This window comes from Zosterops lateralis (assembly GCF_965231275.1).
Source record: "Zosterops lateralis genome assembly, chromosome: 3".
Taxonomy (NCBI): Eukaryota; Metazoa; Chordata; class Aves; order Passeriformes; family Zosteropidae; genus Zosterops; species Zosterops lateralis.
The window spans coordinates 77,741,135-77,805,286 of NC_139764.1; the positions used below are offsets into that span (position 1 = coordinate 77,741,135).

Consider the following 64,152-nt stretch of genomic DNA (forward strand, 5'->3'; position numbering starts at 1 on the left):
CATATCACCAAGAGATACAGCAGGCTAAATATGCGAAGGGCTGGTAAAGGGTGTTTATCAGCACTGTTCTGACCTTTCCATAAAAATATACTTCATCGACTTTACAAGAGCAAATATGTCAAAAACCTTGTGGTTGTGAAAGGTAGGTCTGGCCAGCCTTGGGGCTGCACGGTGCCAGCAGGTCCCGAACCACAGAGCCAGGGATGTGTATTGGTGGTGTGATAAGCCCCGTCCCTCTGGGGTGAGGACACAGCCCGGCTCACACAACAGAGTAAGTGGAGGATGGGACAAAGCAGTGCTCCTGTGGGAGAGGAGAGGTTGGGCCAGGGAGTGGCAGTGGCAGCTCACAGTGAAACGCTCTCAGCCTGCCTGATGCTCGCCTACAGCCCTCACTCTGTACTGCTACAGTCGTTGCAGGCAGCTGTCACTGCTGCTTTCTCATTTGCTCAATATCCCTCTTTGGCTTTTATGTGAAGCTGGTCACTGACCACCCAAGGCCTTCTGACTCTCTGCCCTTTGCTGTGAGCAGCTCTTTTACTGTGTAAAGCCCTTTCTTGTTGCATAAATTTTCTGTAAGGGTCATGCAAGAGTAACCACAAGAGAGACCCAGGAAAACATGGTTTATGAATTCGACAGAAGATATGGAGAAAATTGCAGTCAGTTGGCACAGTTTAGGAAGGTGATTACAGAAAATAAATAAATAAATAAGCCCTATGGTGCAAAAACATTAAGATAGATAAGAAGCAGAAAAACATGGAGAGACATTACTGCCCTCTGAGAGCATTCTGAGTGCAAGCACCCCCTTCCCCAGTTGTTCAAGCTATCAGTTTTATTGTGCCCTCAGATCCTCCCATCCTAGGGGCATCAGCTGAGAACTGAATCACTGCAAAAGAGCTGAGAATATTTCTTCAGAGCAGGTCTTCTCTGACCTAAGCATTCACACCAAACCCACCCAAAAGCAGCCAACAAACAGAACTCAAAGGTATTAAAGAGGTGTGAACAGGTCACCTAAAGCCATCTGCATCCACTCTCCCAAAGCACTGAGCAATATCTCTAAATAGGAAGTACTGTCACCAGCAAACACATAGCCATGGGTCTTGGCATGGGTGCCTCAGTGACTCCGAACTGCAGAGCAAATATCACTTCTTTTCTTTCCTTTTCTCCTGAGTCCCATCTGCCTGGGAGACTGTCTGGAGCAGGCACTTGCAGTTTCTGTAGAATACTAGTTGAGCCCCACGTGGTATGGGCTGTGAGAGCTGCAAGGGCCCTTGAAGCCACCAAGGGGTACGTGCAGGATAATGAAGGTTGATGTAGTGACTGCCCTGGAGTTGGATAACTGCAGCTTCTGTTCAAATGGACTAATCACTTCAGGCCCCCTATAGGGAAGATCGTATTAATTACATACGTACGGTTCATGATGGAACTTGTGTCCTTAACAGAAGTTAGTCTTTCACTGGCATAGTAGCTCTTTCCCACCTTCCCAGCTGTGAATTGCTCCCTGTCTGTGCTGAAGGACAGGCTGGAATAATCCTGGAGCTTGCCTTACCTTACTCAGGATTGCACAGAACTGGCATGTCAGAAGTGTCATCCTGGGCATTGCTGCAGAGTTCACAAATCAGTGATGCACTGGAAATGGTGGTCTAAGTGGCCTCTGCTTTCGTGGACTGCCCTTTTGGAGATGGTGTGGGATGGTGCTGAAAAAACAGTATGTCCTTTACACTGGGCAAGAGAGTGAATGCCTGATGTGGAGGGGGGACACAGGTCACTGCTACAAAAGGGAGCAGTTTGCTGTGCATTGAATGCTTTTTGGTGCTGGAGTGGACAACACCTGCTTGGGACTTTGCAGCCATCTCAGGGCAGTGGTAGCTGAACTTACCTGACAGCTCCACTGAATGTCCAGAAATCAGAGGCTCTTTCCATTGTTTGTGCTGTGACAGTACTTGAAAGGCTGAGCCAGGTGGTGCTGTATGGCCTGGCACAAACATTGAGTCAGAGACATTTGTCACTTTGAGGAGCTGATGCAAGAGCCACCACGTTGGTCATCACTGGGGCTGCTATCTCTGCAGAGGAACCAGAGCCAAAACCCTGATTCATCTTCTGAGCTATACGCGAATGCTCAGCTTCAAACACATGCTTGACTCTTACACAAACCATCTGAGAGAAACTGGGCTGTGAAATTTTCCATGTCCTCCACTTTGCAAGAAAAAACATTCTGGTTATTTGGGTCTCCATGACTAGAAATAGACCTGTTCTTTCCTGACTGAAGAAGAGAGGGACAAGTCAGACCTATTTGCTGCCTAGTAAACTTCATATTCAACCTTTTCCTTTCACACTGATAGAGTAACTGTACATGAATGCCCCTGCCTCTCTATGAAAGACGTAGTTAAGGTCCTCGTCTGCTTTACTAAGTGTCTGACTTTCCTGTCTCTTGAAACATAGCAAGATATTCCTGTTTGCCATGGAGACCATTCCCCGTCTCATCTTTTAAGATGAGATCTCGTCTCTGCAGCAGCAAGAAAATTTCCCCATCCTGTGGAGTGTCTGAGGGTCCCTGGTGCCATCACTCTGCTCTGCTCCAAGTCACTTCTCCAGAGCAGCCCCTGGACAGTGTAAAACAATGCATTGCCTGCTCTGCTGGGATCACTGGCTGGCACGGGGGCTGTGTTGCTGAGGTGCATCTGTGTCTCAACAGTGGTTTGTCTCATTCATCCACCTGATAGTGGAGCTGCACATAATGATCTAAGATGCAGGGCTGACTTCCTTTGGCAAGTTTATGTCTTCACCCTATGCCTCAGTTTACCCTTCCATTACATGGGGTGATCACACTCTGCAGGCTAACAAATGTTCTTTTTTCTGTTTCAAATGGCAGATATTGTAAGTATCAGCCCTAATAATTTATATGTCACAAGTTGGAAATACAGTTTCAAGTGTTCTCACCAGGAAAAGTGGTATCTGGGGAGTCAGGAAGAGCTGGGCATCCATTCTGCATTGCTGTGCTCCTTTCCTTCTCTTTCTATTGCAGTGATGCAACGGAGGGTAAAACTTGGCAAGGGGAATTTAATAGTGAATTAAAGTGTAGGAGGCAAGTGAAAGAGGCTAATGTCGCAGCACAGCTAATATGCAATAGCCAGACCTGCCCAGGCTGGTGGATAGTGAGTTGTCAGGATTATATGTGGCAGCAGAATGGCTTGTTTTGAAGTGGAATTATTGAACTGGTTATGGGCAAGTTCTTGTATCTATGTCCTGCAAATAAATAGGGCAAATAATGAGCAGCAAACAAGACAAGACACATACCAAGCCAGGAGAACAAGGAGAAAAAGTATTGTCTGTCAGAGAGAGACACAAATTGAAAAAAGGGAGTCATTAAGAGGAGATAAATCTGAGGAGGGGGAGAGTGACAAGGAAGAGAGACAGTGCTGCTGTAAAATGGGAGGCACTCATTTTTTAACAGTATCTATCCCCAGTGAACATCATGAAGATACCTGGCTGCTTTGGTATATCTGAGACAGTGTATGTCATGCCATGATGCACCTTTCTTGGTCTGTATGTGCTGCTGCAAGCCTGGTGCATCCCTGTGAGTGATGAACTACTTTCATCAGTTCGCACTAAATGTTGAGAATTAGTTGAGCTATAAGCCATATTTCATGTTAGGTTACAGGGGAAAACAGTAGGAGATGGGATTTATGCTCGCTGTATAAATGAACTTCATAAGCTTTTTTTCGCAAGGGAAAAAGAAATTGTGTCTGATAAAGTTCTGCACTAAAAAAAAAATTTAAAAAATAACATTTCTAAACTGGGAAAAAAACAACTTTTGTTATCACTGGTGATTAATTGAATTGATGTGTAACTGTTGTTCCAGAGCAGTGGAGATTAGAAACAGTGACAGACTATGCCCTAGTGGTCCCAATTTTGCTATTACCTGAAATTACAGTCCAAAGCAGACTGACTAGTGTGCCCCACAAATTCATAAAAATTCAAGAGACACTCTCACCAGTCTACTTTTGATAAATTCTTCTTGATTCAGTAACCTCTCTTAATGGAATTTCTCTCTTTATTCCTTTCTTTTCTTTTGCCTTTTTTTTTTCTTTTCACTTCGGTCCACACATTTATTATTATCCCTCCCACTCTCCTTCGTGGGAGTGCAGACCTCTGACTAAACATCCATGTTGTAATCTATATAGGAATTTACTGATGGTGCATGACAGAAAGGACTTAAAGAAAATTATGCATTTCTCAGGTCTACCCTAGGGCACACAAATCAAAGTCTCCCCTGAACACTATATAGTAAAACTGAAAGTAGCTACACTTTATATGGAAATTAGATAATCCTAGGATATAACACAACTGAACATATATCAAAATATATGTGACAATAAGGTGGAAACTACTTTTTCTTTAGTGAGGATATAAACCTCTATTTTGTTTTATTTGTTCTAAAATATGTCTTTTTCTTCGAGGATGAGAAAAAATCCCACTAGGAATATGCATTTGCTGGACAGGCTCTAAAGCTCATTCTTTTTTCATTTTCATTTTGCTTTTAGACCACTTTTATTTTTTACTGCCTTAGGAAAGGTATTTAAAATAGTTCATACAGTAACAAATACCTTGATTTCCTATGGACTGAATCAGAAAGGGAAGGGCTTAATTGGAGGGCAGGGAATAATATCTCATGGCACTTTTAGGGCAAGGGACAATATCTAATTTTGCTTTCTTTTTCCCTAGGTTCTTGCTTGTTTTATAACAAAACTGAAACATAAAGTGTAGCAATGTGATATCTTGTACGTAAAGCCTGCTGTTTTTCCTCACACTAGCTCCTTCCTGGGGGATGAGCCATTAACAGCAGAGCCCCTCCAGCTGCTGTTGTTGATGGCTGTGCAAAAGCAGCTGCCACATGCAGGCTCATTGCGGCTGGGACATAGATTGTACAACATCTGGGTTTGTGTCACTTCCCTCCAGGGCTTCTGCACACCTTTCATATTCCATTTTTTTAATGAAATAGGGAATGGGAGCTGGAGAAGTCCATGTATGATTTCTGCACTGAAATAAGGCAAAGAGGGACAGAGAAGGTTCAATGCCAAAACCAAACAGAAAAGCAAAACAGATAAAAGGAAGACTGTGTTTATTCCGCTAGTACTCCTGGATCAGCATTTGAAGAATTAACTTTCTGCATTTGAGTTTTGATGAGCTGATGAATTCACCCAAGTTCTTTCCCACTTCCATGGATACGTGGAATCAGATTGCATCTTGCTGCACATCTCGACAGAGTGCAGTGATACAAGTCATTTCATCCATGAAGGCAACATGACACCGAAATAGAAGCAGGAAAGAAGAAATAGCCAGAACACAGAGCATGATAGCTGAGCAGATATGAGTTCAGGTTCCTATTCTGTGACAGACTTTCTATCTATAAATCTATTAGTTTCTCTGTGCTGATTTACATATCCATAAATTCAAAATGAAACTAGTTTTCTGTCTCACGGGTCCACTGTGAAAGGTAAATGATATTAAATATTGTAACCTACTCTGCTGCTGTGATATCAAAGTCTATTTAAGACTATTATAACCAAAAAGGAGGGATATTTTATACACAGTTTCCCTTTGTGTCAGAGGAGACCAGACAGTGATGTCAGACTTCCAAAGGCCAACATGACACTGGAAGAAAACATTTATGCTTTCCCCAAAAATACGTAGAGGCCTTGAGAAGTGGAAATCCATTGAGGGCAGAACTGGAACAAACAAATCACTGGGACATCATTATCTATCTGCCTCCTACTTGCATATATCATGGAAATATATTTCCATGTGATGCAGGTGATATCGGTGAGTGTCTCTCTGCTGGGGAGCTGAAGGCAAAGGATTATCCCTCTTTAAGCATGAGACCACATTGGTTACTGCATCCAGTCTTGAGCTCCTTGGCATGTAGGAAAGACACTGGTAAATGGGAACCGATTCAGAGTGCCAGCAAAATGGTTAGGGGCACTGGTCCCAAGAAGGTGTGTTGAGGTATCTCACTTTCTCAGCCTGGAGAAGAGGCAACTTTGGGGGCACTTGAGAGACACTTATCACTGTGAGGAGGACATCATGACACATTCTGGAGTCCCTCCCCACCTGAATGCCTCCACCAGTCAAAGTACCTCTATCTTTGCTGACAGTAAAGAAGAGAAGGCACAGTCAGCTTCTGCAGAAAGGTATTTGATCATGTTTAATGAGATAGCATGTGTAGATATAACAAATGGAAAAAGCCCAGTCCCTACACTGCATCATGTAAGTATCTGAGGATACAGAATAAGACCTGTTCAGTGCCTGGGTCATGTTTTTCAGAGGCTAATATCTCTGAATTTCTTTTACATGGCAGATGAGACATTTCCCCTTCAGTAGCCCACACAGGTGCCACTGAGAAATTGTTTTCCTACTATATTTTCAGTCTTTCAGTTTTGAACAATACATAAACTGTCCTAGTGAAGAGAGAAAATTGGCTCAGAGTTAAAAATGCCCCTATTTACTGCAGTGCCTTAGTACTGCTGGCATTAGAATGTTATTGTTCACACAAGCAATGGTGTTAAGGAAGTCAAGGCAATAAAACCAAAATCAGAGATGGTGCTTCTGCTAATGAGAAGGAAAATACAGGTACCACAGCAAGTCCCTGGCTGTCCCTCCTGTCTCTTGACCTGCTGTGTGCAGATGTATCTGTTGGGTTGAGGAAGAGGTATGATGACAGAAGAACCTGTTTTTCTGCATGGGAAAGGGATACAGTGCCTGTATCCATCCTGGGGTGACCATCTCATACAAACGTGCTTGAGCTCAACTCGGGCAGTAGTGCGTGGATTTCTTCAGTCCCCTGTCTTCTCCTGCCAGCTTCCCTAGCTCCACTAGGAGCATTAGGATTGTTATGACACACAAAGATATGGCCCTGGTTTCTTTATAGCTCAAGTAGGAATGTTAGTTCCAACATTATGGCAATTCCTTTCCTGCTTCATAGGCACAGTGCCCACTACACACAACTAACATTGGCTTTGGGTAAGTCCCTTACCCTTCGGGGGCTTCTCATGTATCCCCCTACTTATCTCTGTCTCACTAGTGCCACAGACAAGAGGGGAGGATTCACCCATGAATCTGCAGGCAGAGGCACATAAAGGGCTGTTATTTATCACTTCTTTTCATATGAAAACGGTGGTGCAGCAGTGCGGACAAAATCCCAGCTCAGCACTCGAAGGATCACTGATGCTTTCCTGCATCTCTATCAGCTGCACACGCTTCAGTGTCCTGCAGGATAAAACCATACGGGGGGTGTGTTTACAGTGTTCATTGTGCAGGCTAGGTGTGGCAGTATATCATTCTCCTGGAAAATGACCAGGACAGCAACTCCAACATCAGCTACCTTGTTGAACAGCACTCTGTAATGCAGCAGATGAAATTCAATTGCTTCCCAAAGAGCAAAGCAGATGCCTTAGCCATCATGACCTGTCACATGAAGAGTTATAACCCAAGAGCATGAGAAAGATTCAGCTCTCTTGCTTGGCCAACAAAATAAAATACTTGCTATTTTTTGGAAAGTTAGAGTGTCATTCTGGGATGGTATAGCCATAGTGGCTGCTCAAAGAAAGAGAGGCTGTCACACAGCTTCTCTGCTGGCATTGCAATGCCAGCAGGACTCTCCTCCTTTCAGCACGTATTTGAGGTGTGTGTGGTGCTTGCCAGCTGAACCACAGCTCTTGGTAGAGAGAAGATTGATGGGAGAGCAGAGACAGGTAAATTCACCAGGAAACATGACCAGTTTTCTTGGGAAAGCAGTCCTTTGCTATAGGAGGGGAAATTATAGCAAGAACAATGAGTAGAAGAGAATCTGGACAAACTGCATATGACATCCATCTGAATGAGAAATGGGAAAATAGATCGGGAAAAAAGCAGAGCAGTAGAGAACAAAGTTTAGAGAAGATGTGAAGGTTTGCTTAAGGTAAGCAAGGAAAGGTGAAGGAGATATAAAGAGGAATGTAGAATTTGGCTAGCAGCTGGGAGGCAATCAGGAAGCCTGTAGTGGGTCTGGGAGGGGAAACAGAGTGAAAAAAAAGACAAAAATAGAGGGCAGGTAGAAACAGAAATGAAGATGTTGCTGCACCAAGTTTGCACAGGCTTTGGTGATGATGGTTACCTGAGCGCCTATGTGCTGTGCTCCCTAACTCCTCCAGGCTGAAAGCACAGCACGGATGCCCACGTTGGCTCTGCATGAATCCTGCACAGCTCTGCAGGAATTACAGACTGTGCAGCATATCTTCCAGGCCTCAGATTTGCACCTCCCCAGTAAGTCCTGCTCACATATTGGCAGCCATGTGCAGTAGAGCCCAGGAGCCACTACCCGAAAGGCAATTATTTAGTTAATGTTCATAAATTAATATCCAGCTCCTGGAGTAATCTGGCTCTTTAGGCTTTGGTAAGATGCTCTCTCTCTTTTTTTTTTTTTTTTTTTTTTTTTTTTCTTTTCCCCAGTGCACAAGAGATAGTGTGGAGTTGTTGATGTGTTTAGTACAAGTTTATCTTGAAGACATCTGCTTATGCCAAGGGAATAGTATGAACTCTCAGTGACCTGTAGAGCCTGCATTCCTAATTAGCTGAGAAATATTCCATAATCAGGGTATTGCCATTTCAATGGCGTCTAAAGATAGAAAGGTCATGTTCTTGTCTGGGGTCACAAATAATCATTTCTGACTATATAGTCTCATTCTGACCTACAGTTAACCAGGTGCAAAGCTGGTAAGCAGCAGGACAAGATTACACTGTCGCACAGAGTACATCTACCCCGAGGGCTTGCCTTATGTTTTTCAGCCACATTTTTTTCTTCCAACCTCTAACAAACACGTACAAACCCTTCAAGCATGACTGAGTAAGCGCTTTGAAACAATGCCGGCTTTTCCGGCTGCTTTGCTGCAGGCCATCAGCCCCAAGAAGGTGCAACAAGTACAAAAAGCTGAGAATGTGCCCTCCAGCGACCCTCATACGACCCGCAGCACCTGCCAGCCCTTCTTGCCACTCACTCCCCATTTGCCTCCTGCTCACCTGTCTTGGGGTGTTTTGGTTATTATTTTATTTTATTTTATTTTATTTTATTTTATTTTATTTTATTATTTGCCTCCTGATTTTGTTTTTTATTCTCCAGAGCAGCATTCCGCTTCTGGAATCACCCAGCCTGATCCATCCACTGCACTACTTCACCATGGTAAGGAGGCAGAAACTGTTTTCTCTAAGGGCCTCCACCATGTGGAACCTCTCCACCACAGCAAGAGTTTGGGCAGGAGCAACTCTGGCACAGGGTTGCTTCAAACTACTGACTGTGGTGGAAGCATTTCCAAGTTTGGAGTTTGGCAATGTTGATTGCAGCTTCTCAGAGGAAGAGCTTGGCTAGCTCTGGTTTAAATACCCTGTGAGTGTCTTCCGTGGTGCAAATACAGACACAAATGTACTCAGAGGGATGGGGGGAAAGGTGAAGGTGATATACCACAATATGCCAATGGAATATACAACAACTGGATGGATAGCATGTGTAGGAGAAAAATAATCAAATGGCCATAGACAGTAACAGAGCTGCTCACGCAGACTGCTGGCTGATCTGAAGGGGCTAATACCCTGCCTTTTCTTTCCATCTCTCCCAGCCTTCCCTCTGACTGGGCAATCTGTCACTACATCTCTGCCCTGGAGGACATCAAAAACTGTAAATCTCTGTACCTGTGCCTTGTTCCTTCCTCCAACTGAGTTGTTTCAGGCACAAATGTAGGTTAGAACATTTCTCATTTGGCTAAACATATGTTTGTGTCTGGGGAAAGGCACTCCACTGATTTTATGCCTTTGCTAGAGGGTTTCTCCCCACCTTCAGAGCATCTATTTCACAGCAGGGTCTGAGAATTGGATTAAGTTTGTGTGATGGATCTGTATGGCTTCTCTACAGAGCAGGCACATAAACCTGAAAGCAGGGCTTCTTTGGTTGTAGGCACGGGCTCCCAGACTGGAAAGAAGTGGCACAAAAGTCACCAGGAAGTGTTCACCCAATACAAGAATAGATCCCAGGAAACTGTGTGTTGTTGCTGTGGAAATTATAATTACAGTTCAATTAACACTTGAAGATCAGTGTTTTCTTTTCGCCAGCAGTCAGCCTTCCTGGTGTTACCTGCAGGAATTCTGCTGTGGATTAATAAATAGGTGACATGATCTCAGACCGATAGGTCGCTACCCATCCTCCTCCTCTCAGCTACATGCAGTCCAAACTCTGTGAAATCCTCTTGGAAGCCCCTGAGAAATGTTCTTGCTTATTTCCAAAAAATATAAAATTTATTCTGAGAAAAAAAAAAAGAAAAAGAAAAAGAAAATTTGTTGGTGAAATAAGTTACATTGTAAAAAATCCCATTGGCAGCCTCTGGGAAATTCACAATTCACTGTTCCTTTGTCCAGGGTCAGTGTCTCTCCAGCATTTCCCCTTACAGACTGCATATGTTTGTGGATGCTCACTGTCATATTTGTTGTTTTGTTTGCACACGGAAATAGTCTCAACATTCCATTTTTTGGGTTGTCTACAGGACAGTGAAACTGTGATGGCTGACTTAGCTCTTCAGGAGTAGTATTCAAACAGTGATTATTGGAGCTGAATAATTCAGGAAGTTTTCAGATAATCTTTGCTTAGGTCCTGATCTTCCCAAGAAAATGCTCATATTTCATTTTTTGCTTGCACAGTCACACAGAACTAAATGGGAGCACATTGAAAGCTATGCCTTTCATAAATCACCTTTCTGCATCAGGGCTTCAATCACTGTGTTTTAATAGATATTTGATGGGGGAAAAAGAGTAAAGAAGTTTGCTTTGGTCCCATCTAAATTCCTTTTGTTTTCAGTTTGGAAAATAGACCTTTGGTAACAATATAACAACAACAAAAAAAGGCAAGAGGAAGCAGTTTTTAAAGCCACATATGGAAGTTCTTCTGAAAACCGAGTTGTATACTTGCATAAACAATGATTCAGCTGAGGTATCTGCACAGTGTTCCTGTCAGGAAACAGCAGTGATGCATATGATTTATCAAAGCACCAGCCACTACATGCCGTGGATATTTGCTCTCAGTCCACAGTGTTAAAGATAAGAAAAGGTATCTGTTGAATTCATTTGAATAGCAAATAGACTGGGGAATCACAATCTGTTCTCAGCTATTCAATGCATGAAAAAAGTAATTTATTGAATATATTAGTCTCTCAATTCTAGCAATTATAAGAGCAGAGTTAGAGATCTGAATACAATAATTTCAGGTTCTATATATAATTTCTACAAGCAAATGATAAGTGATGTTATTGCATGTACTTCCTGGCTTCTAGCTCAGTCACAAGTAGTTTGTAACAAATCCTCCCCACTCTCTGTTTGGATGCTGGCTGACAGTGCCCTCAGTCAACCAGTGGTGTAAGGATTTCTAAGATCAAAGCATGGGTTAGCTACATTATTCTTCTGGAGTTAGATTTTTGACCCCTGATTGCAACTCACAAATTACAGTTACGAAACTTAGTCACCTACCATGCTTGCAAATGAAATTCAACAACCAACTGAACAGCTGAGCTAATCCATATTAGTACACAGGGAAAAGAATCTTGTTCATTTGCATTTTGCATAAAAGCTTTACTGAAAGTACTTCAAGGATAACTGGTAGAAAAAAAGCACTTTGAGGAGAGGAAAGACACTGGAGTTGTCAGCACCTGGTATTTCCAGGACCAGTGTTCAATTTTTGCATAATTTGGTCAGAAATTAAAGCAGGTTCTCCAACCCTCTTATCAGAGAGCTTTTCTCCCAAGTGTCCATGCTCTTGGCAGCCCCTGCATGGACACACCAAGCTCCCAGTCATCCTTACCTTAGAAGGCATTTCGTCAACTCAAGTCACAAGCAGCTGGATGCCTACGGAAGAATCTGGAAAACCAGCATTACATGTGCAAAGAAGAGGAGAGAGCACCAAAGAGATGGCAGATTGCCATTTTGTACTCACCCAATAAATATGCTCCTTTCTCCATTTGCTCTCTTGGTCTTTCCAGTCTTCATAATGCCTGGTGAACAGATCAAGGGGTGGAGCTGAACTGGTGACTGTCACCTTATAACATCTCTCCTATAAACATATAGTACTAGCACAGGCAGAAGGCACTGTCGTGCTGATCATCATCCTCTGAGTCAGCCATTTACAACCACCTTCTCCAGGCTGTCATCTTGCCACTACAAATTCAAAATCTGAGTCAGAACCCAATTTAAACTGCTATAATTAACAGTCCCAATTTAACCAAACCTAGCAGTTTGTCATGTTGCATTCTCTGCATACATCTCAGCATCTTGCATTTGGGCTACTTTGTTCCCTGCTCATCCCCTTTTGCTGCCATGTAGCTCAGGTCCAAAGAGCATCAGGGGGTTTAGGCTCCCTTCAGGGTAGAATCTAACAGCAGCCAAACTGTGAAATTCAGCCATGCTGGATTTGTTTGCTTGTTAAAAAGCAAAGTACCAAATGTCACAGAATGGGTGCTGCTGTGTGCTAATCTATAAATACTGATGAGTCAAAAGGGGGTGAAGTTCTGCAAGTGATTTGTCATGAAAAAGAGTTATTGTATAATGGAGTGGCCCACAGCAATGAGGCAGCTCTGGGGCAGAGAGCCCAGGTTGGTGAGGAAAAAGCTGTTTAAGGGGAAGATGGATGGAAGCATCTTGCTTGCTGGTGAGCCCCAGTAAATTTGGACCAGCCAAGTTTTCTGTGGGGAAGATAATTGTTTATGAAACAAGCTAAAAGTGAGCACTACTTCCCTTATTGTTTCTATATAGTCCTGTAACTAACAAATGCTTCACTCTGAATAGGGCGTCTGGTCACTGTGGATAGTTTAGAGTGGCCCTGCCTTCACTTTAAGGGAATTCCCTGCTTTATTTTTAGGGAATTGCAAATAGGTGACTTACAGATTAACTCATGTTTTTGCAGCCACAGGTGATGCCAAAACTGTGGGTGTGAACATATTTCTGAAAAATGTGTCTTTTTAAGATCGAGGGAGGAATTTTTTCCCTCCACCTTCTCTCCATTGCTTCCTTTCCTTCCTCTCACCATCCAGTTTGAACGACTTATTTGATCTTTGCATTTTGGTGTTGTTTATTTTTGGAGTGCTGTCTGGAGGACAGCACTAAGAGGTTCTGGCTCTTGACCCAAGAGCAAGTGGAGAACCATCCACTGCCCATACATGTTTACAATCTGCATGTGATGGGAATGAACTAACAGAGCTAATTCATACATAATTCATACAGCAGATCAGCAGGCAAGATGGAATAAACTCCATGTCTCCAAATCTGATTTAAATTAACCTATGTCCTAAATTGCACCCACTCTGCTGTCTCAACATTTTGCTGTGATCCCACTCTATCCCATGGCTTCCTATGGATGCCCACTGTGTGTAACATTCTGTGAACACATCCAGTCAAGCCCATTTAAATGGATTATTTTTTATCATATTTATACATTGCTCTACTTCCTTACTGAAATACCTACCTTCCTTACTGAAATACCTACTGAAATACCTACCAAAATTATAGGAATTTTTTAAGAAGTCACTGAGAAACCCACGACTCCCATGCTGGCTATGTCAAACACTTGTATTTAGGTGCCAATCATTGTGTGGTCTTCTCATGGTGTTCTCATCATTATTTTAGCTTCAGTTTCTACAGTGATATACTTATCACATAAGTGATCAATATATGTCTTGGGGAAAAAAGATAAATATATTCTGACAGTACTTTTTAAATGACTACAACTGTACATTTGCACACTGCCCTAGGAAAGTGCACAGTGCTCTTCCAATCAAACTGTTGTTCTTCACTAGCTATTATAGAATGCATGCATACACATAATGGACATATAATATTATAGGTCTGAATATGTGCTTGCACCTGCAGAAAAAAAATCCAATGGAATTCTCATTTATGCTCACAGTGACCAAATTGAGAAACAAAAAATCTTGCTTCATCCTACATCTTTTTATTTCAGTGAATTATTTTTATTTATGTTGCAAGTCTTAATCTTAAATTCAGTTTTGATAAAAAAGTAGCTGATCTTTTGCCTGTTATTTTACAAAATATATTTCTATCAAGTGGAAGAAATACAAATTGTAAAATGATCAATTACATAATGATTACAGTGGAGAAATATATTCTCTAATATAATCTGTTAAATGGAGGAATTTAATATGAAATAGTAGATTTCCAAATTTATACAAATAACACCAGATGGTGAACAGCTAGTTTTAATTAAATTAGGTTTGATAATTATAGCTGTTTAATTTTTAGGTTTGACTCAGATTAGAAAGAATGTATTATTTCCCTGTAAATTTATTTTTAGTTTTCTTCCAAGGTTGTGGATAATGCATTATTCACTGTGGCCTGGAGCAGCAGAGAGCTGTGGTCAACTTTCTGGCAGCTGATTTTGGCCAGCCTTGGTTCTTGGTTTGCTTCAGCAATCCAGAGGATGTGGCGTGCTGGGACCCCCTGACGGGAGTCAGAGGGAGTTTTGCCAACAGAAGCAGGAGGGAGTTTCTCTACCTGAATATGTTTTCACAGGTCAGTCTGTTGATTCCAGCACTTCATTTCAGCTGCTTTTGAGCAAAGGAAGAAGCCTGATGAGAAGGATGGCTTTGCAGTTGCCACGTGCATTTCTGCACTGTGACTGCGGTGATCCATCTGCACACGCACACGCCTGCACTCCCTGCAGTTTGTGTCCTGCAACATTCCCTGTGGGAGGATCCTGCAAGGGCTGCAGCCTGTCCAGCCACACACAGCAGTAAAGTGATGAGCCTTGGCACTGGTACCCTGACACATGCTTTTCCATCACTACTGCTTTCCAGAATTTCCTCTGGTCCTGTCCCAATCTTGAGCTCACTAGGTCCCAGTGACTCCACTGAGGCATGGAAATAAGCTTAAAGCTACAAATGTGTCCAGGCCCTTTTCAGAATGTGGATAGAGTCCAAAGCCTATCTTGCAGGACCAGCTCCCTGCTAATCAATGCTCACAATCCCACAAGAATCACCTCCTGCCTTTGGAACAAGTTGAGTATGATCAGGATCCAGACAATCAAGTCCGTTCCATTTACAGGTTTGGCACTTGCAGCCACAAGCCCAAATGGATGCTTTCATCAACTTTGCAGGTCACAATTGCAAAAAGGGTCATGGCTGCAGTGACATCTGTGAACATTCAGCTTCTCTCCAGCAGCAGGATGGTGCAGGTTGAAAGATCCATGCAAGAACAACTGTGGGGTGTTTGCTCAGTGGGTGGTCTGATGCTCAGGGGAAAAAGGGCTCCTTCAATGCGACTGAACTCACGGCACGCTTCTCATTTTCTTGAGCTGTTAATCTGTCTCCTGGAGTCTGTACACCATAAAAAAGAGGTGGGTGTGAAACAAAGAAGTTTGAGTCATTGTATCATCACAGTTCAAAAGCACTTGGAATATGATAATTGTAATGGAATACTATAATTGTAATTGAACATATAATTGAGAATTTCAATGTTGCAGTTAAAAGACATGTTCAGGATCTGCCTATAACTCCTGGAAATCTTCAAATGCTTGTGATTTCCAGCACAATATTAGGCTGAAAGAAGCCAGCCCAAGGGCTTACTCTCCATTTCAGATGACATTAAGAAACTTAGAAGTTTCCCTTAAATCATCCCCCCTACTTCAGCTTTCTTAGAGCTGGCACTTGGACTGGCACACAGTCAAGGTGGTGCTGTCCTGCCTCCTCTCTCTAAAGTCCTTTTTCTTTTATCTCAGTTTTCTCTCAGCATGGTTCTTCTTCCATTATCTGCCTACTGCAAATCCTGTCTACTGCTCTGCTTTCTCTTTTTGTGTGTGCTGAAAGGCAGCCTCCCTGAATTTGGATGATATTGATTATGTAAATCAGCACTTCTCCTCTAGATTGCTTTTTCTTTGTGAACTGGGAGCATAATTTGCAGTCTTCTACCTGATAATTGTGAGGATAATTTGAGCTGTCTCTTTGTGGAGTCATCAGTGACTGTTTTAATTTCCATATGTGAGCAGTGCTCTTCTATTTTTAATTTTTTTTTCCCTAATCCTACCTCCTTCTGAACTACTGGATTGATTCTGCTGTTCATAACAGCATCACCTGAAGTCTATTTTGGAATTTCCACTGCCAGCAAGATTGAAATTTATCTACAATGTGGCAGGTTTCTCAACATTTCCAGAAAAGATATAATCCCATAACTCTCAGCCTGACAATAAAGTTGCCTATCTGTAATGGAAAATTGAGGACTCATGGTCATGTTTTTCACTGCAAAAATGTTTCAAAATGAAGTAAAACAATATCATTTTATTGTGAATAGCACATGTCTTTCATCAACTTGAAATACCAACTATAGGTTTGAAAATTAAAATAATGAGAAGTTCATGACATATCGTTCTTTTGTTCAACATTGAACACAACCCACTTACAAAGAGCCATGTAGCACATTTCACAGCAAATGAGATTTAAGTAATCTATTCACATGGGTTTCTAAAGGATAGAAGGAAAAATAGAATAGCCTATTACTGGCCGTTGTCTCAGAAAAGGTGACAATTTCTTTACTATATAAGTTTTTTTAAAAGCACTGCAAGCAGCTTTTTCCTCCCTGGTTCCCATGATATTGGTATTGGCTAAGCACTGAAAATATGCTGAAAAGGTTTTAGAAGATACAAGTAAAGAGGAACTCTGAGCTGAGGCAGAGACCCAAAGGCAGCTCCTTTTGGTGTCAGCTGTCCTCTGGGGCTGGCTCCCAGGGCATCCAAAGGCTTTATAAAGCATAGAGGCAGGACATCTCTACAGTGCCTCAGGAAGGACTAATGATAGCATGACCATGGCTCCCTCTTCATCTTCCAATTTCTTATCAGTCGCTTTAAGCCTGACCTCACAGAAAATCCATGTAGGATATGGCTCTGATTGAACTACTTTATTTGGAATTGAGTTTCATTAGGAATTGCATCATTAAGGAAAAAAAAAAAAAAATAGAGGAGAAAAATCTCCTAAGCTGCTGCAAAACTAAAAAACTCTCTCAAATTTCTCCACAAGAAAAAAAAAATACTGAGGAGTTTTATTTTTACAAACCAACCAAATCCTCTTCTATTTTAGTTCATAAAATACTATCAAATGCTACATTAACTTCTCTACTTGAAAAATAGTTTGGAGGAAGTATGTTCTATTCCAAATATGTCCAAAAAGGGTCACATCTGACCCAATTGATATGCTTTTAAAAATTTCTGTCTGCAAGAGAAATGTCACGGTAATTAGTACATTTTCATGAAATAGTTCCCTTTGGACAAACTCGCATTTTCTAACAGGAAACTATTCTGTTAGAAAATTTCAGATCGATTCTGCTGTTAACAGATTGCTCAGTTGCACCTGCAAATAAAGTCACACATCTGGGCTCTGTTGAAATCAGTCATGATTCTGTCAGAGGCTTCAAAGAGTTGAGAATTACAAACGTGGAGGTACGTGTGTATGAATATTTGAATCTGTATCATTTATGTGTATCATCTATCTTTTACATATCTATACCTAGATAATTATAGATCTTGTTATATGCACACCAGGAAAATGGCTGGTCTAACAGATGGGAGTCCTGCAGGAAACCCTAAGAAGAGCCAGTATTGCAGTAGAAGAGAGGCAAAGGCATATGTTTTGTTGTAGCTTGAATTACCACATAGCTAATCCCCAGGAAGGGGGTATATTTGACCTTCTGCAGCATGGGGAAAGTTAACCTTTAATATTTCTCAATCAACACATTCCAGGGGAAACTTTCTGTTTCACTGCAGTATTAAGAAACCAACAAGATATCTGCATTTTTAGGAGGATTGGATTTTTTCAGCACCAGTCATGCAATTTGTCAACACTGTACTAGCTGAACAGTCAGTCAAATGAGACTCTCTTAAATCTTGAAATGTGGCCAGTTTCCCAAATTTAAACAAAGTGGCCAAAAATGTTTATTTTCATTCTTGGTTAGCTCGTAAATGGTTTGAATGTGATATTAAGCATCATTAGCAACTGTTGAAAGGTGAAATGATTGAAATGAATAAGAAATGCTACATTTCAAAATGTATGAAGCTGTATTGCTCCCATGAGAACTCCCTGATAGATTTAGGGTGTGGAGAGTCAATCCTTTATCATCATGCCTTCCTGCTTCTTAAATATTCTGACATCAAATTGGACACTAAAGTATAATGCTGGAATATACCATATAAGAAATAATTTAGTAGTAGAGACTCGTATCCTCATAGGAAAAATTTCAGAAGTATGTGAAATTGTTTGAATGGTAGGACTGGGGGGAAAAGGCTGTGAATGGTCCTTAAGAACACATTTTCAATGCATGCACAATAGAACTAAAATTTGCAGATAAAAATACAAGAGGCTAAAAAATAGGCTAACAAATTTTCAACTAATACACAATAGAAATAAAAAATACAGATTTAAATACAGTAGGCTAAAAATACAGTACAGTTTTCTTTGACATCTACACAGAAATATCTTTCCCCACTAGCTCTGCTTTTGAAAAGTCAGTAATTTTCTTTGTCTTCAACCTGGTACAAAAATCCTCTGAGATTCATTGTCTGTTGTGACCTTAATTCTGTTAGTCATGTCTAGATACTGCAGCAATTTATGGGTTAAAGAACAATATACCACACACATCCAGGGAAAGGAAGCTCTCACTTCAAATGTTCCTGCTTTTGTGTATTTATGTCAGAACTCCAGCACTGCTCTTTCAGTGGGGAAAGAGGGAGGTTATGGGCTCGTTATCTGGCCAGTAGTGTCAGTACTTAAAAAAATATGGGTTTCTCAAGATAGTAGGTTCTGTATATGCTGAGTATCTGTATATCTATCCCTCAGCCTTCCCTCTAGGGAATGTACACATGCATGTCTAAACCAGTATGTGTATGACTGTGCACAAACATACGTGTGAGTATTTGTAACTACACATTATAATAATTAGAGTAACTGTACACAAAGCTGAAACAATGTTTTGTTCTGGTTGTCACATTCTGCAGATTCATACTGGAAGTGCTTAGATCTATTTCATCAAAATATCAGACAGAATTGGCAAGTGAGTCTTCAAAATGTTGGGCTAATTACCAAAGCAGAATCAGAAAGGTTAAAAAATGTTAATGTGCATCATTAGGGTAGCACAACCTATTGAGCATCAACTGATAAGGATTTATTGTGGGAGTTCAGACAGGCACAAGTGTAAGAGGAATTAAAGTATATGACAGTGCTCTTTTGTATCCAGTACTCCTGATAATGTTCTCACATCCTCACAGTAATAACTCTGCATTTGCTTTTAATTGTTTAGCTGCCTGGACTGTGATCTTTCCCTATCAAGCACTTAGATTACTTAAATTCACCACTGAGTTGTCTAGGTACTCATTGTGGGCATCCACTGACATGGTTTGCAGTCCTTGAATGTTTGCCATACTTCTCTGATCCCCAAGACCATGCTCTGGGAACACAGACATACAGGAGTGTCTCTGTTTAACCTGCACTGGGAAATGAAAGAGGAAATCTTGCTAATGCACCCGCGCTCCCTCTGCCTGGCTAAGGGAACAACCATGGTGTTTTTGTTATAAAAGACTTCTCCACTTGCATTAGAAATGGCAGTGAAGTAGCCTGAGGGATATGCTTGTGTGTTGTGCTAACAACATGTATTAGATCTGTGCCAACATCCTCCTCGCTCTCCCAGGTGCCTTAACTACAGCTGAGACACAGAGGCTGGTGGTACCTGCTCCGAGGGGAGAAGAGGTAAATGCTGGAGACATCTTTCAGGAACAGAGAACATGAGCTATGTGTCACGCGTTCATTTGGTTTCAGAGCTAGCGGTAAATCCAGACCCCCAGTAGGACCTAATTACCTCCCATCTGAACACTAACTCACAAGCTAAATGCTGTCGAGGCGAGATGGGGACTCATTTCCAAGAACACAGGCACAAACACATTTTTATTGGCCATAGAAAATGGTAGTGTGTGTGCCAATATAGCATGGATGTCTGACTCAGAACATAAAGTGCAGGTGCCAGCAGCAAGAAGATGCTGCTAAGAAATAGCAGCTCTGTGGGACTGCAAAGTATCAGCTGTCTGGGGAGACCAGAACTGGGAAAAAGAGATACTGATGATTGAAAACACTTTTTTTTTTTGCCATCTCCACAGGTCCCCTTGAGCTCTTCACCCTGCAGCTGGAGCACAGAACCGTGGCAGTGGGAGTGATGGGGTTGCCCCTTCTGAGATGGATCCAAAACCTCTGACCTCTTCTTCCTCAGGGAAACTTGCAACTACAGAGACTCTTCAACCACATGGGAGAGGAGTGAGAGGGCAGTGTTAGATAAATGCAGAAATTCCTCTTCTCCTCACGGGATGTTCCTGGCAATGGATAAGACCTCGTGGCTTGGCTTGTTCTTATCCCTGGAGTCTCCTTTAGGAGGTAATCTTCGGAGAAAAGAAAATCAACAGCATAACTATGTTTTGTACAGTGCCTTGCACAGTGTATCCCTGATGTGACTGGGCTTTTGGGCACATCAGACCTACAGGTAATAACTACAAACAGTAACTGTCTCTGAGGATAGAAGTGGGAAAGGAAATTGTCTTTGGATAAAAATAGTTCCTTTTCGTTGTGTATTTTCTGCTGGCTCTTTGCCTTCAGGCAATGTATGACAACTTGAGGAGCAGGGAATTTTATCCCCTAGGCAATGTTTTATTGCTCTCTACCTTAAAGCCAGTCAATATTTGTAATTATCTGTCCACGCCACAGGTAACTGCAGGACTTTTTAGGGAAAAAAGAATGAAGATGGCAGCACAATTTCTGGCAAGATTTGTTGAAAAGATAACAAAAAAGCAGGCTGGTGGGCTTAAATCCCCTGCACAGATCTCAAAGACTTTCTTGTTTTATACAAGTCTTTTGTACCTTATTGTTATACTTACTATGCAAAACCTATATAGGTGCAAGTGTATGTCTCTCTGTGTGTATGCACACACATATGACCACATTTGCTTATTTGCATACGTGTATGAATACATGCAGCAGGTGTGGGTGGTGAGAAGCTAAAGGAACATTTGCAAGGTTGACAAGACCAAAATTTGATCCTCCTTCAACCTGCTGGATTTTTCTAAGTGTATGCTGGGGCAAAAGGAGAAAGATTCCCCTTTTGGGCTGAAAGATGCAGAGAGACCGAGGCTGCAGGAGGATAAAAACCCCAACTCAACAGCCTGGTGCTGAAGAGTTAACTCAGCAGACTGGGTTTTCTGTTAACACAGTCATGCTGCTGACAAGCATCGGCAGTATGGTCATCCTCTCCTCCCTGGCACACAGTGTGAGCCGGTAGAAACTTGCCTGGAGATGAGTGTCTCAAACTCTGCACACAGCATCCTGAGGGCCTGCATCCCTTGCCAGCTATCAGTGACAGAGCTGACATAGAGAGGCAAGAGAGGGCACAGCTGGCATGCAAAACCCTGCCATCAGCACGCCCGCATCTGCTGGATCTGTTGTGAGCAGTTCACCCAGCTGGGATTTTAATACGGCTGCATCCCTCCTTTTGGAAAGTGGTATTTTTCCCCCTTGATAATAGAGATGTGAAAAAAAGAACAAACACCAAATTAAATGTTTTTAGGGTAGCACATGGGTGTGAAATTTTAGTCCTGTTGACCTTGGCAGGGTCCCCATAAAAAATTAGTACAAAATTAGCGGCATTTTTTGTTCTGAAAGGCCGTCAGCCACGGAGGCAAAGGCAGGCACAGGGAGAAGCAGTCTGCTGATATAGGCCCCCATCCTGGAGATCCTGCCCGTGATCCTGCTGTGCTCCACAGGTCTGGCTGCAGGATGCTTGGTGGGTTGTGGTGAAATGAGGGGGCGGATGTGTGGCATAATCATTCCTACGCTTCACAGTTCCTCAATTGCAGCTGCCATCAGTGGGCGTTTATAGCACCAGGCACCCCACACCCAAACCTGCAAAGCTCTGCAGGAGCTCGCAGGTGCTGACAGCTCCTGTCACCTCCCGGGAACTGCTCAGATCCACAGAGGACCGGCCACACACACACACCACTCACACATGGCACCTCGCCTGTCGGCTCCTGACACCGGCTGCGCTCTCACAGATTTTTTTATTTCATGGATGGACAAACAGCTCTCAACATGACCCAGCAGATTCCTTTTCTTTCTTACATGGCCTTTGTATTTTAGTGAAAAGCCTTAAAGAGCATTTCTGTAATCCTGCTTTTCTGCTGACCCATATTCTAACACAGGTTCACCCTGTTGGCAGCTGTTCCAGGTTCTGCTTATTAAATCCTTCCTGGGTAGCTGAGAAAGCAGAATAAGTTATCCAGGAGGAGAACCCAGCATTAGGAGCAAGGGAGGCAAATGTAAGGGATGGGCCACTTCCTGGCAGTGCTGGAGCTGAGCCCATGCACCGTTTCAACTCTGCTGATTCTTGCAAGCCAGAGCCTTGCACTAGCAGGAACCTGGGTGCTGATTTAAAGGTTGTGTGCTCAGCTAGAGATAGGCAAAGGCTTAGGGCTGGTGACGATTTATGAATCCTGATGCTGGATTTTGAGGTGCTTGGCTCTTGGGGTCTAGTCCAGAGACAAATGCTGAGTTCTCTGCACCTCTGAATAAAATCCATCCGGGGTATACCTTTCTTCCTGCCCCCTCTCTTGCACAGTATCGTCATGACAAGCACTTGGAATGCTAAAGATCCCAAGCAAAAAAATCCCTTTTCTCTGAATTGCCATTCCTTCCTCTTAAAACTGGTCATTCTTCAAAACCAGATATGAAATTTATTATATTTTACATTCTCCCAGCATGGGGATGTGAGTGTCAATCCTTGCTGCAAGAGGTTTGTTTTTAGGCAAGATGCAAGAGCAGGGTAATCCCCAGGAAGGTGGGAAAAATGCAGATTTGAACTTCTGCAGGCACAAGACGAAATTGAGCCTGGATTTGCCTCAGCTAGAGTGAGTGCCTTCACCACATTGCCAGTATGATATGACCCCATTATCTCTATCCCTACCTTCTGCTAAGAACCACCTGGAAAATACATAGTTTGTGGATGTCACTGGATTTAAGCACGTGATAAAGGCTGAGTTGCTAAACTGTGGTAAGGTACTCAGGTATTTACAGATCCTGCAGAATACAGCTGTAAGAAATTTGCTGAAGATTTGAGGCATTCACAGGCTCTTACTCCTGTACTGGGTTACCAGAATTCATCCATATCCTTTTCCAGACTTGAACTTTTCCCTATTCATAGCACAGTAATTAGGTTCCACTACCAATCAGTTTTAGTAAGTCTCATGAAGTTGCTGAAATAAACTTTGGCCCCAAAGCCATTATGGTATAATAAATCCTTATGTTGAAACTGGTAGTCCCAGAGTGTATGGTCCTTCTGAGAGCAAAATATTTTCTTTTCAGTTTGATAACTCATCTGGAAGTGAATAAATTTAGAGGGCAATCCCATATTTCTACAAACAAGAGATGGACAAGTGGTATATTTTTCCCATTATATATATATATTTAACTCCCATTAAAAAAGATGCTAAATTACAGACCTCAGAAAGAACTTAAGCAGCACTGTAGTTGCAAATATGACAAAGAAGACACAATAACAATGAGCAGACCAGAATGGATCCATTAGCAGCATGAATCCATTATACTTCTTCAAATATTTCTAAAAGAATTGAGAGTGGAAGCAGACCTATAAATACCAAAAATCCTGTAGAATCACTTAGTTGAGCTGGCCAGCTGCTCTGTAGTTCCCAATCCATCTTTTCATAAACTGAGGAGGAAATAATAGAGCACTACAAACACTTTTTTTTTTTAAGTGACCATGCTCTGATATTGCAGAGATAAAAATGATCATTCATCCCTCAGTTTAGCAAACTAGAAAAAGTCTACTCTGGTTTAACTCTGCTGAAAAGACACTGCATAGGGAAAGATTTTAATTTTTAATGAGATATTGAACCAGACAATTAATCTCTATCTTTAATGATTAAGATGTGGATAATATTGCCTGTAAGTCATTGGTGTCGGATGAAAGTTACTATGGCAGCAAAAGGTAATGGCGTATTTCTTCCTGGTCAATTGCTTATAGAAAAATACTTTGCTGACTTGCAATAGCACAAATAGAATTCACATAAGTCAAAGTTCTGCTAAACTTCAGGAGTCACAGCACTTCAAATTTTGAAGAGAAAATGAAAAGCAAAAAAAAAAAAGAGAGTAACAGTTTTGGTTTTGGAAAGAGACAAAGGTTCATTAAGCACTGTCTGGAAAGAGATTAAGTACTTCTTGGAAAGCCAGAACAGCAGGAGAACATGGATAGTTCCCTTCCCTTTCCCCTTCCCCTTCCCCTTCCCCTCCCCTCTCTTCTTTTCTTTCTACACATTCATTTCCAATCCAAATAAATCTTTCTCTTCTCATATACTTTTCTCTCAGGAGTTACTAAACATTGTGAGATTTTGAGGCCAAGTGTCTGCTCTGCTCCTGCCTTTCCCCACTTTTTTTACAGAGGTGCTACAGAGCTTCAGAAGTCCCTTGCCCCTCCTCTTGGAGCAGCCCTATAATTCAAGGGCTGCAGAGACCTCCAGAAGGTGCCTGTGCCAAGCACTAAAGGCCTCTGCAGAGATGCTGTGGGTAGAGTCTGGAGGAGATGCCATATTGCCCCCCAGGAGTGCTACAATACTGCCAAGAACCTTACCACTATCCAGAATACCAAGGACACAGAGGGCTCAAGCAAAATCCGTAATGACATTGGTCCCTTCTGCCCCATGCCACTGCTCGCCTCCCACACACACCCTGCTGTGCTTTGTGCTCATGCAATGGGACATCACACTCAGACACTTCTTTAATACCTGAATCCCTGAGCTGGGCACACAGACACGCCTGTCATTTCCTAGGATCTGCCACGGATGGTTAATTGTCAGTAATTGGCATCTGCCAAGAAGCCCCCTGAGACAGGGGCACCAATAGGCTTCTGCCAAGGCTTATGTTTTGTACCAAATATCCCAAGGGAGAAACTCAGCTACGTAAAAACCCCAATATCTTGAATTTCTCAGAAAAGACTCCAACACAGTGACTGACACCTAGGAGCAGTTATGTGCCCCAGCTAGTCAAACACATGTAATTACAAAGTAACTGCAAGAGTGAATAATGTATCACACATTGTCCTTTGAACATATGGACTCGCAGATTCTATGTAATGAGCAATAGTCTGTGTATTGCTGGGATCTCATATAGCTTGGGGAGTAGGTTATATATTCATGTAGTGTGATGTGGCAGTCCCTTAGCTTATCTATTCCCCCAAAACCAGAGGAGCTGCGGCAGCTCTGCAGTGATGCTGCTGGATGTGAGGCTGGTCAGAAATGGAAACTGAAATAAATAACCAGTTTTAGATCTTTGTGCATCAAGTCCCTGAGCCCATCCTAGAAAGAGAAGTGCTAAACTGCAGCTCCATAGTGTGCTTAAACAAAAACTAACATAGCTTATACATCTTCTAGTGAAACAGACCCAGGGCACTGGCACAAGGAGTTTCATGTTTTTCTTGGCATTGTCAGCCAGCTAGTAGGAGCCCTGAAAAGATTTTGATGTGGATTGAATAGTGCTCTTCTAGACAGAGGCCAGGGTCAGGGATGGCCATAGGTCAGACTGCTCTCATGGCTGGGCGCTGTGAAGGAAAAGAATTTCATTACTCTGATTTATGCACCTGGCATTCCACATACCTGGGACCAAAGTGTGGAAACATCACCTCGACCCAGCCCTGCAGCTCCTGCCTCCCCACCTGTGCTTTCCTGCTGAGTTCCACTGCCCCACCAGCACAACAGAAGGCATTGCCTCACCTTGCTAACATCCCAGTGACCAAAAAATTATCCTGGAACTGGGGATATCTGGGCTCAAGTGCACACAGCACCAACCAGCTCGATCTGGCTGAACCCAGGTCTGCAGCCCAGAACAGGCACAGGAAAGCTGGAGCAGCGTCTTCAGCAGCTGTTTCTCTACAAGGGGGAGTGTTTCTCTGTGGAGAGGACAAGACATGCACCTCTGTGTCATGCATGGGCAGAGTGACAGCTGTGACAGCTGTGGCCCAACTGTCCAGATCTCCCATGGCAAGCAGCCCTGGCTCCTACCCCTGGGATTCAGGACTAGGAGAGCCAAGGTCTGAAGCCTTAGCACTAGGAGCAGGTGGGCTTTCCAACATATGCAGAGTTGGCTGTTACAAATGGTAACCTCAAACATTCATTCTGTGGGGAATTCCAACATTTCCCATTCATTGTCAGCATAAATGGCCCCAGGTTTAAACCTCCCACACTGCAATGTCTGTGAGGAAATATAATTGCCATCAGCTGAGAGATTTTGCTTCTGTTTTGATTTGGAGAGTTTTTGAAATTTTGTAATTTAATTTTTATATATGAATAAAGCCTAATAATAATTTTAATTATAAACAATATCAGATATGGTAATGCAATAATTCATTAGTATTCTAATTGTTAAGTGTTACTGTAACTGATATTTGCTTTGGTAATTGGTATTTTAATTGGTAATTGGTGTTCCAAATGGCCATTGGGGTAATTCTTACTAGTGGCTGGTAGTTACAATGGAAATTTTTAATTGGTATTCTAATTGGTTTGGTAATTCATATTTGGTTTTCCATTGGTAACAGAGCAAAGTGGTCATTTGTAATAGATAATTGGTTTGGTAATTGATTTAGCAATTGCAATTGTAGAGAGCACAAAACAAGTGATCAAAACACACTTATTTATTAATAATGTAAAATATGTAATATTTTGAAACTAAAGCTAGTTTACGAAACTGGCAATCAAATAATTTCAAACCAAAAATCTCTTACTAGAATATTTAAATTTTAGAAAAATGCCTAATTTTAAGAACTTATTTTTAAGTCCTCTCTTCTTGTCTTGTTAAGGCATCTTGGCATGGGTAAGATCACATACCAGAGAATCAGTCCCATGACCCTGCTAGTCTTGCTGAAACCCAGCCCCAACTGTACCCACCTGACACTCTGGACATGGTCCCCAAAGGAACATTTCCTTATTATCCTGCTTTGAAACACCTGCTCCTGAGCTATCACCTGAACATCATATCAGCTGGCAGATATGGCAGAACTTTGCCCAAGACTGGTCTTCAATCAGGATATTTAATGCTGTATGAAGTCAGATATGGTAAAAGCAGCTGGGCTGTCAAAAATTATTCCTCATTTCCCATATATATGGGATTATTATATATGAATGTTTTCTATACTGGAGGTCCTTTGTTTGACATTTTCCAATACAGGAAAGAGTGCAAGTCTCTGGGTGGGAAATCACGTTACTTGAAAATAAAAAGGACTTTGGAGTGCTGCTATGCTAATATCACCCATGAAAAGACAGCAAGACTAAGATCTAAAGGGAAGAGTAACTAAAATTGCTCACTACAGCCTTTGATGCAAAAAAATACTTGGTTGCTTATATAACGGATGGTACAAATTTTCACAGAGAAATATCCAGAACTGCCAGCACTATTTCTGTCCTATTATGGCCTTTGGAAAACTATTGATTTTCTTTCAGATGCATTGAGTTGAGCATCCAATGCACATTCTTCCTCTCCAAAATGCTTTGCCCAAAGATGTTTGAATATCTGGCTCATTAGGCTGTGTGCTTCCATGATCAGCATAGAAATCCAAGACAGAAAATACCCTTTAGGTCATCCAACCCAACCCTCAGCACTGTGGAATTGTTCCTGCTATACACTTTTGACTGTTTTATTCAGCCCACTTATAAATTACTCAGACAATGAATTACCCTGGAAAACTGCTCACCACCAATGACCACCACTGTTATGGACTGGGACTGGGATTACATCCAGTTACAAGGAGGAAGATTTCAAGATGATATGTACAAAAGGAAAGCAGGGAGCAGCCAAAGGAAAGCTATGAGTTTATTATTTATTACTAAGACCCTGTGTTTCAAAGTAAAAACATCCCCAACACTTAACAAGAGAGTATAATTTTTGATACTGTGTCTATTTCAGACAATTTCAAGTTAATCTGGACCTTTAACTACAAAACAGAAATTCCTCAGAGTCTGGTGAGTTTTTTCCATCAGTCAAGGTCCTTCAGAGTGTAGCAGGAGTTTTGGTAAGAGTTTAGTTGTTAAGACTGGCTTTTTGAGGGAATGACCTGCAAATTATAACAAATCTGCTTGTAGTTTAACCTACCTGGATTCCAAGAAAAATTTCTTTTTGTCTCCTCCACTTCAAATAATTACAAAGGGAATTATTTTTAAAAGGCTCCTTACAAACTGGGATATGAGGGTGCATTTCTAACATCATTTTTGAGATCACATTTATCCTTCTTAAATTATTTTCAAGCTCTAAGAGGGTTTCAGCAAAACAATTCAAAATGTTTGTCTCCACTAACCAGTAATTCAAGGCTGATTTGTAAATCCTTACGTAATGTTCACAGATTTTATAGTGTGCAGTTACATTTTTCAAATTATTCTCCTTTCTCATATTCTTTTCCTAGGTCTTTTAATTTAGCCAATATAATCCCATTTATTTCTGATTTGAAAATTAGTTAATAAAAATAAGGCCTGGCTGACATTTGCAAGTCATTTGCAAATGCTCTTATAGCCTGCAGTCCCTCCTCTTGCCTCTTCTGGAACCACATTTATGCATGTCTCTGTGTGATTGATTGTTTGTTGGATATATACTTTGAGATACATCAAGAAAACATGATCTATTGCTGCTGGTCAGTATGTGTGCCCCATGTTAATTATTATTCACGTCAGAGTTTTTGGCTACATCCACATTGCAGCTCACAGCAGAGACTCCTTAAAAAACAATGATGAAGACACCTTGAGTTCTTCTTACACAGCAAAGACACTTGTTGGGGTCAAAAACATGAAGCAGCCCCTGTATGCACCACTGTGCCTAATAAAGTCCATGTGCACTATTCTGGTTCTGTGCTTTATTGTTGTACTGTATTGCTTCTGGATCCAATACAAAAATTAGTATGGGCAAATCACATTACACTCCTTTGCAGGGTTAGGCTTGTCCTTCATTTGGCTACAGACAGTGTGGGAGGATTTGCTACCTTATTTCTGCCCCACTCTCAGGGAAAAAAAAAAAAAAAAAAAAAAAAAAAAAAAAAAAAAAAAGTATGAGAACTATAAGTCTTATTAAAAACCCCAGCACTAAAGAACTACATTTCTTCCCTCATCTCTCATGTTCTGAACTAACCTCTGCACCAGCATCACCAAATTCTCATCTTCTGTCTTTTTGCATATACTTTTGAAATTATTTTAAACTTGAAACTAATCTTTAAGCTGGTGTCTCTCAGCTGCCTCCTGCCAGAGACACCTTCCATGCTAGCAGCAGTGCTGATCAATGATTGTCAAAGTTACAAATTTGACACTTTTTCTTTTTCTTTTTGTTTTGTCCATCTTCACATGAGAAACTGCAGGAAAAACACAGGACATTTTGGCTTGAATCCTGTCTTACATGTTTGATAGTTTCACCACCAGATTAAAACTCAAAAGGTTATCTCCTGCAAAGTGCAGTAATATCATGATTCCAGAGAATGCTCAACATGCAACATCAGCCTAAGGACCACCACCCCTCAAGTGCATTCCTTTGCAGGCAATAATGCAGCACGATGATATCACACAGGTTTAAGCACATTAGCTCAGGTACTGGAGGTTGATTTATTGCAGAGGCACACAGCTCTACATGTACTAATTTAACTTGCTTCTAAACTAACAGCTGTGACCTTGCAGTAATTGCTATGACTTCTATCTGCTGTTTTCTAGAGTGTCACTACAACTTTGGTGTGTACATGCAGGTCTTTAGGTGTTAACCATAGGTGTCCAAGCCTCAAGATAACTCAGCAGAGAGGCTGTCACACAGTCAGTGGAATTTTCAGAATATTTCAATTTGCTCCAACTTACAAACCTGTTCCCAGCCTACCATGGGAGGCCAGACAACCCACACACAGCACTTCCAAGTACTCAGTTACATTTAGGTCTCTTAATATGGAGGTGGCCACCACATCCAGTGTGTGATTATGAAGAACAGCACAGTGATGAGCAAGTTTGCTGCTGTGATGACTCTAAGGGATAGATGTACACTTCAGCCTGTACTGAGGAACCAGACCAGTCATTTACTGTTCTGATGCACAGCAGTGTCTCAGTACACACAAAAAAAGGTACTCCACTCTTCCCCCTTCCTCTCCTCTCAGGCCCCCAAGATCCTTACCTCATCTCTGCAAATGCTCACATAGTTTCAGGCTGTGCTACAGAAATAAATTACTCCCCTATTTCTGCTCTTAATGTGTTGTGTTGCTACCCCCATCTCCCAATATCTAAAATCTCCCTTTCCTTCCTTCCTGATGAGGTAGGGAAAGTTTTGCTTTGTGCCCTTCACGTGTAACAGCCTAGCCTCTAAATAGAAGAGATGACAGGCAAATGAGGGTGCAACTTCCACAGGCAAGTGGGTAGGGGTGAAAAAGGACGTGAGTAATCAAAAAACAATGATGCAGCACCTCTAGTTAGACTTGTCTTTGCCAGTGAGGCTCAGGGAGGGCAATCAGTTATTAGTGGCTTGTTTTCTTTCTTGCCTTTCTTCGGTGTGAGCTGTTGGGGGGCAAGGCAGCTGGTGTGCTGTGACAGCTGCTTGCCTCGCTGTTCATAATTGCTCCATTGATACCTTGAGCTGCCTTTCGCTGTTTGTTGTATCCACCTGTTGCCTTTGGTCTGAGCTCCTAAACCCTGTATTCCAAGGGCTCTTGCTTGCCAGCGTGCTCTCTCCAACCCTGCCATGGGCCCCTGTGTGCTATCACAGGGTGAGAAAAGCCTTTTTTTTTTTTGGCCTTGTGGCTTGTTACTAATGTTCTATTTCAGCATCTCCCACTGCATTACTGTCAATAGAAAGGAAAAAAAAAAAAAAAAAAAAAAAAAAAAAAGGAAAGAAAAGGAGAAAAAATAAACTTATGATGGTTCTGTGAGTACTTTTTTTAAGCTCCTGTGTCCATATATTCCCAATATAGGGATCTGCAACATTTGCAATCTTCAGATCCGAAGAGACTTTCATCTGCTTCTGAACACTGCCAACTCAATGGACAGATTGATTACACTTGGGACAGACAATCACACTATAAAATGTTGTGTTTCATAAAAACAAAGTTTCGCTTTTTTCTCCCACTTCAGCCAAGTTTTCCAGAGCATACTATCCAAAATTATGCAATAAAAGCAGTAACTGTTTTCTGCAAGCGATATTGTTCCAGTGGTCATTCTGCATTGTACTCTCCAGTTTCTAAGAGAGGGAGACGTCAAAAAGACAGCTTTTTTATATAATATGAAGCCTCACAGTGACTTTACACACAGTTTAAATAAAACAACAAGAAAACTGATATTCAGAAAATACTGAAGATTCAATAGAACAGCTCTAGCTTGTCTCAGACAGTAAAAATCTGAACCCTTCCATGGAGGGTTTGCCCTTGCCAGCATGCATGTATTTATCAAAACATCATATTCCTGGAGAATTTGACCTTGACAGTGGTTCTTCCTGGGGAACAAAGGCCTACAGAAAAGAAATCTAAAGTAGCAAGTAATACAGATGCACAGAAACTCTAGATAGGAATGGATCTCTGAAGGTCACCTGGTTCAGTCCCCATTCAAAGCAGATGTTACAAAAAGTAGCTCTGGGCTTTCCCTAGTCTACATGCTGTCCGCAAAGCCTGTTCCACAGGTTTACTATCTTCACTGTGAAAAAAAAAAAGATCCTAATATTTCATGTGAATTTCCCTTGCTCCAACTTTGCCTTTTTTAATCATTTGTTAAAAAAGATTGAAAAATCTTTATGTCATCTTATGAGGCAAAGAAAGGTTATCCACCTGCTAGACTGAATAACCTGGCAAAATTTTAGGCTGATTCCCCAAGAAAAAGAGGTTCACAAGATCACATATTCAATGTCTTTATGTCTGTTCCCAACTGATGCTTTTTGAACCTGATAGTTTGTTTCAAGCAAGTATGATGGAGTACAACAATCTCCCATAGATTTGTACAAGTTTGATGAAAACCATTTTGTGGGCAGATGAGAGAGACCATTGTCAGTACCTTCATTGACAAAAAGCTGCAATTTGAACTAAATTGTTATTAGATACCCAAGGATCCACATGGCACAAAGGCATTCTGAATGTCACTGCTAAAAGAAACAATGTGATCAGACGGGGAGCATTGTATTAGTCATCAGAGAATCCAACCACAGGCTATACAGATCCATAGGGAACTAGGCTTCATTAATTCTGCTACTCATGAAATGCCTTGGGTTTTTTACCTTTACTCCTGTGCTTCAGCTGAGCGGTCATAAATTCGTACAGGCAAAAAAAAAAAAAAGCTTCTTCATATAATCTCCCTTTATATATCATCCTTCTCTTACATGAGGAAAAGAATGGCTAAGAATAGCTGGTCAGATGATTTACTATTACAATTTTCTGTGGGTATATGGGATTTCTGGATGTCACTCAGATGCCTTTAACAATAGCAAGGACACAATTGTTTCCATAGTAATACCCATTCCAAAGGGGTGAAGGTGTGTGTGTTGGGGGGGACAGTACAAAGCAAACAGAAGGCATGGTTACACAGACTTGCATATAGGACAAAAATCAGGCACAACAGAATTTGATTCTGCAACCCTTGCTATAGAAATTCCTTTTTTAAGGTCATCCAATTACACTGAAATCAGCAGAAAACTGACTTAGCAAGCGTGCAGGCAAAACTCTTTCACAGTTTAAACACTGTGAATAGGTGAGAAAGCTTTATGTCTTTTGTCACTCTCCAGTTATGAATAACTTAACCACAAATGTATCACTGCTAATGAGAGAAGACATCCCCTAGTTTGTGGTGACAGACTAGTACATCCTATTGCCATACGATTTCATTTCCTACTCAGTGCAGTAGCCAAGTGTGGTCTCACAGGGCAACCTCCTAAATAACCTAATGGGCTAAAATAGATGGTCTCTCTCTGTTGCTCTAAAAAAGAGTTAACCGATAAACAATTTCTGACAAGCTAAACACATCTCACACCTTTTCATCTAAAAATACCACCCGGACAGAAAAATTCTGCTGCTGCAGCATCTGTCAGGGCTTTTCTGTCATATTCTAGTATTCTTGGTCACCCTAAAGGAAACAAACGTTGCAGAAACAAAGAAAAGCCAACTCTGAAGTAAACAAAGCACTTCTGACTCTTTTGTCTACGGTTTAATAGAAAATGCTCATCACATGGTCTCCCAGCTGCAGCAGGAGAAGCACCCAAGAAGGTTCCTAATAAAAATAGTTTCTATAAATTGCTGAGGGAAGGCAAGAAATTGAAGAATTTATCCATGATTCCATTTATCCAAGATGGCTCCTGGTACTGGTGCTAACAGCTCTGCTATTGACTCAGTCAGTTATATGACTCTTTGAGCTGGAGCTAATACAGACCAGCAGAAGACAAGCTCAGGCCTCAGAAACAGGAACAGGGATTGGATCATAGGTAATAAAACATTTTAGTCCATATCTTAGTCCTTAAATGACATGGTTGTTTTCTAGTATTTTGGAATATGAACTGTGAATCCAGATGTTTGGTAGTTATAAAAAAACCCCATTTCATTTATAAATCTCCTCCCCAGGCTGGAGTTCAAAAGTCAGCTTTCCCTAGCCAACCACAGAGAATACTTCCAACACAGAGCACTCTTAGGGACACATCATATTGTTGATTATCCTTTTGATAAAACATATTGTTTGCTCCTTAATTTTTTAAGTGTTCTCTTCATAATGTGAATGCATAGAATGATTTGGATTGAAAAGGACCTTCTGGTTCCAACCCCCCCACCACGAACAGGGACACCTCCCACTAGATCAGGTTGCTCAAAGCCCCAGTTAGCCTGATCTTGGAACACTTCCAGGGGTGGGGGTCTCCCACAGCTTCTTTGGGCAACCTGCTCCAGTAACTCATTGTCCTCACAATGAAGAATTTCTTCCTAAAATTTTATGTAAACCTGTCGTCTTTCAGTGTAAAACCATCTCTGTATCATCTTTGATCCAGATAACCATGTGCTGCTGTAGCTGTCCTGGCACCTGAAGCACACTGGAGCAAAGAGGCAGACATGAAGAGGCAGAGAACATCCCCATTTTTGTGCTTTGATCTATTACTTCTTCAGCAATCACCTCATAAGCACAATCAAAAATACACGCCTTAAAAAGCAGCTGGAGAATCATTAAACGGCACAGAAACCCATCCCAGGATGGAAAATGAATGTGTCTTATATACACATTGGATTTCTGAGATGGCTACAGGGATACAACCTGCGGCAGGAGCATTACTCAACACCTGCTTCTCAACCTCAAAAGGATGAGAGAAAATCTAACTCTTCTCAACAGGGCTGCAAGATAGGTGGTGCCAAAACACAATTACAGAAGGATTTCTTTGGAAGAAATCCCATCCCACCGGCTGTTTGTCCCATTTTATTTCTTGAGTTGATCCTGCAAGGTGAGCTGCACGGATTGATTCCAGGCTGATCTGTACAGAATCTTGCTGCCTTTTATGATGTGAATTTATTTTCCCATGGATCCAGGGACACTGTAGGACTGTGAAATGAACAGTTAATGGTGTCCAGTCCCCCCTTGTCCCAGTAGAGACAATATTGAATGGGCTTGAGCTTTGTGATTTGGGTTTTATTGTTTAAACAAGCAGTTGTAAAGCACACACATGCTCCCCTCCTGCTTTACAGAGCACAAAGTGCTAGTGACCTCTGTGTCACACAGGTGCCACAAGATTTCAGGTGAATATTCTGAACTAACAAAACCTGAACTGGCAGCCTTTCTCTGACCAAAGTGTTTTATTAGTAAAAACAAGCATGCAACTAAACATTTTATGCTGAATACTGCATGACATTACAACAGATTTGTTGGGGCAGAAAGGGATAGCATCAGCAGTCTTCGACCACACGAACAAATGTAGCCATGATAATTGCAATACTTGTAGAAAAGGCATCAAAAAGCTGCCAGATGCAAAAGAAATAGCCAGACTATGGTACATCCTGAGGACTGGCACTAGTAGAAGAAAGAAGTTTCTATTTCTTTTTTGGAGTGACTACATGTTCCTCCTGAAACACAGGGGCAAGTGGTTTCTCCAGACTCACTGTGCTTCCCTGTGCAGCACAAACGGGTGGGAGGACTCAGCCTGGGGAGGGAGGGAGATCCTTAAGTACAGCTGCACCTGTGCACTGAACAAAGTGTGCTACAACAGGGAAGAGCTCTGCCACAATCCTCTGCAACCTGTGGGGAGGGATGAGGAAGTAGATGATGAGTGCATTTTATCCTAGCTGAGGTTTACAACCATTACAATAGCAACAGAGGTCTCTCCCTCACCCTCCAATAATGGCCTCATTTTATTAAGTGCCGTACAAACACATACACAGAAAATGTGCCTCCTCCGCACAGCTACATCTCGAACAAACTTGAGCTAGAAAATGTGCAGGTCTCATCCAAACTTGTAATTGTTTCTCATTGCTGGAACTGAACATCTATGCCATACAGACAGATATATACCATCCCTATTTAAAAAATGACATAATGGGTTGTTTTCATATCTAGCAGGAACAAGGAAAATGTGAGCAAAAGTCAAGAGAGAAAACAAATCTGTATATTTCCATGAAAGAACCAATCTATTTTCAAGTCATCTTAGGCTGTGTTTTTAGTTGGGTTTTGTTTGTTTATTTGTTGGTTTCTTTTGCCATACTGATGAGTGATATTGATTTGCATTGCGCAGAAGTTGCAGATACACTCCTATGTCTATTTCCATTAAACTCAGCATTCAGAGCACCCAACATCACTTGGAGACTCTCCTGACAAAGGTAGAGCATCAGGAAAAAGCTTTGTCATCTTGTTTTTCTCAATTCCTTCCCTTCACCACACAGTTTTGTTTATTTATTTGTTTTATAAACATACTTTTTTTACATTTTGCTATGCACATTTAAAATGAAAAGATGATTTCTGTCCTCATTACTGCTCTATTGCTCAATGATGAAAAAACATTAACAAAGGAAAATGATTTTCAGTCAGCTCATAATGTTCTATGCAGGTGAACTGGAACTGTAAAGAGTATGATTTAATGAAAGAAGGTGAGAAGATTAAAAAACCCCACTAATAAGGGTGTTTCTCTGCATTGAAAGATCACTTAGGAGCAGAGCAGAGATTTCTTTTGTGTTAGAAAAATACAATGCAAACATTCAAAAGCAGCATCCCCAAGGTCAAAGAAGCCCATCCTCTCTAACACAGTATACTCACTCTCCTTCTCAACAAACTCCTTTTTCCACCTGTATCCACATTTTGTAATTTTCAGATAGTGGAGAGAAAATAAACTGATGTGTCTCATCCAGCTTTTAGTTCTGAAAGAACACGCAAAAATGTCACAGAAAGCACTCAAAGCTGTATGCACTATTAGTGGAGCAGCTCACAAACATCTACCTAGAGCTGCAGACACAGATTAAAACTCTGCAGAGAAAGAGACTCCAAAATTATGATCTTTAAAATGCTTGGGAGATTTCTGCCATTTGCTCTGGAGACCTGGAATGAAGAGAGAGTCAATACCAAGCCACACTGACCAGAGCATACGATGGCAAATGGCTCAAAATACAGAGCTAGTTAGAGTTGCTGGAACCAAAAGGTGCTGCTCCAAATGGGAGCACCACGCCATGGCTTCACACTCAGCACAGCAGCTTCTGTCCAGTGTGCCAGAGCTGAGACTAGAGCATCATACAGAGACAAAAAGAAAGGAGGAGGAGTCACTGGACTTCAGCCCAAAGAAACATTTCTAAGGCTCCTTCCCCAGGCATCAGGAAATGTGCAACAGGCAACAGATGTCAGGTCAGCAATTCCCCGCCTCCGAATCTGGGAAAGCCTGCATTTTAAAACAGAGGTTTCCCCTAGCAAGTGCTCGCCAATCTTCTGGCTCTTCTTTTCTGTTATCTTTGTCAGGAGCTGGTGGAAAGAGTGTGACACAGGACAGTATCACTGCCATTAGAGCAAAAGAAAAAGCCTTGTTAGTACTTTGCAGTGCCACCCTCAACAGAAAAGGTAAAACATCACAAAATATCAACAGAGCAGAAGATTAAGCTCAACTGCATTATGACTGGTATAGCTACCAATACCTGTCAGCAGAATTTTTCAAAAACAAGCATTCTCAACTGTGTTACATGTTTCTTTCCTTAATTCATTGAGTTCATAACCTAACTTAGAACAGCAGCTAAATTGGTTCATTGTTGCTCAACTCCAATTTAAAAAGACAAAGCAAGAAGCTGAAAAGAATAATATTTGGGGAACTAGATAGCTTCAGGGGATAGTTAATGATGGGATAGAGAGACTTGAATGCCTGCATCACTGGTTTTGATTTGGTTCAGGGCAGTAGTGACACAAAGTCATTACTGTATGAGAGCTATTTGTGGGTCTTTTGTGTGAAAGGAGATGGTGGTCTCAGTCTGTTCCTAGCTGGTGGACACCTGCTTTACAAAACCCAGCAGCATATCTCTCACTCTCAGCAGCTGGCAAAGTCAAAAACCAAGATCAGAGATGGGAAGGAATAGGGCTACTGTACTACCCAAGCGACAGGCTGAAGTGTGCTGTGGAGACAGCCCATAACAAGGACACTGCCATGCCTCATCAGTGACACAAACAGTGACTGTCCCCTGGCAGCTCAACCCTTTCAAAAAAGACCCACATTTGACTAAATATGGAGCTGGACAATTAACAAAGGCCCTGGGCAACCCACTCACTTTCACAGGTTCTGTCATTTCCTGGACTTGTTTTTTCATTTGCTGGATGGCAGTAAAGCTGCTCCTGGACAATGAAATTTCTGATTGGGTTTTTATTGTTATTATTTGCAATGTGTTAGTGCCTGCAGGTCATAGACAGGATTATGACTTTGTTGTGATAGGTGCTCAGAAACCACTAGTAAGAGACAGTTCTCACTTCAATGACCTTATAGTTTAAACAGAAAAGCCTGAGACTGAGGGAAGAAAAAAGATCTTACTATCCCCATTTCATAGTGGGGCAGCAACTGTGCAGAAAGACAAACAGGAGTATGTCCCCAGGGGCTGAGCTCATGTTCCTCTTCCTGAACTCAGTGAAAACTGAGGGTGTTCAACGGTGCAGAAAAAAAGGGGCCAACATCACACAAAAAGTAAGGAAGAGAACCAGGACTTGGTGGGTCCAAAACTGACCCTGCTTGGTTTACATCTTGCAGAGAAAATGTAGAAAAGATGAAAAATCATGTTGCTTTAGAAGTATTTGTTTGTGCTGCAGCAGCACCTGAACTTGTTGGTTCCTCAGGCTCTGCAGTTTAGGGAGAGAAGGTTACCACAGGAAATGGCCAAGGTTTAAGGTCTTGTTTTAAAATCTTTTGTTCCTTGTCCAAAAGAATTTCTGTTGTGGTCCCCATGGTGTGCAGGACCAGAATGGTACTTATAGTGAAGACCCTCCTCCACTTTCTCCCCAAAGACTGTATGCCTGGGAAGTGGCAGAAAGGATTTTGTGCGCCCAAGGTGCTCTTTTCTCCTATCGTATCAGAAGAGTCCCCTAAAATGGGTAGATAAAGATGAGCCCTTGGGATAAGCACATAGTCTTCTAAATTAGGAACTGAACATAAGAACAAATCTTCTCTCTTGTTTGAAAATGATTTAAGAAACTGCCACATAAACCTTGTGAAAATCAATCTGCCTGTGGGCAGGACACCAGATAAGTGTTAAAAACCAGTGTACTGGCTTCTTCCATGAGCACACTTCCAAGTGCATCATTTATGTCTTGTTTGATAGTTGGCTCTACCTATGGATGAAGAGAGAAAAGTGAGCAAGACCTCTGAGTTTATGTGAGGCAGCAGGAGGAAACACTCTTGACTAGAAATGATGAAGAAATCCTGAGAGCAGTTGTAGTGCTGCAGGATGTACAAAACCAGGAAGCAAGTGATCTTTCTGAGATAACCAAAGCATCTAACCTGATTGTTGTACAGATTTTTTCAAAATAAATCATCAAGGTCTCACAATACACCTCTGATCAACCTAAATAGATAAATAAAATGCTTAATGGATGAAGGACAACACTCCTGAAATGGCAAAGTTAATTTTTCATTAAAATATAAAATTAAACTGTTTGGAAAAAATATCTGACTGAGAAGGCAAGAATTTGTGATTTAGAAAGAGCATAGGATCAGCTGGATTATCTCATCTGTTACCCCCTTGCCTCTTCTTCCTGAAATAAGAACTGAAGGAAATCCCAGTTGCAATATGTCGTGGTTTAACCCCAGCCAGCAACTAAGCATCACACAGCTGCTCACTTACTCCCTGCCCCCAGAGGGACAGGGAAGAGAGTTGGGGGGGAAAAAAGCAAAATTCCTGGGTTGAGATACAGACAATTTAATAGGACAGAAAAGGAAGGGGGAAAAATGGATTTACAAGACAAGTGATGCATAATAATAACAGCAGTAATAATAACAATACAATTAGAATATGCAAAAACAATGATACACAATTCAACTGTGCTGACCACCTGCTGACTGATGCCCAGCCAGTCTCTGAGCAGTAACCCCCAGGCAGCTTTCCCCCCAGTTTACAAAATGAGCATGACATCATACAGTATGGAATATCTCTTTAGCGAGTTCAGGTCAGCTGTTCTGGCTCTGTGTACCTCCCAGCTTCTTTTCCCCCAGTCTACACACAGGTGAGGAGCCAAAAAAATCCTTGACTTAGTGTAAACACTGCATAGAAACAAAAAAAAAACATCAGTGTGTTATCAACACAATTCTCATGCTAAATCCAAAACACAGCAGTGTATCTGCTACCAGGAAGAAAATCGATTTTATCACAGCCCAAGTCAGGGGAAAATAGTACCTGGGGTGGTCAATCATGCACTTTAAAAGGCAGGTGTGTTCTAGAATTCCATCATGTGATTGAGAGGCCAGTAAAATTCAGATATTCTAGTTTCACTACGTATTTGCAGTTTAAAATTTTGCTCCAAATCAGAATAGCAGAATTCTTACCTCAAGAAAGCTGTGGAGAACATTAATTTCAGGTTGATGGTAATAAGTGACTCAGCTTTCCAAAATTTTTTGTATTATTTTGCAATATATAATATAAAAGGAAATATTTTGAAACCAAAACTCTTTTTGAAGGAAGAAATTGAAATGTTTAGCTTGGAAATGTCACAACGAGATGTTCCCACACTATTGGAACATCCCTCCACCACTTACTCGTTTTTAAATGACATTTTCAGCACAACAAACACAAGTTTGCAAAGCATTTCAGTTTCGACAATGTTGCATTTTCTAGTGGAAAGACATTTTTTCAAAGATTTTCAAACCAGCTCCACTGGGAACAGGTGTCATAGGATTGCAACAACCTTCCCTTTGCAAAATTGCTAAATTGCAAGCAGGATCCTGGAAGAGGGGTTGGAATATGCAAGGCTTTAGGGTGCCCCATGGTCATGAAGGTTGAGAACCTGCTTGAATCACTTCTGGCTACCCATACATCTTGTTTCCTGTTGAACTTGTAGGCTGAACAGACAGTAGCAAATGTGCAGGATTGTAAGGGGGGAAAAAACCCTCAGTATGTGGCCATGGCTACATGTTCAACCCTGCAATGCCCTTCTTTATCTCCCAGGTTTAGAAGTGATGGAAAGAAGGATTATCCTGAGACTGGAGTAATGCTCAGTTCAGGATGGGAATCTTAAGCAAGCCAAGAAAGTGGAGGTTGGTAACACGCTCCCTTAAATTCCCTCTGAGGGCTGATTTTGGTCTGGCAGTGTCCACTTGATGTGATTTGCAGAGGGGATGTGTCCCTCCATAAACTCAGAAGAGAAGTTTAACTTGGTAGGTCCACATTGAAAGCAAAAGTACTCAACTCTTTCAAAGAATTAAAGGAAAACTCTTAGCCCTCTGAGAAGTCAGTATTTTCTGAAATGCTCAGCTAAAGAGGAGTCTGGTCTGATTTAATGCAGTCCCAAATAAAGTTCTTTTTACATTTCATCAGTTCTGAATGACCAAACAGACGGACTAATACCAGAAACCCAAGCTGGGCACAAATGAGTTGGCCTCTTTCTTCCCTTTCTACTTTTCTCACAGGGAGTGCCATTTGAAATTATCTCCTTTCTTGTTAATTTAACGATTACCATCAAGAAGAGCCAGCGGCTGAAAAATTACAGGCAGTAATTATGATCTCGCAGACTCGCTCTGGGACTAGATGCAGGGAAAACATTGGATTGTGAGAATGAGGCTGTGCTCCTTGGCAGATGTGCTTTGGTGGATGGAGCCTGGAGATTTTGGTTGCCTCAGAGATTGGGGGCCCAGCTTGAGAAGCCTTCAGGAGGAAGAGTCACCTCAAGATGGCAGGCACATCTTGAGTTGGACACTCCTAAAAATACAGCCACCTGAAACCTTTAGCTGTCACTTGTGGAGAGTTGAGTGGTTTTTTTAACAGGATAAACAAGGAAAATCAGATATTCCTCCTCCGTGCGTGGATGTACCAGTTCAGGTAAATGGTAGACGGAGCAGTTAATGTGTTTAGACACTATGTCAAATGATAAATATTTATCACATTTCAGTATTAATTCGTGTGAAGACAAATACATATGTATGACACTGCAGAAGCAGAAAAACACGATCAAAGCCAGCTGGATATTACAGTGTTTAGGAACTGGCTGTTGAAGAAAGCTCGGCTTTCCAGTTATGCCCATTGCCTGTCCACCTTTGGAGCCATTTCACCCCTCAGAGATGAGAGAATCCCCAGCACTTCCGAGGGCTGCCATGACGACTGTCATGTGAGCCCGAAAACACCGAAGACAGGACTCAGGGGGAGTGAGAAAAAGGAAAATAAACTATGTCAAAACCCTGGCGTTCCACAGGAAATAGTGGGACGGGGGAAGGACGCCCCACGAGGGCAGCCGACCCCCGCGGCCCTCCGGGCGCGCCAACCCCGCGGGGCCGGGCGGGAGCGGAGCCGGTCCCCGCTGTCCCCGCTGTCCCCACGCGGTGCGGCCGGGCCGGGTCCCCGCGGGGGGATGCGCCGTCCGCCCCCCCGGGCCGGAGGAGGCGCTGCCTTCCCCGCACATTGGCTGGGGGCCGCGCACCGCCTCCCCCGGCCCCGCTCCCCCGGCTCCGCTCCCCGCGCCCGGCCGGGGCGGCAGGACGGGGCTCAGGGCCGGGCAGCGCCCAGGGCCGGCGGGGCGCGGGGTGGGGCACGGCCCGAGGGGGACCCGCTCTCCGCCGCCCGCCCCCGCGGTGTCCCCCGGTGTCCCCGCGTCCCTCCCCCGGGGCGAAGTTTGGCCGGCGCCGCCCGTCCGCCCCGGTGCTGCCAGGGCCGGGACAAAAGGCACACGCTGACACGTGATGGGCGCCGGGCTTCATAAATGGGATCGGAGCGGAGCGGGGCGGGTGCCGGGGGGGACGCGGCGGCGGCGGGTGCCGGAGCCACGGCGGGTGCCCGGCGGCTCCCGCGCTGCCTCCCCGCGCCGAGGCGGAGGCGGCGGAGGCGGCGGCGGGGGCGGGCGGCACATGGAGCGGCGGCGGCAGGGCGGCGGAGCCCGGAGCGCCGCCTGAGCCCGGCGAGCGAGGGCGGCGGTGGTCGGAGAGGAGGCGCCGAGGGGAGGGAAGCGAAGAAGGGGAGGCAGCCGGGGGGAGAAGTCTCCCACCTCCTCCTTCCCCTCGCCGGCACCGCCTCCTCGGCGCTCCCCAGTGCCGGGGTGCCCGGGTGGGGCGGCGCTCCCGCTCCCTGCCGGGGGTCGGCGCGGCCGGAGCGGGCGGGGAGCGCGGCCGGGGCCGTGCGGAGGGTAAGGACGGCGCGGGGGGCGCGGGAGGGCGGCGGGTGCCCCGCGGGCGGGGGCCGGGGACCCGTCGTCCCCCTCAAAGTTTGTTGGCGGCGTGGGTGGGTGGGAGGGAGGTTTTCGGGGAATGACACCGCCTGCCCCGACGGCGGAGCGGGCGGAGGGGAGGCGGCTGCCCGCGGAGCATCCCTGCCCGTCACCCGCCGCTGCATCCCGCGGCGATCGCCACCCGCGCTCGGCGGGGACCTCTGCCCCGGGCACGGCCCCGGGCCCCGCCTCGGGCGGCTGCGGCGAGCCGGAGGTAGCCCGGCGGCCGCCCGGGAAAAGCCGGCGGTCCGGGGAGCGCAGTTCGGCTGGGCGAGCCCGGCCGGAGGAGGGGGGAGCCGGCGGCCCAGGGGGGCCCGGCAGCGGGCGGGGTGCGGGCGGCTGGTGGCGTTATGGTTAACACGCGTCTATTCTTCTGTGCGCGGAGCCGGGAGCCTCCAGGGCTCCCACAGGACCTTATCTGACATCGGAGGTTTTTCCTCTCGTCCTGACCCTCTGGTGATTTACAGCGGGTGGAATTCAGCCCGGCTTTCCTGTGCACTTTTCCTCACGAAACTCTGTCTTTGAGGGTGTAGCCGAAATAAAAGGCGGTTCGCGATTTTGTGCGCGATGATGTTCCGTTAAAAAATGTCACTTTGTCGTCCGGCATCCTTAGAATATCCCGGTAGGGTTGCTTGGTTGGTGGTTTGTTTTTGTCTGAAATTTGGAAGTCTGGGGGGGGGAAAGAGCTGGAAAAGAGTGAGCCTTTTAAACTTCACGCAGCGTTTGTCATGTGAAATCTTCATCTGTTGAGAAATAATTTTGAGTAACCAGATGGGCTTATTTGGCATCTTTTTGTCTCAAAGACGTCTGCAAATCTCCGTTGAGAACACCCCTGGATGAGGTATGTACCAAGCCTTTGCTAGGAGAGAGCTCATTACTGTGATTGCAGTTTGATTAAGTAAAATGGTGTCAGAAGATGAAGTCCGTAGTTTTCCTTCTTTCTCTAAAATTGTCATCACTTTTATTTTCTGTATGGCAGCAAATGATAACGTTAACAGTTTTGGCACATGTTTTTTTTTATTTCAGAGGATAAAGGGACATATATTACACAGAGCCAGATTGCAGAATTCTCCTTGAGTATCTACTAGGGTTAAAAAAAAAAACCAACAAAACAAATCAGTGTAGCTTTTTTTAACCTGCTAAAGGTGTAGTAATTCTTTTTTCTTTTTTCTTAGCTGTATCACGTTGTTTTCATTGTTATTGTTCACCCTTTCTTAAAGGAATATGGCATTCTCTGCTGGGGGTGGCATTGCTGTTCAGGCGAAGAATCAGAGCGATTACTGAATATGATGTTTAGTAACAAAATGTACAGCATTGCAAAAATTACTTGGCTGAGCTTAATTATTTTTGTATTACGCCTTGTATCAACGATCAGCATGGGTTTTTCCTTCTCTAGAAGAGGAAAAAGCCCTGTGACTGTAGTTGGAATATTTATTATGCAGGCAGAGTTTATTAAATCAGTCATAAAAGAAATGAACGTTGAACGTAACATCTTTAAACAGTTCAGAAGATGAATGTGGAATTCCTGATTTGCTTGAGGTTAAAATTAGTTTTGTGGCAACGAGTAACAGCTTTGCTTTATTGTCTGTTGGTCTTTGGAATAAGAGGCAGAACCATTTGAATAAAACCATTTTAAAGCAGAATTCATAAAAGCAATAATTATTTGACTGAGCCAGAATGCACCTATTGCCAGAAAGGGGGAAAAAGTTGGCTAGGTAAAGAAATTGACTTATTTGCTGAGAATTTAGCTTGCTGACCATTCTGTGATACCTAAACTCACAGGAATGGAATCAAAATACCTATAAAACTCAAGGTGAAGGTGGAGGCAGGTTATAGTATTGTGAGGACGAGCCGGTGGATGCCTTTGATCCTGGCTGTTGTTCTTTGATGAATGATGTGAGCTCAGTTGCATAAAGGACTACATTAAAGGCTTTCATGCTCTGTTGAAGGACTGACAGGTCTTAGCCAATGCAAGCCTTTCTTTAACTTCCCCTATTACAAGTTTTTGATTGGGCAGCAGAAGTTTAGAAAGAAATAACTTTTATTTTTCTTTCTTTTTGAAGCCATTTTTGACTTTCAGCCTTTAATGTGGCCATCTCAAAATGCTTGCAGGCTGTCATCCCACTGGGAATTTTGGTGCTGAAAATGCTACGCACTAGAGAGGGAGAGCTAGCATGGTTTTCTTTTCTTTTGGGTTGAGGAGACTAAGAATCCAGACTTATATATTAATTTAGTATTCCCCAAGATTTTTATGGATACATTGCCATTCTTGATTCTCATCCTCTGTCTTCCCCTCACCTAGTTTCTCTAATTCTGCATGTTTTAAAGAGAAATTACTGTAACTTCTCAAATGCAAACTTTGTGACCTCTCTAGTCATATAGTCACCTACCTAGGCATCTGCAGAATTAATTTTTCTCAATGGTGATTACTCTTCATTTCTTTCCAGATGTCTATTTTGTCTTTATTTGACAGTCCTCATGAAACAGTAAATGATTTTTTTTGCTCTAATTTCCCAAATAGTTTAGGCAATGTAACATGATGAATGTTCTATAAAACAACTCATTGACCATTTAGGTGAGAATTTTGAGATTTTTCTCTTCTCTGTCAGCAAATTCACAGTCTGCTGATGATTTAAAGTTCATACTATGGGCGACCCTAGCACTGGGATTTGGCCAAGTTCAAAGCAGCTATGCAGATGGACACACAAGACAGAAGGCAGAGGGAAATAGACCCTTTAAATCATAACAAGGCTGCTCTTGTTTTCTTATTTACAGTGGAAATGCATGCAAGTCCCTTCTACCTAAAAGCAAGCTTGCAAATGTGCCAGAATAGACAGCAAGAGCATTTGTTATTAATGCAAAGTTAAAAATGTGACAACCTGTCTTCAGTACTGCTCTGTATGTCTCCATTTCTAGACTGATGCTGTACTGCTGCCAAAAGTGCACATCCCATTGTTGTTGGTGGGATAAGGATTCCTCCCCAAAACTCACACCTTTTGAAAGTGTGTGGCTTTGTTAATGATTGCTGAAACCAGCTATGATCTGTCCTTTTGAAATGGCTATAATGACTTATAAATCAATTTCTTGTTAGAAGGAACTTTTTTCCCCCCTTTTTCCCGAAGGTGCCATTGTTGCCCATGAAAAATGATTGAGTTTGCAACATAAGGTCGGAGCACATTGTGTTCTGCCATTTGTGCCTCATGCAAGGGCATTACAGCGATGCACACCCCAAGCTCAGTTCTGCCTTTCTTCACTAGGAACATCCTTACTAACACATCCAAATTACAGACAAAATAGATATTTCATTGCAGTGCATGTTAGTATGATGTTCACTTCTTATACCTTCTTATACCTGGACTGTTGGTGAAAGTGGATGTTTTATACAATTCAGATGTTGTATTGTTTATATAGATCGAAGCTAGACGGCATCAAATAGTACCTCATCCTGCGTTAACCTCTTCTGTGGCAATTATATATTCTTAAGAAAGGCGTGTTTACTCACTACAAAGTACTGAGCAGGATCAGGTCTGTACTGTCAATTCCTGTTCAGCCCTCACTGGAGTAGTTTCCATCTCTGCATTTTAGGAAACATTTCAAAGTTTGTGTTTAGGATCCTGGGGGGCTCCCACCTTTCTGTTCTGCTGAGTATGTGAAACATGCTCTCAAAAATCACTGCTCTTAGTCAGTTGTATCTCTTCTAAGGAATGCAGCACTGAAGTCCAGACTAGGTATACATGCCTGGAGTGTTAGGTGACATATCTATAGATACATGCAAAATAACTTTTACAGGATCTCAGTGATAGATATACTAATTTTTATATTCTTGCCTTTAGCCAAAAAGGCCGTGTGTAAGGGAATTCAAAAGGATGTTCAGCAATAATCTTGCCTATATTTTTTGTACCTACACTTGTAGCTGGTCTGCGTGTACTCTAGCACTTGAAATTTGAGTTTATGCATGACAAACTACAGGGTTTGTGAGACTTCAGTTCTTCCTCTAGGCATGTGGTTTTTTGTTTATGTGTATTTGTAAGTTTATGCGTAGAAGTATACCTATATATATAAAGTCATAACTCATCCTTCAGAATATTTTAGCTATTTTTCCAAGTCTGATGTAATATTGGTTGAAGTCTCTCCACAATTTGTTGTTCTGCTACTTGGATATCAAATTCTACTGTAATTCTTTCTCACTTCTCCTCTTCTCTCCCTCTCTCCTTTTTTAAAAAAAAGAAAAGCGTCTGCATATTTCAAAGACATACACCATTGCCAAGCAATCTGGTGTAGTGGCTTAATATGCTGGCAAATAATTTCACAAGTTATTTGTGTGTGTGAAGGCAGTATATTTGAATATCATTACATTGTGAATGTAGCTATGAGGATGGTTATCTGAGCTTATTTAAATCTTAAGAAAGGCCAGACAGCTCCAGAAATGAAAGAATGTTTTTAATTTTTTAATTGGTAGTGCGTATTTTTGTCCTTTACTAATGCTGATGGCACAAGACATCGCAGTTGCCAAAAACCTTTTTATCTTAAGTTCTGAGCATTGCCAATACTCTGATGGCCTAAAAACAGTCTGCAGGAGAAGCAGACTCTTGAAGACAGAGGTAGAAGGGATGTTGCTTTGCAATTTGTTGCTGGCCTTCTGTGCACTAACTTTTTGTCATTGCCTGTGAACCTCTTTTTTACTTGTGGCGTGTTTATCCACCATATGGGTCACTCAATGGCTCCATTTGAGCACACTTTTCCTTTCCACCTTTGACGTCCATATCCTATATGTCTGTCATTTTCCTTGACCAGTTTGATATTTTTTTCAAATGTCTCTGGCCAAATTTGCTCAGCTAACCTCTCCTGAGTGTCCCCAGCCTGGTCCCAACTGTCAGTGCATAGAGTGCTGTCCTTTTCTCTGACCTTACCAAGGATGGCTCCTTTGTTGTTTGAATACAGATCAGGAATGGACTTTCAAAAGAGCAAGTCATTGCCTGCAGAGTGATCTGTTCTTTCTTTATGGTGAGATCTGAAAAATCCCACTAGCTTTATCTTTCAGCTTATGGAGGTGTCTCTGAAGTTCGCACAGCTCAGAAGAGGAGGGAGGTTTTCTCTCGTGAATTTTCTCCTTCACCTGATCTGCTTTCCTCCAGCCTATCACAAAGGCAATTCTTCTCTTTCTCTAAAATCTGTATCTGTGCCTCACTGAGGCACTTCCACTTGGGTCTTCCTTTCTTACCTTTCTCCACTTTGCTCCTGTCTCGCCTGGAGATGTCTTATTCCCAGTATGAGGACAGTAGTTATCTTTCCTCTCTCCTACCAATCCTTACCACAGCAATAACTTATCCCACATTACCATTGCTCTCGGCATCTCCTTACTATCTCATGATTTCTTTAATTAAAACTTGTTACAGCCAGTTTGTTGCAGGGGGATGAGAAGGCAGACATACACTGTGCAGTTTATGAGAATTCTCCCTGGAGCTTGATGTTTTTGCTATCTTCCTGTCTCTAAACCTTACTCTTTTAATAAAGTTCACTAATATTTTCTGCTGCAAGAAATTTGTGACCTTATGTGTTCTGCTCTGGACATTGCATGGAAACTATTTTCTAGGAGTGGTTCTCTCCCTCTTTCTCTCTTTTCTTCTTGATAAATGTGGTTTTCCTCCAGTTTGATCCTCTAGATATTACATTCTTCTGGAGACCTTTAGCATCCAACAGAGCCTGGTCTTTTATGTCCCGCTCTGTTGTTTCAAATGGCTTCTGTCCTTTAAACTACACTCTGTACTAAGCTGCCATTTTGCCTAGGTACTTCCAGGAGACTGGGTGTTCAGCCCCTTATCTTTTTTGCACCTGGCTGGGCTTCTCTGTCCTCATTTAACATTTATGTCAATTCTGCTGAGCAATAAGTGCCTGCACCTTTTGGCATTAGAGAATGGCTAGAGAAGAGGCTGGAAATGACAGGATTTCTGTTGGAATTTTAAAACCCAAGATGAACTCGTTTGTGAAAAAGTTTGAGAGTTCAAAATTAACAAGGTTAATGAGTTCTCTTCCATTTTCTGTAAATGTAAAGTACCGTAGCATTGTATGAAAATTTTTGTATTATCTTTATTCTACCTTATTGGAAAAGAAATAGAATAGAAAGTCCTTCATTGGGAAGCCAGTCCCTAAACGGGAGCTGAAATTAAGCAAGCAGCCAGGTCACGACTGCTTTACTCTTTCCTTTCATCTGCATCTTTCATACATCAGCAGGACTCCTCATCCTCTTCCAAAATTCTATCTTTAGGTGAAATTAACATAGCATGAAGTAAACTGTGAAAGATCTTTAAATCCTACAATTTTACAGTAGCACCTCTGCCTTCCATCCCTTCTCCCAAAAGCTGGGCAGAGCAGGTATCTGTAGTTTTCTATTAATGTGACCCTGATGATCCCCTTGCTGGTTTGTGACTTCAGTAGTTCATCTTGTCTACAACTTGGTGGGAAATGTGTGTATAAGGGATTCTATTTTAAAAGCTGAGGAGTTTTGGGTGACCTCAGGAGTTCTAGATATTTTTCACAGGCAGACAGGGCAGCTGCTCCCACTCTTCCTCCTCTGCATGTGTGTGGGATGCAGGAGGAGCATCCTTGGTTTGCTTAATTCAGAGAAAGGGTTTGAAGCTAAGCCTCTCATCAGGCATGCACCCCGCCTCTTGGAATATCATCTGGTGCCTTTAATTCCAGAAGTTTAGCTCTCGGTCCAACACGGAACAACTTGAGCAGTTTAGAGATGGGCAGCAGGATGTAGAGGTTGTCAGCATGCTCACCTGGCTCACAGAGAGTCACAAAGTTTTGGTCCTTCCCCTACACCAGAAGGAGCAGGACTTCAGCCTTGCTTTTGAACCTCTGTGATCTTAGACACATGTATTGTGTGCTCTGGCTGTTTGGGATGTGAGGTGCAGCCTCCTTTTCTCTGTACCTGCAAATCACCTGTGCTAAAACTGGTACACACATCTTGCCAGCTTTGGAGGCAGAAATAATACTATTCCTTTTAAAAATATTGTCCATCACTGATTAACACCCTGTTTTCCCCCTTGTTTTGTTTTTGTTCAGGTTGTCAGCTGCTGGATGCTGGGGGGTGTCACATAGGAGCCATTTTCCCACAAATTGGAACAGTGCAGCCCTTATCCTGCTAGTGTGCAAACGGTATGTTAATTAACACAAATAACCATGTAGCTGTGCCTTCTTGCTAATTACAGTTCAACTTGCCAAAGATATGATCATGTTACATAAGAACAAAATTGGGTTCATTACTTGCATGCCCTAGTTTACCCCATAGCTGATAGTGCCTTGCTGTATCTAGAAGATAACATCCCTTGTTTGTTCCTCTCCTGGCGTCTGTGCTCCTTCCCAATCCCTCACACAGAGAAAATTCTGGCTGAAATGAATGCAAGTTTTCCTGAATTAGGAGTGACAGCATATTTGCCATTTTTAGCCTAGGAGTAGCACAGTTTTGGAGATGGAGTAGTAAACCAGTAAATAAGATAGGAGTAACATTGCCTTTGCATTCTTCTCAACATGTGTTTTTCCTTACTTGGTGTTACTGAGTCTGAGAGTGCCATTTCTCAGTCTGCACATTTCTTTCTCTAAGGCTTGGAAACCTTGTTCTGTCCTCGAAGCAGTCTTGTCCATCACCATATGGGATAAGGTAATTATTAGCCATATAAATTTTCATTTTATAGAGGCCAACAGTTACCATGGTAGATCTCATTTCTCTCACAGTTTTACAACTGAGTGTAAATTACTGCTGTTTCTCCTGTGCTAGTACTTTGTGGACCCAGTTTGGGAGGAGTCCCAGTGTATTGGGCACTATGCAAACTTATCAGAATATAATGCCCTTCTCTGAATGACTTAGAACCTTATAAGGTGTAAACAAGGAGAGTGCATTTTTTTATTTTTATGCATTCAGAAATTGTTTGAATTCTTCCTACTTGTCCTTTAGCCTGTTCTTAATTAACTATGATTACCATAGAAGAAATGTATAGACATGGAGATCAAAATATTTTCTAAAATGGAAGCCTAAGAGGTTTAATTGTGGATTTCCCTTTCTCGTTTTGATTCCTTTTCTTGCAATGTCAACATTTTTGCAGCTATCAGTATCATCATTGTATTGCTCGTAATTGCTTTCTGAGGAACAGCATAAATACTCACTCTTTCTATTCAGGGTATTAAAATTGCTTTATCAGTCATCCTGGTTTGAAAATTGTAACAAATTCAGCTCTTTTTGTACACAAAGATAAAAACTTTCCAGCTCTCCTTCTACCCCAGAACAGCACGAGAAGATAGGTAATAGCATTTTGATGAAGTCACATTTTTGTTCTCCAGGTGAACTGGTTTTGTGGAGCAACAAGAAGTTTGGAGGAGGTATAATTCTCCCTGTTGTCCTTGATGATGAGTTACCAGCCTCTTATAAACTATATAATTTTTATTTTACCTGAACTGTATTTATATTCTGATAGCCAAGCATCTTTTAGGGCTATATGTAACCACACAGTGGCAGGCACTAGTAAGGCTTGCCCCTCAATTCTTCACTAATTCTTTCACTTCGAAAGGCAGAGCTTACACAGTTGGGTCTTCAACCTTCAGGTGATGTTTAACACCTCATGTGTTTGATCTCTGGTAAAGTAGGCAGGGAAAAAGGGCCAAAGGAAGTTGAAGACATGTAGCTGCAGACAGCTAAGCCTTCAAGCCGGGAGTTTGTCAAAGCCACTCCATCTAGTGGCAGTCACTTCGCACAGCTGGTCTGGCAGTGCCCATCAACAGCTGCCGGATGGTGGGAGAAAGGTCTAAAATGGTGCTCAGCTATGACTGTTCTGGTCTGGCCTTCAAGATAAAAGATCCTGAAGTTTTTCTCTGTTTAATTCTTATCCACAATCATAATAAAGTACTTGCTGTGAATTGCTGCATGCAGTTGTGGAAATACATCAAAATTTTTGAGTGCCAGTGTTGGTAGAGCCACCCCTTCGTATTTAATCAATGTTTCAGTCTTTCAAAAGCTGTTTTTAAATGAATGAGGTAGTAGAGCTCATTTATGGGAGGAATGAAGCTGAGAGCTTTGAAAACTCAAAAAGTTGGAAGAGTGGATTCTGACAGGGCAGAAGAGTTCTTGGCAGAGCAGGGAGGGTCTCCCTTACTGCCACTCTGCCCATGAGGGGAGCTTTCTGCAGCACACAGCTGTAACTTCAGCCCCATGGAGAGAGGATGAACCTGTGTGAAGGACACTTCTTCTCTGCCGAAGCTCTGGGAAGCCAGAGGGGCTCCTGGAGTATTTAATGTGGAAATTATCATGGCTCTTTGGCAGGATGGGTGTGGGTTGTGTTGAAGCCAGGTGCAAAGAGCAGTGTGTCTGCATGGCATGGGGTGTCTGTTTTCATGGGCGCTGCCTACTCAGCACTCCAGGTTTGGACAGAAATGCTCAGAGCCAAAATGTGTGTGGCACTGGCATGTGCACCTGACCATATGAAAAGACCAAGAACAAGACCATTGCTTCTGCCACTGTCTTTTCTATGTCAAGTTGTGCAGCCCCTGTGACCTGATATCTGCAGTACCAAAGGTCCAGTCTTGTTTTCACCAGACAGCTGTGGAAAACCTTGCCGATCTCTTCAGTGCATTTTAGTAGTGAGCTTATATTGGGATAAGCTAGTATCTAAATTAAAATAAATGAATTTCCTGTAAAGTGTAATTCCAGATCAGGCAAATGGTTGTTTTACTGCAACTTTAATAAAAATCAACTGCAGCTTGAATAGGTGCATGCACACATACTGCTAGAAACTTCCAATTAGGATATTCCCAGCAGCAAACAAAACCAAAATTAATGTCAGCAGCATCCCCCAAAGCCTAAACTACACTACTAATGAACTCCCAAGTACTCTCAAAGAAAACTCTCTTTGCAGAGGCAATAAGGTAAAAATTACTGTAATAATCTCATTGTAAAAATACAGAGGAAAAAAAAAGTCATTGACATTCAAAGTAAGACTTGGCTCTACTGATCCCATTAACCGTGTTGTTAGCATAGCATATGCATGCATAGTGATATTGTCACATAACTCACTGCCACCTTCAAAAGAGCACACAAGAACTCGTGTTCTTTCATTTGTATTTCAAATAAAGGTAGGAGTTGCATGGCACCTAATTCTGAGGAAGTCTATACTTGACATGACTCCAGCAGAGAGTCAATTTGTTTGTCTGACTAGAAGAAGTGCTCAGTTGAATACAATTTATGAAGCTTTCCTCAGACATAATCTTCTTGACATGGGGCTGTGACTTTACTCATTAAAATGGTTCTCTTCCTTCTGTCAAAAATCAGCTTGAATAGCAGAGGATACCACAGCAATATTTACATATTTATAGAACTACCTTTTTTATTTAATATTTTCAGGTAGTTTTCAAATTAATAACACATTCTTCACTTCTGGTTTTAAAATGGCTTTATAATGCCAAGCCTAAAGTTGCCACACTTCACGCAAAGCAGATGCGTTAGCAGAGTCATCACTGCAGCATGTAGCGTCTGCAAATTCTCAATGAACAGATATAAAACAGAAAAGTACCTTCCATATTAGATGATTGCTGTTCATTTTTAATGTATGCTTCAGTGACATTTCCCTCCCTCCCTGCTCACGCCCTCAAAATTAAATTCCTTAATACTGTCTGTCTGTCTAATAATTGTTATTTGCTGAGCAAACTGTATCTGCAAAAGCTGACTCAGCCGGTATATTTTGTGTGTTGCGACTATCCCAGTAAGGCTTGTTTGTACTCATACTTTTTTGCAGCATTGGAGTTGCAGTGTGTTCTGAAGGTCTAAGTTCATACTCCCTTAAATACTCAATGTCCAGGCCTGCTTAATAAAAGGCAAAACTTAAAAAAGCTATGGGAAAAGTCTTGAGTGTTCATATGCTATAAGGGCAGTATAAATATATTATCAGCCAAGTGATCTCTGCTTCTTTGGAAATGCTCATGATTTCACATATTTTTAAAGTATTGCTATTGTTATAGGGAGGAATTCTTTTCTTCTTTCCTGTAGTTTTCATGGGAAAAGAGAACAGTGGTACCTACTGTGCATGTCTTCTCTTTAAGAGTTGTGGTGATCAGTGCTCTGATTTTGCCAGATAAACTCTTGTAGCCTTTCTGGCCATTTATTGTCAGTTGTGTGAAGTGAACAAGTTAAGTCAGTACAAGCCTATATAGGCTTCTAGGCATCTAGGATTTCTTGAGTGCAACAATTTCCTCCATACTAAAAGCAAGAAGAAACTTGGTTTGCTGCTGTTGCTAATTAATCATCGAGATGTCCCATAGCAGATGCAGAATATTTGTAGCGCACAAAAGGAGTGATGCTGGCTCTTATTTGTATTCAGACCACTCTCATCCATTGAGGTGGTGGAAGGAGGCCCTAAAGCAGATGTTTAATCCATATTCAAGGCATTTTCTATTAGCAAAGTAATATAAAGGAGTACACCATAACAAGAGCTGTAAGACTTGTCTTACATGTTGGTGCATGCTCAGGTGCTGAGGGGGCTCCTCTCCCAGACCAGGAGTTGTTCCCCACAACTAGTCACCATCCATGAGCAAAGGCTGTACTTGATAGATCTCAGAGACCACTGGCTACATGGGGACCTTCTGCTGGGTCCCCCCAATTTTGGAAGGGACAGAATGTTTTTGAGGGTGTCCTCAAGGAGTTACTTACATTAGAATGCTTCTCACAGAAGCAGTGGCTCCTGGTCCCGTTTGCCTGGAATTTTGGCCACTACTTAAACTTGGTGCCATGTTTATCTAGGCAAACTTGAACTGCCCTGACTGAGGCTTCTGGCGTGTACAGAGCAGATCACTGATTCTCTCACTGACTTAACAGGGCTGGTCATCTTTCCTGAAACTGTGGACCGAGCTGGGTAACAGCTGGTTAACCCACCTCCCTCATATTGCTCAAACATTCCAGTACCTTAGTTTGCTTAGCAGAAGGAAAGAATAGAACAATCTCTGTATACGACTGTAATGAAGCTATCTATTTATTGATCAAATATCTTGCTAATAAATTTGCAGTATCAAATTCAGGATGTTAATAGACCTCAGATTGCTATAGCAGGATAATAAAAATAAACAGGCATACTGGGTGATCTGTGGAACTTGGAGTGCATGGCTCTGTCCCCATTGCCTCTCTGTTGTCAATTTTTTAAAGCCCTCAGTGCCTTTTGAAAGAAAAACAATGAAGGTGGTGACTCAGTTTAGTGCTGCTCCTGCAGAAGCACTTGGTATTATCTAAATGAAGCAAGCCCAAGGAATATTGGTCTGCAAGGTACTTTGCAATCAGAAGCTGAGAAAAATATCTTTCTGGTGGAGCAGCTCAGAAGGTTTTGATGAGAAATGAAAATTACTTTCCTGTGAAACACAATTCCCTGTGCCTCTGTTTTTCATGTCACTTCTTAGCGTAATTCAGTTTTAGTGAAATCCAGGTGATTTCTTTCTAAGTGCTCAACCCACCCTGATTTCCCACAGTGGCAAAGCTGGACCTGCACTGAATACCAGGGAGGGGTTGATTTTGTTGGACACAGTACAGCTAAGTTGTCAGTGAAGTTTGTATCCCTGTTTATGTTAATGAAGTCTGATCTTTTCCCCATATAGGATTTCCTCTGATGCATTTTTTCATTCCCCAAGTATCTGTGAAACCAACAAGACTGGGGTTATGAAGTCAATTCTAGATGGCCTCGCAGATACAACTTTCCGAACAATCACGACAGATCTCCTTTACGTGGGCTCCAACGATATCCAGTACGAAGACATGAAAGGCGACATGGCATCCAAGCTGGGGTACTACCCCCAGAAGTTCCCCCTTTCTTCCTTCAGGGGTGATCCTTTCCAAGAAAAAATGACTGGAGGAGATGATTCCCTGTTGAACATTATTCCCTCAGAGCAGGTCAACATCACAGAGTTTTACAACAAGTCCCTGTCCACTTTTAAGGATAATGAGGAGAATATACAGTGCGGAGAGAACTTTATGGATATGGAGTGTTTTATGATTCTGAACCCCAGCCAGCAGCTGGCCATCGCCGTGCTGTCGCTCACCCTGGGCACGTTCACAGTCCTAGAGAACCTCCTTGTCTTATGTGTCATCATCCACTCCCGAAGCCTCCGGTGTAGACCCTCGTACCATTTCATTGGCAGCCTGGCTGTGGCCGACCTCCTGGGCAGCGTGATTTTTGTCTACAGTTTTGTGGATTTCCATGTTTTCCACCGGAAGGATAGCCCCAACGTCTTCTTGTTCAAACTGGGTGGAGTTACAGCCTCCTTCACTGCCTCTGTAGGCAGCCTTTTCCTCACGGCGATAGACCGGTACATCTCTATACATAGGCCACTAGCTTATAAAAGGATTGTTACCCGACCAAAGGCTGTCGTAGCATTTTGTGTGATGTGGACCATTGCTATTGTAATAGCCGTTCTTCCTCTGCTCGGCTGGAACTGCAAAAAGCTCAATTCTGTTTGTTCGGACATATTTCCCCTCATCGATGAGACGTACCTGATGTTCTGGATCGGGGTCACCAGCGTCCTCTTGTTGTTCATTGTCTATGCCTACATGTACATTCTGTGGAAGGCTCACAGCCACGCTGTTCGCATGTTGCAGCGAGGCACGCAGAAAAGCATAATCATTCAGTCGACGGAGGACGGTAAGGTACAGATCACTAGGCCTGATCAAACTCGTATGGACATCAGGTTAGCCAAAACCTTGGTCCTTATCCTAGTTGTTTTAATCATATGCTGGGGCCCTCTCCTCGCCATCATGGTGTACGATGTCTTTGGGAAAATGAACAAGCTCATCAAGACTATCTTTGCCTTCTGTAGCATGCTCTGTTTGCTGAATTCAACAGTGAATCCCATCATCTACGCTCTGAGGAGCAAGGACTTGCGACACGCCTTCCGCAGCATGTTCCCCACCTGCGAAGGGACCGCGCAGCCCTTGGATAACAGCATGGAGTCTGACTGCCAGCACAAACACGCCAACAACGCGGGGAACGTGCACAGGGCTGCCGAGAGCTGCATTAAGAGCACAGTTAAGATTGCCAAAGTTACCATGTCTGTCTCCACAGACACGACTGCTGAAGCGTTGTAAGTCAGAGACTTCTCAGCGTTGTGAGAAAAGAAGTTTAAGTTTAAAAAAAAAATAAAAATTTAAAAAATCAACAACAGAGAAAACCAAACCCATGGCTTAATGTATTTGTAATATTTTTTGGTTTGTCATTGTAAGCTGAGCAATGATTGTGTTAAGAGCATTACCATTAGCCAGTTCTTCAGGTTTTACAACTAGAGATTCTAGCTAAATTTTCACAAGTTTTTCTCAAAAGGTGTTTACTGAATAATAATGTTTCCTGAAAGAGCACAGAGAAAATACCAGATTAGCAATCATTCCTTTGAGGGTGTGAAAAAGAATTGTGGAACCTAATTGAAAAATAACACATCTTAAACCAATACCATCAAATAAGAAAAACGCCTTGTAGTCATGCTGTTCATTTCAATGTGAAATGTATTTCATGTCTGTAAGTAATAAGAGTTTCTGAATTTTTCCAAAAGCAGCAGTGCTGAGTTTAGAGGTTTTGTAAAACGTGTTGTGTCCTGTGAACTGTGTGCTGTTTTATTATATGTTATTGATATTTGTCTGATTAAACAAAGTGATAAGGTAGAATTCCGTGGAAATAACGTGAATCGTGATATGTAAACCCCATTGAAAACACTTACTGTATTTGAAGAATTCCTATGAGATATTTTGGAAATTTTACACTTTTAGTGGTCTTCTGTGGACTTAGAGGAGAGGCTTTGTGTTCTTCTACTAAAATTATTTCCCCACTACCTTTTACTTTCACATGCATATGAGACTAACAGCAACAGAGGAATAGAGGAGGAATGTGAGAAAGGAATGCACTGGTTCAGACTTTTCAATACCACTGCGTTTATACAGAAGGATATTTATGGTTGCACAGACTACTGCCCTGCTCTTGGGCGTTGTGTGAATATGAACACTGAAAAGCAAAGGTCCTGGATATTCGCCCCTTTAATGGGCATCTGGTTTTAAGCCACGTGCTGGTATTGGACCACTGAAGACAGCATGTGTCAGACTCAATGTGCGATGTTATCACTGTGCAGTCGACGTATACTTGAAGTGTGTCACATTCCTGTGTCCCAGGTCTAAGCAGATTCAGAGCCTGAGATACCAAACTCTTGTCTTCACTAAAAGAGGAGGAAATATTGTCAGACTTAGACATTTTCTTATTTTGTGAGTGTGTATATAAATAAATATCTCTGTGTGTGTACGTGTGTGTGTGTGTGTGTGTGTGTGTGTGTGTGTAAGTGTACTAACCAGTGTGAGTCATGGTAGCATAGCTAAGATAGGACACTATGACCAAATGTAACTGTATTTCTTGCTGCACGCTTTGCACACGAATTCTGTTTCTAAAATTGAGTTCTTCCAATTGATTACTGGTGAAAGTACCGTATTAAGAACATCTCAGTCCACACTGAGATGTGTATCCATGTGCTGGAGGAAGCAACCTTTCAGTTGCACTTGAGAATAAAGAGAAACGAGAGGCAGACAGCATGGAATGAGCCCGCACTGACAAATGCTGCGGCTGTTGATGGTGTTCCTGAAGACAGAAAACCAGGAGTAAATGATAGTTTGTTTTAAGGCTGTGAGTATTCAAATCTGATAGCTTGCAATGAGGTGCATCTCTCTGAAAACCACTGTCAAGGTTTTACACTACCAGGAAGAAGTTACTGAAGGCAAATAGTGACTGTTCCACAGTGGAACAGTTTCTGCAGCCTGGGACTGTCACAAGGAACATGTACCAGATAGTCTTTGAGGCGTCTTTGTGGCATGGGTATTCTGTGATTCTGTTCTGAGTCAAAAGGTCTGGGATCCTCTTCTCTGCGGCCTTGCTTTTTCAGACCATTTCCTCACCCTTTTGGCTGATTTCTGCCAAAATGCAGCTTAGTCCATTAGCTGCCTGGCACTTGCTGCAACAGGGGTGACTTCCTCCATGGTACGGGGTGAATGGAACCAAATCTATACTTCCCTGCCACCCATCCTTGTGCTTAGGTTGGGAGAGAGGGGGGGGTGGCAGCCCCAGCTCTCTGGCTCCCTTAGTGCAGGCCAGAGCAGCCAGCTGAACAAACACCCAGCCCCTTTCAGCCAGTGGTTCTGTGGGGGTGCAAGTGGCTCCAAGTTTAGGCTTGGTGAGGGGTGGCATGTTTAAAGGTAAGATTGGACCAGGTGAGGTGCTGAGCAACAGCTGGAAGAGGCAGGGGTACTTTCCTCTTCCACCTGCCTCTACTGGAGCTTACCTTTGTGATGGGACAGGGCACCACGCTCTCAAGGGAGGCACTGCAGTCAGCCAAAACAGTGGGTTGCAGAGGATTTCCAGAAGATGTCAAGTCCTCCTGAAAGATCTTTCTTATGTCTAGGTCTAGTCCATCCTAAAGCAGTCCTCTTGGAGGAGTGGGGGAAAGCCCATTTGAAATGTTAAGGATATTTTAAGAGCCATTTTTGAAACTGTCTTCTTGTGAATTAAATGCAAACTTTGTGGAATTTTGTTGTGCATTCAAGTTCTAAATTTTATGATAAATCATGGGACAATGGGGCTGTCTTGGCACTTAACTTGGTGCTTACTGATATAATAAGAAATAGCATCCTGTGAAATGTTATCGTCTATCATCAGTACCTTCATTTGCATAATGAGTTTTTCTAAAGCTCTGGGAACTGCATCGGTTCACTTAGAACCATTTATTCAAGAGTTGGCAACAATTTCCTTACATGTTGCACACTAAGTAGAACTATTCTTTCTTTAGAAAAATCTGCTGCCGTTCCAAGGTAATCTGTGCTTATACTTCAGCTTTAGATATTCCTAATTTGCAGTTGGCTACTTTCACTTAGTGATAGCACAGCCAAATGATACTGTGTTCCACCGCCACTCACACCACCACCACCGTCATCACCATCATCCACCCACCACCGCTAGTTGCAGTTACGTGTGTATGTACCAACTCCAAGTGTCACGTATCTACTGAGAAGACCATCTATGTCACACGTGTGCAGAGTTAGATTCTCGACAGTCTAATTGTATATTTGTATGATATAATCTCCTCAGTGCTGTGCAATCACTATCCACATCTTGCACTGGCCTTTCAATGAAAATTTTAGTGTGTCTATTGTGAGATAGACAGCATGTTCTACCTGCTGTTATTGGGCTGAATGTATGTAAATAAGTGGAAAAAAAAATCATCTGTACAAGCAGTGGCCTAAAAAGTCTGTAATTGTGGATTAGGAAAATTGTTGAAGTTGCTGTGACATCTCAAATACTACCTTTGAATAAACTGTTTACAGGGTCTCTTGGGATGCTGTTTCACAGTGAAAGGAAAATTTTTCCTTGTGATAATATGAGGTAAAGAAATCTGATTACCTGAGATTTTTATTTCCAGTGTTTCGAAGTGGAGAGCATAACTCTTTATTGTCTGTAAATCTAACATTATTACTTCCTCTTAGAAGAATATTGTATCATTAGATGTTTGTTTGAGCTGGTAACATTCTTGCAACTGTTGCAATATTTTTCATTAGCAACCTGTATAATAGTTTGTACACAAGTACTGTTCAGATTGTCATGGAAAGTAGCTTTGACCATTTACTTACCAGTAGCAGAATAGTATTTCTGTAAGGTTTCCAGTGTATTCCTACCATATCATATTTTATTTCTATAATGTAATTAAACTGTTATTTATTCAAGGAGAAAAAGTATTCCTCTGCTTTTTTGTTTTCCAAATTTTGAGATAACTGAGGAAGCCACGTGCTGATGCTGCCTCATCCCACGATCTGGTGCTCTACGTTTTGTTTATAAGTTTGTCTGTCAGATTCTGAAACAACTGCTTAAACAACTTGACAACAGGTTGTCAAGCTTTGTGGGTTTTAATTGTACGTTGATATGTTTGAAGGAGGAGGTAGATCATATATTTTATATTTGTGTATCCAGTACTATGGAGACGAGAGAAATGACAGTTAAAACTGCATCTCCTGTTTCATTATGTAGGCAATTTCCCCTTTCCTCCGTATTAGCCAAAATGCAATAAATTCCTTTTGCCTTCCTCAGATGCATGTTGACTCAAAGATGTCACATTAAGACAAACCCATGTACTTCAGAAAAGCAAATCACAAAAAAACAGAAGAAAGGAATACAAATTAAAATAGTGCTGCTGGCAGAAGTGACAACCTAAATTAGTTATTGGGGGTTGTAAATGTAATCAAATATTTGAGACAAAGAGTTAGTCTAGTTTTGGCCACTGCCAGTGGGGACAGAGTTGATGGGCGTAGGGAGTGAATGATGAAGTGGTCCAGGAGGGATTCATTGAAGCTGTGCAGAGAGAGCAGGCTCAGCCAAGCCACTGCCTATGAATCACATTAAAGTGCTCCCACTGCTGCTCATCCACATATGAAAGGAAGGGTTGAAAAAAGCCCACTAAATGCTGTAGAAAGGTCCCTGCCTATTTCAGAGGATCGGTTTTCCATATGACTTAATCTCAGATTCACATTACTTGGGCAATTTTCCTTCTCCACATCTGTGGTTTGAAAACATCCTTAGGGGATAAAGTGAGCATGTCACAGAATCATGGAATCGTTTAGGTTGGAAAAGACCTCTAGGATCATCAAGTCCAAACGTGAACCTCACACTGCCAAGGCTTGGGATCATGGTTGTGTCACAATATTTTTACTTTTAAAAATTGGGTCATCAGTGAATTGAGAAAGTCTTGGCAAAGCAAAAGCAACTAGAAATAAAAGATTAGCTCTTAATCTAGACTTTAGCTGCATACTACATTTAAATTAATCTGAATACTTCTGCTAAAAGCTGTCATTTTCAAAGCAGCCAGGAGGCAATTCCCTCTGTATTTCCATGGTCATTGGAAAACAAAGGTTATGCTGCCACAAAACAACAGCTCTTGACAGTAACATCTGGCTATATTTATAAGTCTGTTCTGAACAACACAAGCGGAAATCATGACAACTTTCCAAGCAACTGCTTTCCTGCACTATACTAGCTCAGGAAGCATGCAGGCTAAAGTGCTGTCATCTTTTCAGCCCTTCACATGAACATCTCTTATTGTTTCTGCTTTTCTGACAGCTGTTTTTAGAAGTCACAATATCATCATGTGAACACATCATCAATAAAACATCTTCAGTTTGCTGGGTTTATTGGGTTGGGTTTTTTAATGTTTTGTCTTCCATGAAAATCCAGCTTTGGCTTGTTACAAAATTAAATCATTATATCAGGGAACAGTTTATAATAGAAAAGAAAAAAAATTCCTGTATTTAAGAAAGCATAGGGTAGGGAGTTTATCTGACAGTTTAGAATATATGCCTTCCTCCATTCTGTTTTTTGTCTATTGGTCTTTTTAGGTAATCAATATAAAGAATTTTTTTTTTAAATAGCAGCACAAAATATGAAGCACAGTTGCCTTTAACAGAACTCCTATAATATGTGCAGCCATCAAATGCTGATCTTTGAAGTTCAGTTAGGAGAAAAAGCTATAGTGAGCCCAATGTAATCTTAATGACAAGGTATGACATGTCCTGGTATTGCTTTTCAATAAATCATCTTTCGTATTTAAAGCAGCACTCACTTTAATGCTGAAGCATTTTAAGGTATTTAATCCTGTCTCAATAAAGTCCCTTAGAATTTTTATTGACTTCAGCAGAAATTATATCTTACCCCAGGTTTTTGAACTATCAGTGTGCATTTGGAAAGTGCAATTTTATACTCTAGTGTATTTGCATTTTCACTGACATTAAAGCAAAGATGGGACAGAATAAATAACAGCCTCTATATTCATTGGGGGCTTTTACCTCTGATAAAATCCATTTTGAATTTTGGTGGGTCAATGTAGAATCGTAAAATCTGGCAGGATTTCAATAGACTTGTCATGTGAGTGAAGGAATTTATTTATCCATATGTGTGCAGATGGGGTGGAGAACATCATGAATGAAGCTGCTCTCAGTAATGCTGACAGAGTTGCTTCCTGACTGCTTGCACTGGTACTGTTTTGATGCTCCTTTCTTTCTTTCTCATGTATGTGTATGCATGGTGAAAACAGGCCACGTGCATTCAAAATCTTTCCCTAAAATAAAGTAGTATCTCTACCATTTGTTTGTTTGTTTTAATGATATTAATAATATTTATTCCTATTATTAGGGGAAGTAATGTCATAACCACTGTTTCCATGAAAGGGAAGCCTCTCCTGCCATTTGAAGCCATATCTGGAAGCATCAAGTCCTGACGTTACGTGAACCATTTCATCTTTTTCCTCGTGGAACTCACTGAAAGTTCTTCCAGGGCTCAGCACAACTGGGATACTTCACCTTCCATCTCACTGAAGAGAGGGATAAGGAAAGGGAGCTGGAAACTCCTTGGTCCTTGTTTGTGCCAGGCTGTTCCTGGAGCTGCTGTGTGTGTAATGCTGTGAGGGTCTCTGGGGACTTCCCCACACTGTCTGTTCCCTCCAGAAAGGTGGTTGCTGTGACCTGGCTGACAGCAGAAACCACATCAAGAGGGTGAAGTATAATCTTCTCTGGCTGAAACTCTGAAGAGAGAGGATTTAAGACTTTGCAGTGTCATGAATCAGAGATGGGAATCTGCTGTGTGTCATTTCTTAGTTACAGAACAAGGATTAAGGGTATCATTTTAATAGAGGAATATAGGAAGTTAAACAGGCTATGGATCCATCCAGTAAACACTCCTCCTAAACCTTCAGAAAGGTAATAATAAATCCTGTAAGACCTTTCATCAGCTGCCTGGGGGAAAAAATATAATCATTGTCTCTGCAAAGCTTAACGTGCAATATAATTCAAAGTCATTTTAAAATTATACACCTACCTGCTACCAATGCAGTCTGAGTAGGCAAAATTAGTAGCAGGCATGCTCAGTAAACCCTAGGTTTAAAGCTTTAGCTAGAATGTTAATGTCTAAATTGAGTAATACTATCAGTCATGAAAATTACAGTTATCTGCCTCCTTATCTTTTCCTATTTATTTGAGGGGTTTTATTTATTCTTATTATAGCAGTTTCAAAACCTGATAGCTCTGGCAGAAGGAGAGACAATCTCTCTGCATGTGGCCACTGGCGTTGGTGAACTGCCTGCTGCAAGCATGTTCAGGGCATCCAGGGAAT

General features: G+C 42.1%; 1 protein-coding gene across 2 annotated transcripts; it reads left to right on the forward strand.

The window, feature by feature from the left end:
• Positions 1-43,412: 43,412 nt before the first annotated feature.
• CNR1 (cannabinoid receptor 1) lies at positions 43,413-60,702 on the forward strand. 2 transcript variants are annotated; one of them, XM_083856291.1, is made up of 4 exons: positions 43,413-43,796; positions 50,024-50,116; positions 50,562-50,618; positions 55,583-60,702. In XM_083856291.1, the coding sequence occupies exons 1-4, from the start codon at positions 43,792-43,794 to the stop codon at positions 57,063-57,065; spliced, it is 1,638 nt and encodes a 545-aa protein (XP_083712417.1). In that variant the 5' UTR covers positions 43,413-43,791; the 3' UTR covers positions 57,066-60,702. The 2 variants fall into 2 exon arrangements, with proteins under 2 accessions (XP_083712417.1, XP_083712418.1); XM_083856292.1 differs by lacking the exons at positions 43,413-43,796; positions 50,562-50,618 and having other exon boundaries at positions 50,057-50,116.
• Positions 60,703-64,152: the final 3,450 nt, after the last annotated feature.

What these genes read in the sequence shown, in the direction of transcription:
- CNR1 (XM_083856291.1), top strand. An exon ending in ATCCTGCTAGTGTGCAAACG is followed by an intron (nt 50,117 to 50,561) that starts GTATGTTAATTA and finishes TCTTTCTCTAAG; the next exon opens with GCTTGGAAACCTTGTTCTGT. An exon ending in CCATCACCATATGGGATAAG is followed by an intron (nt 50,619 to 55,582) that starts GTAATTATTAGC and finishes TTCCCCATATAG; the next exon opens with GATTTCCTCTGATGCATTTT.